Below are 72,089 nucleotides of genomic sequence, written 5' to 3' on the forward strand. Positions count from 1 at the left end.
TCATTCCTTCCTTTTTTTCACTGATTCATACACAATTTTTTTTTTCATATATTTGTTCGTTCATTTATTTTTGTAGCAGTGGATTAAAAAATATACAAAATAAAAGGGTAATTAAACTGCACCAAAACACAAAAAAATTGAGAATAAAAGAAATGAAAGTTATGTTAACTTTAACAAGTACTTTATAATGTTGTATATTCTAGTAATGCTATTATTTTAGACTTTTGATGGGGAAACTGTATCTTAATATTATTTTTTTTAAACTTTGCTTATTCCAAAAAAACAAAAACAACATTTTCTATACACACACACACACACACACACACACACATATATATATATATATATATATATATATATATATATATATATATATATATATATATATATATATATATTGCTGTGCTCGGTGCATAATAAATAATTAACAATCTATAAACACAGCTTTTAACCACTTTTCACTGAGTAGTTGGAAATCTTTTACTTGAAATACATATTTTATACAGTTTTATGCTACATCTTGCATGTATGATATGCCAGTGAACCATCCACTATTCCTATGTGAGTGTTTCCATTTGACACTTAAGTAAAGATGTTGAGGTCTCCTGTTATACTATAAATGAGAAAGAGTTGATGACTTCTGCCTTAAAAGGAGATTCTACCATACTGTGTTTATGACTCTTATAACCTAGAGTCTACTCTTTCTGGTAAGTGGCCATCTCTCATTATATGATGGAGGCACACCTGGGTGATCCACCTTTCTTTATGATTCTCACTATGAAGATGTGCATGTGATTTATGTTGAATATTGAATTTTTCACATTTGTTTGGAGTGATTTACAAGGTTTGGACTGTGTCACTCTTCACAGGACTGTATCACTTATGGGACTTTTCTTTTTTAGCTAATATCACCTATTAACTTTTTTTTTTTCCCTGATGTTAGCGCAGTAATTTTTTTGTTTGTTTACTCTATAAACACGCAATGGTATGCACAACTTCGACTCCATATGTTCATGCTGGACAGATTTCATCTGTCCCACTATTGGCTAAAATCTCATAACTGTTTTTTCTTTGGGTGGTCTTTGTAGAGCCCATTGCTATCTATTTGTTGTAGCGTACCCCATCCCTGTTGGGAGAAAATATCTTTGGATTGAGCTGTACTCTTGTTTTTCTTGATTTGTTCTTCTGCCCTGTGTGGCAGCTTGTTCTATGTAGGCTTTACGAAAATGTTTTTTAAAATAAAATCTGATTTTAAAAAATCCTATAAACAGACATTTCTTTTAATTTCAATGAGAAATTTATCAGGAGGATTTGACACTTTCTGCTTAAATCACTAAATTACAGTAATTGTAGCAACACCGTGGAAGACTGTAAACTATATAAGGCAGTTTTGAGAGTTGGAACCAGTGAAGTGGCTGTAGCAATATTGTTTTTTGATAGCACATCAAATTGTGCACCAAACTGAATTTTTACAAGAAAAGATTCCAAGCAAGCACATGTGATTTCAAATGGTATAGCAGTTAAAAAGAAATATCCTAGCAATTAGCAAATAAAGACTGGGTCTCAGTACACTTGATGAGTGAACAGTGACATCTAGTGGAAATGCAGATTTTTGCATTGTTGGATTTTATAGGAATAGCTATAACTTAGTAAAGACAGAGCCTCTTTTTCAGAATCGGTGTTTACAAGTTAAAAACAAGTTTTTTGCTAGTAAATTACTTAGAACCCCCAAACATTATACATTTTTTTTTCTAACATCCTAGAGAATAAAATGGCGGTCATTGCAATACTTTTTGTCACACTGTATTTGCGCAGTGGTCTTACAAGCGCACTTTTTTGGAAAAAATTCCCTTTTTTGAATAAAAAAATAAGACAACAGTAAAGTTAGGCCAATTTTTTTGAGTTACAGAGGAGGTCTAGGGTAGAATTATTGCTCTAATGATCACGGCGATACCTCACATGTGTGGTTTGACCACCGTTTTCATATGCCGGCGCCACTCACGTTTGCGTTCGTTCTGCATGTGAGCTCGTCGGGACAGGCTCTTTAAAAAAAAAATTTTTCTTATTTATTTTACTTGATTTTATTTATTTTTACCATTTAAAAAAAAAAATTGGGTCACTTTTATTCCTATTACAAGGAATGTAAACATCTCATGTAATAGAAAAAAAGCATGACAGGTCCTCTTAAATATGAGATCTGGGGTCAAAAAGACCTCAGATCTCATATTTGGACTTAAATGCAATAAAAAAAAAAAATGTCATTTGAAAAATTGACAACAAAAAAATGTGCCTTTAACCACTTGACAACTGGGCACTCAAACCCCTCTCATGACCAGACCAATTTTCAGCTTTCAGCGCTCTCACACTTTGAATGACAATTAGTCATGTAATACTGTACCCAAATGATTTTTTTGTCCTTTTTTTCATATAAATAGAGCTTTCTTTTGGTGGTATTTGATCACCTCTGGGTTTTTTATTTTTTGTGCTATAAATGAAAAAAGACCAAAAATTTTGAAAAAGAAATGCATTGTTCTTTGTTTCTGTGATAAAATTTTGCAAATGATTAATTTTTCTTCATAAATGTTGGCCACAATTTATACTGCTACATCTCTTTGGTAAAAATAACCCAAATTAGTGGATAGTATTGGGTCTGTGTGAAAGTTAGAGAGTCTACAAACTGTGGTGCAAATCATAAAAATTCTCATTTCTTGCGACCTGAACAAGCCAGGAAAGTACAAATACCCACCAAATGACCCATTTTTTGAAAGTAGACATTCCAAGATATTTAGTAAGATGTATGGTGAGGTTTTTGATGTTGTCATTTTTTCCCACAATTCTTTGCAAAATGAAGATTTTTTTTCCCCACAAAATTGTCATTGTAATAGGTTATTTCTCTCACATGGCATGTATATACCACAAATAACACCCCAAAATACATTCTGCTACTCCTCCTGAGTATTATGATATCACATGTGTGGGACTTTTTCACAGCCTGGCCACATAGAGAGACCCAACATGCAGGGAGCACCATCAGGTGTTCAAGGAGCATAAATTACACATCTAACTTGTTGACTACCTATTACACTTATGAAGGCCCTGGAGCACCAGGACAATGACACGTGACACTGACGTGGCACTGATATGTGGCACTGTTGACACTGATGTGGCACTGATGACACGTGACACTGATGACTGATGGCTCTAATATGTGGCACTGATGACACTGATGACACGTGGCACTGATGACAGATGGCACTAATAAGTGGCACTGATGACAGATGGCACTAATACATGGCACTGATGATAGATGGCACTAATACGTGGCACTGATGACAGATGGAACTAATACGTGGCACTGATGACACGTGACACTGATGACAGATGGCACTGATACGTGGCACTGATGACACGTAACACTGATTACAGATGGCACTGATATGTGGCACTGATGACACGTGACACTGATGACAGATGCCACTGATACGTGACACTGATGACAGGTGACACTGATAATAGATGGCACGTGACACTGACAGGTGGCACTGATAACAGATGGCACTAATATGTGGCACTGATGTCAGATGGCACTAATATGTGGCACTGATGACAGATGGCACTGATGACAGATGGCACTTATATGTGGCACTGGGGACAGATGACAGTGGGGACAGATGGCACTGACGTCACTTTTTTTTCGTTTTTTTTTTTACTCACCGCTGCAGCAGTTAGCTCTCCCTCCTCACACGCTGTCTCTGTGTGAGGAGGAAGAGCTGGCGATGAGAGATGATCTCATATGTTTACATGAATATGAATGTTAAGGGCCCATGCACACTTGACGTAAAAAATGGCTGCTTTTACAGGTGTTTGAGCTTTTTTTTCTCTTCCTCTAAACGCTTCTCCATGTTAGCCTTGGGAGGTTGATTTACTAAAGGCAAATAGTATGTGCACTGCAAGTGCAGTTGTTCTAGATCTGAGGGGAAGCTCTAAAATGAGGAAACGTTCTGCTGTTTTCTATCATCCAATCATGTGCAAGCAAAAATGCTGTTTTTTTTTTATTTCCCTTGCATGCTCCCCTTAGATCTAGAGCAACTGCACTTGCAGTGCATAGACTATTTGCCTTTAGTAAATTAACCCCAATTAGACATTGGCACTACCAAAAAATTTGTTTAGTTTCACTTTCGTTTCATTTGTTTTGTTTTTTGTTTTTTTTGTTTGTTTTTTTCGTTTATCGGATCATTCGTAACTTCAGATGCATTCGTATTTGTTTCCTACCATTCATTTAGATGCAACATTCGTAACTTCGGATAATTCATAATTTCGGATGCATTCGTATTCGTTATGTTCACTAACAGTTACTTTAGCCAAATTTGAAAGGAAATTCCAATAAAAATGTAAATCTAATCTATCCCAAATTAGCTGCTATGGCGCAGAGACCTGAATAGAAGAATTAATGACTTCAGCTATTTTTCCTATAGTTTTTAATAATAAATAGTAATAAAAACTATAATAATAGTTAATAATTTAATTACAATAGAAAATACGAAAAACTAAATTATCTGAATGTAATCAACTCGTTAAACTGGAATGTTTTTCGTTCTTTCGGATTTTTGTATTTTCGGATTTTCGTTTGTTCTGATTTTCGTTCTTTATGACAATCCATTTTCTGTACACTATAGGCGTTTGCAGTTTAGAGGCAGAAAAAAAACACCAAAGCTGCGTTCAGGAGAGGAGCTTTTGCACATAAAAAATGCTCAAAAGCACCTAAATGCACATACCGTAAATTAACGCTGGGTGCATTTATGTGCGCTCACACGTTCATACACCTTACTAACCAATCAGTGAATGTTGCCTCTCTATGACAATCTCTTCACTGACTTCCACTAGCCCAACATGCAAAATTCAAAATACTAACCACAACATACAAGGCTGTCCACAAGACTGCCCCCCAGCTCCATTACCATCCTCATCTGCAAATAGCACCCTAATCGTCCTCTCCACTCCCCCCAAGATCTCCTGCTCTCTAGCTGCCTTGTTACCTCCTCCCATGCTCATCTCCAGGACTTCCCCAGAGGCTCTCCCATCCTCTGGAATTCCCTACACCAATCTGTCCGGTCAGCCCCTATCCTGTCTGGCTTTAGGCAATCCTTGAAAACTCTTTTATACTGGGAAGCCTACCCCACCTCCACCTAAGACCTGTACTTGAGTCACCTCTATCAGATCATCCCCTGCAGCTATTACCTTTTACTCCATTTATATTGTAAGCTCCATGAGCAAGGCCCTTCTATTCCTACTGTATTGAACTGTGTTGTAATTGTACTGTCCTCTTTTATATTGTAAAGCACTGCGCAAACTGTTGGCGCTATACAAATCCTGTATAATAACAATACATTCTAATGGCCAGAATAAATTAACATTCTGGTCAATAGAATGCATTAACGCCAGATGCGTGAATGTGTGTGAATGTGCATAAACGTGTGTGAACGCACATGCAAAAATTTGGCTTTTTATTGTGTTTTTCTGCTGCTAAACTTCTGTAGAAGAAAAGGTATCGTACAGAATACAGTGTGCTTGTGGCTTAACAAATATTTAAGTGGGGAATGTTTATTATATTGTACTCAATGGGGTAGATTTACTAAAATCTGGTGCAGCTGTGCATGGTAGCCTTCAGCTTCTAACTACAGCTTGTTCAATTAACCTCTATACCAAGTAAAAATTACTGCGCTATCCCCATATATTCTGTATATACCAAATACAGGATGTAAAATATCATATGAAACCAAGCTGCAACTATAAAATGTGAGACACCCACACTATAACAAACTAAAATCGGAAATAGCTGCGCTAAAAACTTGAGTAATAAACAATTAAATCAACTCTTAATGTGAAAATTTTGCACCCACAATAAAGTGACAAATATTAAAAAAAAAATTGTTATGAACCATACATGGAACAAAATAAATCCAGCATGGAAAAAATAAATACATTGAGTCCATTCAAAAAGGAGTAAACGAAAGAGAAAGTTCACTGTCAGAACACTCCTTCAGAGGTAGATGTGACAAGCATCCATGTGATGTGAGTCCTACGATCATTACACCCAGAGGGATATTGTTATAAAAGGGTTCCTCCACCAATGTAAATACTGCTCCTTACCAGCTCCTTTGATCCCCTTTTACAGAGATCATACAGGCGTGTGGCTATCTACCCCAGCCTCGGGTTTTGGTAACGACGGATCCAAATGAGTCTCTCCACCAAAGGTCTTCTATGCCGTGGTTGGGCGCTCATCCCCCATACATAGATAAACAAAGAAGGCATCAGATCTGGAATCACTACTGTCGGGTGAGAAATTAGCCAAACCACTCTCGGTGACTTACAAAGAACTCTTTAAAAAGACACCACAGGCGCTGTCCAGGTGTAGAGAGAGGTGGGCAGTGGAGGTCCCAGGTATACGGGGAGAATATTGGGACGACCTGTTCCTCTGCTACTCCCTAGACTGGTCCTCACAGCTTCTTCTCCCCTGCGCTCCCATCAGTCTAGGGTAGGGGTCTCCAAACAGTTTAACAAGTGTTTGGTGCAAAGAATTAAAAGAAAAATCCAAAATATATAACAAGGGAGGTGGAGTGGGAATCCTTCTAGCCCCATGCAGCACCTATCAGGTTCTTCACCCACCTCCCTCTCTGACACTCTCCTCTTTTGAGGCACATTGCATTCGTCTTTTCTCTCCCATTTCTCTAAGAATTGCTGTCATCTACCGGCCCCCTGGACCGGTATCAGCCTTTCTTGATGACTTCTCTGCCTGGCTACCCTACTTTCTCTCTTCTGAAATCCCCACAATTATTCTTGGGGACTTCAACATCCCTGTCAACACTAACACTACTATTACTTCTAAACTTCTCAGTCTAACCTCATCGCTTGACCTGAAGCAATGGATACAGGCTCCTACCCACTCCAACGGCAACACCCTTGACCTTGCCTTCTCCTATCTGTGCACTCCGTGCAACCTTTCCAACAATCCACTCCCACTCTCTGATCACCACCTTATTAGTTTTGCTCTCTTCTTGTCTTCCACCTCTTCTCCCTCCAACCGCCCAACAGCTACACGCAGAAACCTTCGCCACCTCAACCCTTCTCTTCTCTACTCTGCTACTGATCACCTCTATGACAAAATCTCCCCCCTGTCCTGCCCCAACCTAGCTACTTTCATTTACAACAGCTCACTGTCCTCCTCCCTAGACAAGCTGGCCCCCCTCACTACACGCAGAATTAGGCCCCGACTGCTACAACCCTGGCAAACAGATGACACCAGAAGTCTCAGAAAACGTAGCCGCGCTCTTGAGCGCCTGTGGCATAAGACTAAGACCCTGGAAGACTTCACACAATATAAATCTGCCCTCCTAAAATACTACTCCTGCCTTCACACTGCCAAACAGACCTACTTTATCACACTCATCAACACCTTCTCATCCAGTCCACGTCAACTCTTCTCTACCTTCAACACTCTACTCTGTCCTCCACTGCCTCCACCCACCAACTCAATCACCGCCCAGGAGATTGCCAATCACTTCAAAACTAAGATTGATACAATTCATGAGGAGATCGCCAATGCGCAAAAACCTCCCCCATGCAACACCCCATGTCCACAGATACAGTCATTACTTCCCTCATTCAACCCTGCTACTACTACTGAGGTTGCTAAACTTTTATCTAGCACTCATCTAACCACTTGCCCCCTGGATCCTGTTCCCTCGCAAATGCTACGCTCACCCTCTGACTCGATTCTACGCTCTCTAACTCACATTGTCAACCTCTCCCTCTCTTGTGGCATCTTCCCAAACTCTCTAAAACATGCACTAGTCACCCCCATACTAAAAAAGCCCTCACTGGATCCCACCAATCTCAACAACTTACGTCCCATCTCCTTACTCTCCTTCTCCTCCAAACTTCTTGAAAGACTGGTCTACAACCGATTAAGTGACCATCTGACCATGAATAAACTTCTTGATCCCCTTCAGTCCGGTTTTCGCCCTCAACACTCCACGGAAACTGCTCTCCTCAAACTCTCAAATGACCTACTAATGGCTAAAGCCAATGGACACTATTCTGTACTACTTCTCCTGGATCTCTCTGCTGCCTTTGACACAGTGGACCACCCACTCCTCCTCGAAAAACTCCACTCCTTTGGTCTCCGTGACTGCACTCTTCGCTGGTTCTCATCCTACCTATCCCACCGCTCCTTCAGTGTCACTTACAACTCTACTTCCTCCTCTCCTCTTCCTTTTTCCGTTGGGGTCCCCCAAGGTTCTGTTCTCGGACCTCTCCTTTTCTCAATCTACACCACCTCCTTGGGTCAGTTGATTGCCTCCCACGGCTTTAAATATCATCTCTACGCTGATGACACCCAAATCTATCTCTCCACCCCCCAGCTCTCTCCATCTGTCTCCTCACGCATTACCAACTTATTAGCAGACATATCAGCCTGGATGTCACATCACTTTCTCAAACTCAACCTATCCAAAACCGAGCTCATGATATTTCCTCCCTCAGGTGCCACTTCCCCTGATCTCCCTGTCAAGATCAACGGCTCAACTATCAACCCATCTCCCCACGCCAAGGTCCTAGGTGTAATGCTGGACTCTGAACTAACCTTTCGACCCCACATTCTATCACTATCCAAAGCTTGCCGCCTCTGTCTTCGCAACATCTCCAAGATACGCCCCTTCCTAACCATTGACACCACAAAGCTTCTAATCCACTCCCTGGTCATCTCCCGCCTTGACTACTGCAACTCCCTCCTCATTGGTTTACCTCTAAATAGGCTATCCCCACTTCAGTCCATCATGAACGCTGCGGCCAGGCTCATCCACCACACAAACCGCTCAGCGTCTGCTACACCCCTCTGCCAATCCCTCCATTGGCTGCCACTCAGTCACCGAATTAAATTCAAGATACTAACTATAACTTACAAAGCCATCCACAACTTGGCCCCTAGCTACATCTCTAACCTAGTCACAAAATACCAACCTAATCGTTCTCTTCGCTCCTCCCAAGACCTCCTGCTCTCAAACTCCCTTGTCACCTCATCCCATGCTCGCCTTCAGGACTTCTCCAGAGCCTCCCCCATCCTCTGGAATGCTCTACCCCAATCCGTCCGATTTTCTCCTACTTTATCCACTTTCAGACGATCCCTGAAAACTCATCTCTTCAGAGAAGCCTATCTGGCCCCCACCTAACAACTGTACATTTATCTTCTCAATCAGCACATCACCCACAGTTATTACCTCTTGTATCTCTTGACCTCCCCTCTTAGATTGTAAGCTCTAAGGAGCAGGTCCCTCTGATTCCTACTGTATCAAATTGTATTGTACTTGTACTGTCTACCCTCAAGTTGTAAAGCGCTACGTAAACTGTTGGCGCTATATAAATACTGTATAATAATAATAATAATAATACATAGATATACTCTGAGATGCAGTCATAGGAAATGAAAATGATAAAGTCCGTAATATAGCACAGAAGAGTGAATGATGAGGATGATGTGAGGAGTCCACATTCATGGCAGCCTTCCGGTGGGAGTAGAAACCATATTCCCAAAGGACACTGAAAACACAAGGAAACCACTTCAGCCCTGGAAGGATTTGCCCCCTTCTTGACTAGGCCATCTTTTGCGATACGGCACTGCGTCGCTTTAACTGACAATTGTGCGGTCGTGTGACGTACCCAAACAAAATGTATGCCTTTTTTTCCCCACAATTAGAGCTTTCTTTTGGTGGTATTTGATCAACTCCTGCGGTTTTTATTTTTTTGCGCTATAAAAACAAAACAAAAAAACACAATATTTTGTACCTTTTGCTATAATAGATATCCAAAAATCAGTTTAGGCCGATATATATTCCTCTATATATTTTTGGTTAAAAAAAATGCAATAAGTGTATATTGATTGGTTTGTGCAAAAGTTATAGCGTCTACAAAATAGGGGATAGATTTATGGTATTTTTATTATTTATTTATTTTTACTAGTAATGGTGGCGATCTGCGATTTTTATTGGGACTGAGACATTGCGGTGGACAAATTGGACACTTTTTTGGGACCATTCACATCTATACAGCGATCAGTGCTATAAATAGTCACTGATTACTGTATAACTGTCACTTAACAGTAGGGGGTGATCAAGGGGTTAACTGTGTTCCGTGTTCTAACTGGGGGGGGGGTATGACTGACTAGAGGAGGAGAGAGATCGTTGTTCCTACTTGGTAGGAACACATGATCTCTCTCCTCTCCCCCTCCTCTCCCCTGTTTACACGCACAGACCCCGGTTCTCGCTCTGTCACAAGCGATCACGGGTGCCTGGCAGTCATCGCGCCCGCCGGGCACGCGCATCGGCTCTGGGGACACACTGCGGGCGCGCGCGCGCCTGCTACAGCGTCTTAAAGAGCTGACGTACAGCTACGACGGATCACGCAGCAGTGCCAACCTGCCGCAGTATAACTGAAGCGGCTGGTCGGGAAGGGGTTAAGCTTTGAAAATAAAACCTGGAAGCGGATTGATTTCTATGCAGAGCTGCACCAGATTTTGCACTCTCCAGTTTTAGTAAATCCACCCGATTGTGTTACACAAAAAAAAAAAAACACTTTTTTTAATACTCCTTTGGTTTAATACTACTTTAATAACAAATAAGCCCTTAGTGTGTCATTCATCTCTTCTCTTCTACATAATTGTTGTTTTTCAGCACAGATATAAAGTACATGAATATCATTTCAGACAACACAATAGAGAAGGAAATGACTTTCTCAGCACCAGATACATAAAAGGAGGTGGTTTGGGTGCAGTTCTTTGAAGATGTATAATCTGTCATTTTCCTGTTAAAGTGTACTTAAACCCAAGAATAAAATGATGGCATTGCAGCTTCCAGCTCCTTAGATGTGGCGACTGCCATCTCTATTCACACTTCTTTTATCCTGGTGATCCTGCCACTAATACTGTCTGATAACAATCTTACACTTCCTGTCCTGGGGTGACAAGGGAATTGAGCAGTGTTATTCCTCTAGGACAGGGAGTGTGCTAGGACTACATAACACCTCCCTCTTAGCGCCTAAAATAACTTTGCATGGGCCTCCTGTCATCCCTTGTACAGTAGTGCTCAAAGTAAAAAAAAAAAGGAAGAGCAGCACTAGAAGCCAATCAAATGTGGTTCATGCACATCTTCTCCAGAACAGGAGGTGTTTTGTAGTCCATGGAGATAGCAGGGCCCTTCTATTCCTTCTGTATTGAACTGTGTTGTAATTGTACTGACCCCTTTTATATTGTAAAGCACTGCTGATAACAGGCTGGGAAGCTATCAGCTCATAAAGATTCCTGGTGAGATGACAAACACCTTTTTGTTTTTTTCGGCACTTGTCAAACAGATATAATAAAAGACTTTCAATTGTATATTTAACAGACCAAAAGGAGTAGATAATAGAAATGTATTGTAATGGTTTGTTCACATGGGTGGCCAGGTGGTGGGAAAAACAGCTGCTCGGGGCGGTACACATATCACTGCTGTTACAAAAATGAATCCCTTCCTGCCACCTTCTGGCCCTTTAAGAGCTTCTAAGGCCTGGTTCACACCTATGCATTTTTTTTAGTGCATTTCAGTTTCGCAGAAAGACACCACAGTCCATTTAACATGGTTTCCTATGGATCATGTTCACATCTATGCATTTTATGGAAAGGGCCAGGGACTGTTTTTCTGGTTTTTGGTTCCAAAGACTTCAATGCATCAAAAACGTGTATTGAAAAACGCAAAATGCACCTGGAGTATGCAAACTGCAACCTGCATAGGTGTGAACCAGGCCTAGGTGGGCATTCAGGTCATGTGACCACCTGTGATTGGCTGTCACATGATCGGAAAGCTCCTGATCACAAGTATGCGTCTGGTCCCCGCCAGTGACTGTGCTGGGAGCGTGCAGAGTGCGCACTCTAAGCACAGAAAGACACATGTATGCGGCCTCCTGGCCTGAGGCCTCATTCACACCTGAGCGATTATCTGCTTCAAGTTTGAAGCTCAAAAACGCCGGAGGAGAAAAAATCAATTATTCTCTATGGACTCGGAGATGGTTTACATCTCCACTCCAAGTCGTCTGAAGCTCAGACAAGTTCTGGAGCTTTTTTTGTCGCTCGAATCGGGCAGATTTGGGCGTTTTTGGCGCGTTTGTATTCCTATAGAAACATATATGAATAAATAAATGGAAAATACATACACAAATAACTAAAAATCATCATAAATAAGTAAAATAAATGAATAATATGTAATAACACGTTAATAAATAATAATTAACTTTAAAAAATATTACATTTTTTATTATTATTATTAACAATAACAATATAAAAAAAACAACACCCAAACTCGAACAAAAAAATACATTAACCATTTCAGCCCCGGATCATTTGGCTGCCCAAAGACCTGAGCGTTTTTTGCAATTCGGCACTGCGTCATTTTAACTGACAATTGCGCGGTCGTGCAAAGCTGTACCCAAACAAAATTGACGTCCTTTTTTCCCCACAAATAGAGCTTTCTTTTGGTGCTATTTGTTCACCTCTGCATTTTTTAGTTTTTGCACTATAAACAAAAAAAGAGCGACAATTTTACTATAATAAATGTCCCCCAAAAATATATAAAAAAAAACTATTTTTTTCCTCGGTTTAGGCTGATATGTATTCTTCTACATATTTTTGGTAAACAAAATTGCAATAAGCGTGTATTGATTGGTTTGCGCAAAATTTATAGGGTCTACAAAATAGGGGATAGTTTTATGGCATTTTTATTTTTATTTATTAGTAATGGCGGCGATCTGCGTTTTTTATCGGGACTGCGACATTATGGCGGACACATTGGACATTTTTGACACATTTTTGGGACCATTGTCATTTATACAGCGATCAGTGCGATTAAAAATGCATTGATTACTGTGTAAATGACACTGGCAGCGAAGGGGTTAACTACTAGGGGGCAGTGAAGGAGTTAAGTGTGTCCTAGGGGGTGATTCTAACTGTGGGGGGAGTGGCTTCAACACACAGGACAGTGATCACTGCTCTCGATCACAGAGAGCAGTAGATCACTGTCCTGTCACTAGGCAGAACGGGGAATGCTTTGTTTACATAAGCATCTCCCCGTTCTACCTCTCTGTTACACGGTCGTGGGCACCCGGCGGACATCGAGTCTGTGGGACCTGCGGTCACGGAGACCGCGGCGGGCACGCGCGCCTCTGGCGGCGTGCTCGCGACACCGCTTCTTAAAGAGGACGTACCTGTACACCCTTTTGCCTGCCAGTGACATTCTGCCGACGTACATTGCCGTGTGGTGGTCGGCAAGCAGTTAATAATAATAATAATAATAAAAATTGTGTTAGGGTCTTTAGTTATTTTTTATTATTTTCTTTTTGAAGGGGAGGGGTTTAAGTTAAGGGTTAATTATTTCTTTATTGTTACTTAGTATTCATTTATTGCATTCATTTATTTTTTTATTTATGATTTTTATTTATTTGTGTATTTATTTTACATTTATTTAATAATAATAATATAATAATAATAATAAATAAAATAATAATAAATAACCCTAACCCCAACTTCAAATCCTAACCTAAACTGAACACGAACCCCTTACCCTAACGAAAAAACATTATAATAAATAAAATGATAATAAAAGAAGAAATAAAAGCTAATGGAAAAGCTAAAAAAGCTGAAACACCTAAATGAGGCAACAGATAATAGTTTTCTCTATTGGCTAATAAAAAAAACGCCAAAGCTCACAAACGCTGCATACAAATGCGCCAAAAAACACAGGAAAAGCGCTCAAAGACGCTACGCTCAGGTGTGAATGCAGCCTTAAAGCCCACCTGCCGAGAGGCTGCATATGTGGTTGGCAGGAAAGGGTTAAAGCGAAGTTCCGCTTAAAAATAAAATTAAAAGTCAGCAGCTACAAATACTGCAGCTGATGACTTTTAATAATCGGACACTTACTTGTCCCAGGGTCCAGCGATGCGGGGGAACGAAGCCCCGCTCGTTTCCCCCTCCTCTCTGCGGCGCTGGCGTTGTCACTGTGGGCGCCCGGCTCTGGCTTCACAGCCGGACACGCACTGCGCATGCGCAAGCCGCGCTGCGCACTGTGACTGGCAGGGCAATCATCTGGGACCTGTCCTAGAGTATTGCCGAGGGGGGGTAGGTGATCTTCCTTTTGGTGCCGCGGGTACGCCAGGAGGAAGTGAGAGCTGGAACCCTCTAAAAAGAGGGTTTCCGCTCCCCCCCCCAAAAAAAATTACATGGCAAATGTGGCATGTCAGGGGGTCACCTCCCATTAAAGTGGAACTTCCATTTTTGGGTGGAACTCCGCTTTAAACAGTATGTTGCATTCAGAGGGAGGCACCAACACTGAACACAGCCCATTCATGTGACTAGGGCCATGGCACAACATACAATGCTATGAGTAAGCACTAACGCTAGTGCGAAACGTCAGCTCTTTTCCTGTCTGCTGTCACCCTGTAATTGATGTGTATCTTCTAAATAAACAAGGCTAATCTACGAGTGCGGCTGTCCAGAAATCATTCCTGTTTATTGCTATTAGCAAGAGCCAGCACCTACAACCTCCGAACTGAGAAGGATTTACCTTGGTCTGTTTAAATTTTTCCTGGAGTGGTGATCACTTTCTACAACATACAATGTATGTGCTTACGGTAAGTTGACCTTTTTTGGGTTAAAAGCAGTGAGGGGAAGACATATCACCTCCTCACCATCTATCAAACACCCTCTGAAAAGTGCAGGGGCGGTAATAATAGCCACACACAATAACCAGCCCTGGGCTGTGGACTATTAAAAGCTGAACAGTACCAGGTCATATGAAGGGAATAAGATGACTGCACATCTGCCTGAGGGTAAACAACGCACTTCCGGCAGGCTCTAATGATGACAAAGGCACACAGTGCTCTCTCAAATACTCTCAAACCAAGTTACTCTCAAACCAAGGTTTTACTGTACTTTAAAGTTTTCCTAGACTTCCACCAACTTTGCATGCCTTGAGTAGATGGCCAGTTTCCGAATGATATATCAGAGGGCCTTAGGGAGTGAATACCTACCCGATTCATTTTAGTGAGGACTACCCATCCCACATATAACTTTGATATATTTTAGACCCCGTGCTTGCCCTCTATATTGCGTCCTCTTGCATGACCTGGGGGTCTCCCTGGAGTCCTTGTCTATTCAGCCATTTTGCTTCATTGACACAAACAGTGCTTTTGATATACTTATTTATTTAGCTCCAGAAGAAGCGCATTTTTGTGGCACAAAACTAGTTAAATCAATGAAAAGCAGAATCGATATCTCCTGAGTTGGCATCTGTATACCCCCCACCTATTACTCTAGGATTGTACCTCTTCAGGTTGCCTCATATGTTATTACACTGGGGCAAGCGCCAAACGCAGGAACTTTCTGGCCTATTAGCCTAGTCTATCAAGTCCGGCAGTACTCTAGACCGCGGCACTGGCTGGTCACCACAGTCACTGATGTACATGTCCACAATACTTGTTATAAATAATATTTGGATTTTTTATGTATGCCTATAAAGCCCATTATTTTCCATTCCTCAATGCTGCTGATCATTTGGTATTAATAATTTACAAACATTCCTCCACTTTATTACCCACATAGCGTCATTGTTTATTACTAAAGCCCTGCACACAGAGGCCGCTTTCGCTAGTAAAGAGCATGTGCAGGGCTCGGCAGAGGACTACATATCCCGGCACTTCCGTTACACATTCTGACGGGTCTAAGGTTGCCACCTCATCCTTTTAAACCTGAACAAATATGAATTACACAGGTACTGAGGCTAATTTATTGCAGATAAGGCGCCAAGTGAGCTGAATTACCACCTTAATCAGCCACAGAACCTGTGTAATTAATGTGTTTGGTTTTAAAGGGATGAGGTGGCAACCCTAGACGGGTCGCCAAATCTGACGAATCACCGGTCGCCGCCATCTTACTACACCCCGTACTCCTCCATAGTAAGGATACACTGAGAAGGGGGAAAGCGGAGATCGTATTACAACCACTGGAGTTTTGCATTTTACACTTATTTTTAACAATAAAGTGAGTTTTTATAGTGAAATACAGTACTTAGAATTCCGTCTGATTGGTTAGATGTTGAATTTTAAAAACAGGGGCAAGCCTGCTAATCGTATAGGTTTGTTAATCTGAAAGAAATTTCCTGCTTTTAAAATTCAACATCTAACTAGTCACATAGTTCTAAGTACTGTATTTCACTATATAAACTCACTTTACTGTTAAAAATAAGTGTAAAATGCAAACCTTTGGTGGGTGTAAGAAGATTTGTTTTCCCCCCTTCTCAGTATATCTTTACTATGGAGGAGTGCGGGGTGTAGCAAGATGGCGGCGACGGAGCGTCACTTCCTTTACACATTCTGACGGGTCGCCTAATCTAACGAAACACCGGGCCTCTTAGCAGAAATGCGCAGGCGCAATTCTCGTCTTTATCGGCAGTAGACTACATGACCCGGCATGCATTGCAGCTGTCCTCCCACACGACGGGGTCACTGCAGAGATGGCTGCCCGCATAGCATGTCTGCTGAGGAGGCTTCACCCGGGGAGGACGAGTGTCCGGAGGATGCTGTGTGCTGGAGGTGAGTCCTCCGGTCACAGGAGAGGCGGGGGTGACAAATTCACCTATAGAGGCAGGCATGCAGCATTGTGACACAAGAACTGTCATTCATCGTCCTAGGAGTTACATTTATTTCAGTGTCTGTATAAGTGACCTGAAGAGCTGACACTCTAGGGATGCTTGGGAGTACACAAAGTGTGACCCTCATGAAGTCCCCAGGCACACAGTGTGCTCCAACACAAGGGGGCAGCAGACAGCGTCTATGAAAGACACTAGCTGTGATTGGATGATTGATAGCCCCGCCCCTCATGCATAGATCCTGTTTCATTCACAGAAGCTGCAATATGGGCTCTATGAATGGATGAGGGGGGTGGAAAGGGCGGGTCTAGTCAGGCACTCTTGATGACAGCCCCTTAGTTCTATTAAGGTGGTAGTAAAGCCTCATTGTTTATTTAACAATAAAGTGTGGCGCTAAGCAATCAATATCCAAAATCTGTGTATAAAGTGCCAATATAAATATTATAAATGCATATATAAAAAAAATAAATGCCATATAAATACAATAAAGTGCTGTGGTGCTCAAATATTTTATAACCTTCTGTGTATAAACATGCTTTACTAGTGGAAGTCCATATTGAACAATATGTTGAAGATCCCCATATGGGATATATAAAGTGAAGAATTGTTTACTTGTACCTATAGCTTACCGGTAGGTACAGTAAATATCACCTAAACGTGCAGTGTTTAGGAGATCTTTACTAGAATAGCAGCTGGTGACTTCACCAATGCATGTGCACTCAATGGAAGGGGTGGCATCCATTGAGAACCATGCCGTGGTCGTGACGTCATTGCAACTTGGCCAGTCAAACCTCCGAGGCCCTGTCAGCGGGTGACAGTGTGCCGCTTGAGGGCTTTGTTCTAAGGTTTGCGATGCATACTAGCACATTATGCTATTATTTTTTGCAGGAAAGTTTTTTTTTTTCTTGCTGCTTACTACCCCTTTAATCTCTGCCACACCAGAAGATTATAGTATGGGGAGCATCAAAGGAGGACGATTTCTACTAAACCAGGGGTCAGCAGCACAACAAACCCATCACACTAATAGGAAATAACATTCTTTCTGCTGATTTTCCTTTTTTTTTTTTCATTGCTAAACGTATGCATTAACCACTTGCCGACCGCACTATAGCCAAATGACCGCTACAGCACGGGTGGCTAGTTCTTGGACCAAATGAAAAGAACTCACTGCTCCCGGTGTAACTGATGCACCCACTGGAACACACACCTGAGTGCTAGCCACGACTCGCCTCCGTGGTAAATTGTCAAAATAAGAAATGGCTGCACCTCACGTGGGCTTCAAGTTATGTTTATTGGAATATGAAAATATCCAAAATGACACCAGCAGTGGTCAAGGTAAACACACGTTTTTACACAACAGAAATGTGCTTAATGATTAAGCACATTTCTGTTGTGTAAAAACGTGTGTCTACCTTGACCACTGCTGGTGTCATTTTGAATACTTTCATATTCCAATAAAATGTACTTGGAGCCCATGTGAGGTGCAGCCATTTCTTATTTTGGCTAGTTCTTGGAGGCCATCATATGACAGCCTCCCGTGATTGCGCCCGCTGATGGACGCAGGCAGCGCACTCTGTGACCAGTGTCCGGGGGACACAGCTGATCACAGATCGGGGTAAAGAACCAATAAGCGGCTCTTTACCACATTATCAGCTGTGTCCAATCACAGCTAATCACGGATGTAAATAGAAGCTGGTTATCTGCACTCCTTTCCTCATGCTGACATGCATGAGGAGAAGAGAGCCGATAACCGGCTTCTCTAAGGCCCCTTTCACACGATCGTTCTGCCTGTTCATTTTTCAGGCGGATCCGAGCGGGTCACCATTGACTTCTATGTGTATATCAGCAGAGATGTGTCCGCTGACACCCGCCTGCCATCCGATCCGTCAAGATCCATTCAAAACAAACAGATGGCGATAGGTTCCCCATCGGTCAAGCAGATCAGATGAAAACGGACAGGATGTCTGTTTTCATTCAATCTCGCCAAAGAGGACAGGTCCGGCCCTGTACAGTAAGCAGAGACCTGTCATCCACCGGCTCAGCGGGGATCAACGGAGCCATCCCAGATGAGCTAGCGGAGTCCATCAAAACGGATCTGCTCAATGTGAAAGGAGCCTAAAATGGACATGTACACTGATAATTGGGACACTGATTATCAGTGCAGTCCAAACAGTGCCCACCAGTGCCGCCTGATCAGCGTACATCAGTAAAGGAGTAAAATTACCTGCTTCCAAAATGTTATAATAAACTTTGAATGTTTTTTGTTTTTTGTTCTTTTTGTTTTTGTGTTTTTTTTTTCAAATTTTTAGCCTTTTTCTGTAGCAAAAAAAAAAAAAAAAAAAAACAGTGGTGATTAAATACCACCAAAAGAAAGCTCTGTGTGAAAATAATAAAAACTTTGTGTAGGTACAGTATTGCACGACCGTGCAATTGTCATTCAAAGTGTGACAGCGCTAAAAATTGGCCTGGGCAGGAAGAGGGTGAAAGTGCCCAGTAGCCAAGTGGTTAAAGTGTAGCTAAAACTTTTTTTCTATTTTGGATAGAGTAAGGGAGGGTTATAACCCCTGTCAGGTTTTTTTGTATTTTTCCTCTATGTGTACCGTTGGAGAGATTTCCCTTCACTTCATGTCCCATACAGGAGTGGCTGCATAGACCTGAATGCAGACAGTGCCTCAGACTTTGACATGCAGATGAGTCTGTGCAGCTGCTGCATCCTCCTCTGTAGGTTGCCTGCACATAGTTTGGGGCAGATGCAGGCAGAACGGATCTGAACAAAGTCGTTGTGTGGTTCCATTCATACAGCTTACCTAAAAATAAATAAAACAAAAAAAGTGTCCTTACCTTTTTTATTTCTCTTTGGGGGACATTTATATATAGAACTCCCTAGACAGCTTGAAAAGCAGGTGGTGGAGCCATGATTTTAATGCCCCCTTACTGGGCACCAGAGGAAAGGCATGCAGCTGCTCAGGGCTGTACACATTGTGCAGCAAAAATAAAACAGTCTGTCGCATTTAGTGAGCAGTACCACTGCTGTCAATGAGACCCCAAAAGCAAGGCACGTGGTTTAACCTTTTTAGGGTTAAAACAGGTAATGGGAATTGATCCATCTCCTCCTGTCAAACACCCTGTGAAAAGGTTACCACCAGAAATCTCTTTTCAGAGGGGTGGCAACGACTGCCACATGTGAGAACAAGCCCTTTGACATGAGGACTGTTCTGTAGAGCTCTTTATTACCAGTGCAAAGTGTGTGACATCATCCACAATTGTGACAGTATGTTTTTCTCTTTATCAGCCAGCAGTTCAGTGAGCAGACCTCCTGGGTTTACAGATCCAGAAGTACAGAGCATACTGAGGAAGATGACTGGTCTAGATCTGGAGAAAATTTTTCAGCCGGTGAAGCAAGACAGTAAACCACCCACATACAAGTTAATGACCCAAGAACAATATGAACAGGTATGTGTAGAAATGAAAACCCCTCGCAGTGCTGACTCCATGAAAACCGGGTGTAGTAAGACTTTTACTTTACTGAAGGGGCTGAGCACAGCACAGCTCTAGAACTATGGGCACACACACATCCCAGTGATTTTTATGTCATTATTGTGCTGCAGAATGTACTAGGCATGAGGCAGCCATTAATATATTGTAGTGATAGCCATAGACACAGAAGATCTCCCTCTCTTCTGGCATCTTGTCAGACCCATACTTAAAAAGCTCTCACTGGACCCATCCAGTCTTAACAACCTACGCCCCATCTCCTTGCTCCCCTTCTTATCCAAACTCCTTGAACATCTAATCTACAACCGACTGAGCGTCCACCTCGCTGATAATGGCCTTCTTGATCCCCTTCAGTCTGGATTTCTCCCCTTCAGTCTGGATTTCGTCCTCAACACTCCACAGAAACTGCTCTCCTACAACTAACAAACGATCTACTAACGGCCAAAACCAATCGACACTACTCTGTACTCCTACTCCTGGACCTCTCTGCTGCCTTTGATACGGTTGACCACAAACTCCTCCTCAAAAAACTCCACACCTTTGGTCGCAGTGACTACTCTTTGCTGGTTCTCTTCCTACTTATCCAACCGAACCTTTAGCGTTTCTTACAACTCTATTTCCTCCTCTCCTCTTCCTTTCTCAGTTGGGGTCCCCCAAGGTTCTGTTCTTGGACCTCTCCTATTTTCAATCTACACCTCCTCCCTGGGTCAACCGATAGCCTCCCATTGCTTCCAATACCACCTCTACGCTGATGACACCCAAATCTATTTCTCTACCCCTCATCTCACTCCCTCTGTCCCCTCACATTACACTAATTTACTATCAGATATATCAGTCTGGATGTCATATCACTTCCTCAAACTCAATCTATCCAAAACCGAACTTATAATTTTTCTTCCCCCATATGCCCCTTCCCCTGATCTCTATGTCAAAATCAATGGCACAACTATAAGCCCATCTCCACATGCCAAGGTTCTAGGTGTAGACCTGGTCTCTGAACTCTCCTTTAAGTCCCACGTCCAATCACTGTCCACATCCTGCCGCCTCAACCTCCAACATCACCAAAATACGCCCTTTTCTAACCAATTACACAAGCTCTTATTTCACTCACTGGTCGTCTCTAGCCTTGACTACTGCAACCCCCTTCTCATTGGCTTACCTCTACATAGTCTATCACCTCTTCAATCCATCATGAATGCTGCTGCCAGACTCATCCACCTTACCAGTTGCTCTGTCTCTGCTACCGCTTTCTGTGAATCCCACTGGCTTCCACTCGGCCAAAGAATTAAATTAAAAATACTAACAACTGCGTACAAAGCCATCCATAATTTAGCCCCCAGCTACATCACTAGCCTAGTCTCTAAATACCAACCTACTCGTTCTCTTCGTTCCTCTCAAGACCTCCTGCTCTCTAGCTCCCTCATCACCTCCTCCCATGCTCGCCTCCAGGCCTTTTCCAAAGCCTCTCCAATCCTATGGAATGCCCAACCTCAATCTGTCCGCTTATTTCCTACTCTATTAGCTTTTAGATGATCCCTGAAAACCCTTCTCTTCAGAGAAGCCTATCCTACCCACACCTAACAATTGTTTTTTCATTTTCTCCATCAGCTCACCCCCCACAGTTATTACCTTTTGTTTCCACTTGGCCCTCCCTTCTAGATTGTAAGCTCTAATGAGCAGGGCCCTCTGATCCCTCCTGTATTGATTTGTATTGTAAGTGTACTGCCTGCTTTCATGTTGTAAAGCACTGCGCAAACTGTTGGCGCTATATAAATCCTGTATAATAATATAGATGATGATGTGCTGATAACACTGTAAACCGAGAATCGGGATGTGATGAGTGCTGGGTTAGTGTGTTCAGGTCTAACTTTACTTTTACTGTCACAGTGTTCATTGTGTCATTGTTAGCTTTGAAGGTTTGTACTCTCTTATGCCTTTTAACTGCTTGCCCACTGGGGCAATTTTTAATTTTTTTTTTTTTTTGCACACATGTTAAATCTATTTTTTTAATAGAAAATTACTTAGAACCCCCAAACATTATATATTCTTTTGAAAGCAAAGGCCCTGGATAATAAAATAGTGGCTGTTGCAATTTGTTATGTTACATATCATTTGGGCAGCCATTTATCAGACTCAAATTTTCTGGAAAAAGTACACATAAATGAATTTTAGTGCACACAAACTCAATGTAATACCCAGTTTTCGGTAAAATATAAAAGATGATGTTGCATCAAATAAATAGATACCAAACATGTCAAGATTTAAAATTGTGCATGCCTGTGAATTGGCGACAAACTACAGTACTTAAAATTTTCCATGATGCTTTAAAAGTCTTTACAGGTTAGGTTATCGGCATAAAGTTAATCGTGAAATATGGCCCTAGAATTTTTGTTTTCGCTCTGACGTTTGCGACGACACCTCATGTGGGTGGTGAAATCACTGTGTGCCAGACCTACATGCATGTTTAATTTGCGGGTATGTGTGGCAGGATGGCGGGCTTCTAAATGCTATTTAAATTTACATACTTCTTTTTTTCATTTTAAATTTTTTGCTATCACAAAGGGTCAAAAATCTCTGTTTGCAGCTGCCCCGACCACTGAATGTGGGCCTGGGCTCCAGATATGCAAGAAAGCCTGTGAACAACTGTAGGGGGGGGGGGTATTGGGAACCTTCAGAACACTGTAAAAGTAATAGGGCAGCTATAAAGCTATCTGGATCACTTTTACAAGACTGCCAATGACCAACTGAAAAATCAGTACCAGGATTATGGCTGCAGCCATGATCCAGGTGTCAACCACTTCCCATCAGGACATTTATATGCAAAGGGAAGTGGTTTAAGTGAAATTTCTTTTAAAAGTGAAGATTTTATGTTCCAGGGCAGGGGTCTCCAAACTTTCTAAGCAAAGGAACAATTTTTTACTGTCCTTCAGACTTTAGAGGGGCCAGACTGTGGCCAGTGGAAAAAGAAACTGGCCAGTGCTCCATCATTGGTTTTAGTTGGTGGAATAGTACCCCAAGGACCAGATAAAGGCAAGTGAAGGGCCACATCTGGCCCCCGGGCCGTAGTTTGGAGACCACTGTTCTAGGGCAGCTTTTTTCAACCTGGGAGCCTTCAGGTTTTTTAGGGGTGCCTTGGAAAATTACCTAAGGTTGCCCAAATATTGTTTACAATCCAGCAGGTTGATGAAGCCTGCCTTTTAGTTACACACAGCCACAGGTTTTTCATTGTGCAACATTACAACCTTCCAGCCACTGGCATCCTAGCAACCAATAACGTCATTGGGTGCCTGCATAGCATCTTTGTTGGCCCCTCTTCATCAGCACTGGGGTTACATTAGCTGAGTGAAGGAGAGAAACATTGCAATACTAGTCAGTAAAATTGTGCAAAGGTGTATTTGCTTCGGAAGAATAAATCCCCTCTAACGTTGGGTGTCCTACATGTGTGGATGTTGCGATATGTAAAACTATTGCTTTCGGTTTTTTTATTTTTTATTTATTTATTTTTTTTTACATTTTTAGAATGGGGTGTGTCGAGATGTGCATGATTTTAAAGGGTGCCGTGACTGAAAAAAAAAAAAAAAAGTTGAGAAACGCTGATCTAGGGATACGTAGAAATTTTAATGGTGCCTAAGCTCTACCCCGAAAATTTTTATTAGGCATATCTCCTGAAAAATAGCAGTGCACTTTCTGGTATGTGAGGGTGCCAAGGCACTCCTGTGCCTACAGCCTCATAGCTGTATGTCTGCAGTGTGAGATCTAAGGCACTACTGCCTCTGACTGCCAGTCTTAGAAGATTTAGATGAGATTTGGTGATGTCACTGCTGTGCTGCTCACTGTCTTCCTTGCTGGAGGCTCTGACTTGAGGAAGCAAAGTCCTGCCTCTACCAAGTTGGCCGCCTCCACACGGACACACTGAAAAACAAGGCATGGCAAATCGGTAATGGGGAAATGATCAGGTGCAGGGAGATCCAGTACTGGTGACTAGTCCCTTGCCCTCTGCCTACCTTTTTTGGACCATTCAGTTTCGCTTTTTTTGCCCCCCACTGGAGTCCACTTGGCACACTGTGTACAGAGCATACACAGCATGAATTGCATACATCACAGTGCATATGTAGAACACGACATATTGAAATGTAGTGCAGATATCGCAGGAAAAAGTAATGTGCTAGAGGCAGAGGGAAGAGAGACAGACATTAAATTTTGTTTTATAAGAAAGGAGGAATCCAGCTAAATGCACATGCTGCTTACTCATACTTATAAATTATTAGTGATCTATCATAGAGAGCATTTGTTTATAGGGATACATTTCTTAATAATAATAATTTGTATACAGAAAGCACTTTGGTTTTATAAAAAAAATAAGTGTAGGACTTTAGAACCAGCAGCATCCTTGATGATCCCAGTTCAGGTAAAGAAATAGTAAGATTGTGGTTTGCAAGTTTCTTTAATTTGCTCAGAGTGTATTGAAGGAGCCGTGGTGTGCTAACAGTTTACTTTTTATCCTGTCACATAGGCCATTCAGAAAGCTGCAGAGGCTGCAACAAAGCACTTGGAGATGCCACCCATGTTGGAGGAACGGCCACCAATAAATGAAACACTGACTGTGGATGAGATTCTTTCTGGTACAGATACTGCCAAATATGTGTTCACCGATATAACTTACAGCACACCACACCATGTGAGTATACTGCCAGGCTGAAGCAGCATGATGGCTCAGTTCACTACGCTTTAAAATCTAAACTCTAAAATAAAATATATTGCAGCTTATACGTTGTTAGATGGTGTGGCTGCGTTAACTTTTTTTTCAAGCTTTATCCCCCCCTTTTTTTTTTTTCACATGGTGATTAACACGCTTCCTGTCTTATGCCCTGTACACACGGTCGGATTTTCCGACAGAAAATGTGTGATAGGACCTTGTTGTCGGAAATTCCGACTGTGTGTAGGCTCCATCACACATTTTCCATCGGATTTTCCAACACACAAAGTTTGAGAGCAGGATATAAAATTTTCCGACAACAAAATCCGTTGTCGGAATTTCCGATCGTGTGTACACAAATCCGACGGACAAAGTGCCACGCATGCTCAGAAGAAATAAAGAGATGAAAGCTATTGGCCACTGCCCCGTTTATAGTCCCGACGTATGTTTTACGTCACCGCGTTTAGAACAATCAGATTTTCCGACAACTTTGTCTGACCGTGTGTATGCAAGACAAGTTTGAGCCAACATCCGTCGGAAAAAATCCTAGGATTTTGTTGTCGGAATGTCCGAACAAAGTCCGACCGTGTGTACAGGACATAAGAGTGACAATACTCACTTGCCCTTCTGTTTTCAGGACAAAAGAAACAAGATATTACATAGAGTGGTGTGGTTCTGTAGTCCTCAGAGCTGACTAAGAACAATGTAACAGGCAGAGAGCACAGGAAGGTATCGGCTCACTTTCTGGCAAGTTCAACAGTCACTGTCAGATGTTATTTGTGGTCTGTATCCCCTTCAGAGAGGAAGTGTCAAGAATAGGGACAGGACTTGCAAGAAATCACTCTTTATCAGTGAAATCGGAAAGGCTTGGAACCTGTGTCAGGTTGTAACTGTCTGTGTCTTGTCCCAGTGACTTACGTTTGGTTCTCCTGTCACAGTGAGTGGTGAAGTTTCTTCAACAGGATCATGGAGAGCAAGTAGGTTTTATCTTCCCAAGTCAAAAAAAATATAGATTTAGTTGGGCTTTAATGAATTATTCACTCGTCTTAGTAGAACAGGTCCCTCTGAATATATTTATAGAATACAATGGGCACGTTAGTTGAGTACTTTTAAAACACATGAACCTCAGATATTTTGTAAGAACACAAAGGTCCATTTCCAGCTAGAGTTATGAATCACCAGACTGCTTTACACATGTGACTTGTTTTGGTGTGCTTTAAACATGTGGCTCCTCATGGCTGCGATGTTTCTGTTTAACTTTTTCATGGTGGGTTGATAGGGCAGCCTGTGCTGTGATAAAGCTGAACTTTTGGCAGCAATAAAAGAAGCATAATTAAAGCCTAACTCCAGAAAAGTAAAAAATTCTTCCTTGTGGTGGGGCTGTCAACACACTAAAAGAGTTAAATGCTTGTTTTGGTCTAAGGGACACCAGTGTTACTTACCTGATCTTTCTCTTCCCTGGCAGATAGCCCTCCCCCATGCACTGTTTCTCTGTGTTCTCATGTTCAGTGCAGGTCTATGGACTCTGCATCAGTCTTGATGTCATCAGGGGTTTCTGACTGCCAGAACATAGATGAGAAGAGGCTGCAGGGACCGGCAAGTAGAAGTCTGCGGGAGCGAAGGATCAGTCAGTAAACCGGCTTGTCCTGTTCCCCTAGAGCAGGTGTCTCCAAACTATGGCCTTCCAGTTGTTCGGGAACTACAGTTCCCATCATGCCTAGTCATGTCTGTGAATATCAGATTTTTACAATGCCTCCATGGGACATGTAGTTCCGCAACAGCTGGAGGGCCATAGTTTGGAGATCCCTGCTAGAGCATTGGTGTCAAACCTGCGGCCTTCCAGCTGTTGCAGAACTACAGGACCCATAAGGCATTGCAAGGCTGACATTTGCAAGCAATACTCCCAAAGGCAGAGGAATGATGGGACTTGTAGTTCTGCAAAAACTGGAGGGCTGCAGGTTGGACACCCATGCCCTAGAGGTAAACAAGCATTTAACCCTTGCATTGCTGGGCCAGCCCCACTGAAAGGATTTTTACATTCCCTAGAGTTCAGCTTTCTAAAAAAATTTTAAGTGTGAGAGGAGAAGCAGTACAAGAAGCCAATCGGTTCACATGCTGTCTAGAAGAATGCCAAGAGAAGAAGAAAGCAGAGTGACATATTGATGAGCCCATCGCTGGTTTGCTTCTCATTTTACTGTTCAGTCATAGGCGGGTTCAGGGCACCCTGGGCTCAGAGAAAGTGAGTTAAATGATGCTGGCATCAAACTGAGGACATTTAGGGTTCATGCACACAGGATGCTTTTAAAAATGCCAGCGCTACAGCAGCACTAAAAACGTTTAGCCGCGTTTTTTACATTACAGCGTTATTGCGTGTTTTCCCACGTTTTTGGGCATTTTTTTCATTAAAAACACTTTATAATGTAAAAAAGTCAAACGTGGCTAAACACGACTTGATGCGTTTAGCCGCCTTTTTTGGGGTTTTTCGTTTTTACTGCTCCTGGAAGCAACAGGCTGTCTTTTTTTTTTTTTTTCTCCTATTGCCCTTAAATGCTTATGCCTCCAAACGCCTCTGACAGTTTGTGTGCAATGACACATAGGCTAACATGGAGGGGCTTTTAGAGGCAGTTAAAAAAAAAAAAAACGTCAAACGCCCCCAACAGCAGCTGTAAAAATGTCCTGTGTGCATGAGCCCTTAGCTGTAGAAGAAAAATCTCTGAATTCAAGCTGAATATTGTAGCAAAAGTTGGTTTTCTCATTTTGTTTAATGGGCTAATCCTATGTATCTTGTTGTGTTTTTTTGGCTGGAGTTTTACTAAAGATTTCTGTGTGTTTGTTTGATCGTAGGAAAGGTTTATTGTGGTGCGAGAGCCAAATGGTGTTTTGCGGAAAGCCACCTGGGAAGAGAGAGACCGAATGATCCAAGTTTATTTTCCCCGCCAAGGTCGGAAATTGGCCCCTCCACCCGTGTTCAAAAAGGAAAATATTCAGGTAAATGACACATTTTAAATGAAAGAATCCCTGCCGAGTGCCAGAACTGGGGTGTGATGTCCTCCTTGTTCTTTGCAGCATTTGTTTAAGCTGGATCGACATGAAGAGCTCCTGAACCGCTGTATTATCCAGTTTGAGCCCGACTCCAGTGAATATATAGAGGTAAGTGCTCATTGAAACCTCTTGTACCTTGATTTTCAGCTTGTGATCTTTGGCACAGGAAGTTTCATCACCAATATATTGTACAATAATATTATTCCAGAACAGATTGGTTTTAGGCACTGTAGCTTATAGTTCTTAAATATTTAAGCACGGTGTAAAGTTTTAAATACCCCCCAACCCCCCCCCCCCCCCCCCAACTCACCTTTATTCTGTAACCTTAGCCCTAATCACAGTGGTCATGAACCTTTTCATCATCAATGTTCATTTTAAGCCAATAATGTCTTATGCTGAAATAAACCTTTAGTAAATTGTATATAGAAAGCTTTTGTTCCAGCACACAAAATGAGAATAAATGTCTCTGCCGAATACAGTTGTCCAGCATAGGAACTGATCAGCATCTGTGACGGAACAGATTCGGTCTTCATTTACAGCAAATGAGTAATATAAAGTTATTATTATTATTATACAGGATTTATATAGCGCCAACAGTTTGCGCAGCGCTTTACAACATGGGGGCATATAGTACACTTACAATACAAATCAATACAGGAGGGATCAAAGGGCCCTGCTCGTTAGAGCTTACAATCTAGAAGGGAGGGTCAAGTGGAAACAAAAGGTAATAACGGTGGGGGATGAGCTGATGGAAAAAATTAAAATACAGTTGTTAGGTGTGGGTAGGATAGACCTCTCTGAGGAGAAGGGTTTTCAGGGATCGTCTGAAAGCTAATAAAGTAGGAGATAAGCGGACAGATTGGGGTAGGGCATTCCATAGGATTGGAGAGGCTTTGGAAAAGGCCTGGAGGCGAGCATGGGAGGAGGTGACAAGGTTAGAGCTGGACACCAGCTAGATGCACAAAAACACTCTTTGTTGCTTATGTGTACAGTGGAACCTCGGATTACGAGCATAATCCGTTCCAGGAGGATGCTCGTAATCCAAAGTACTCGCATATCAAAGCGAGTTTCCCCATTGAAGTCAATGGAAACGAAAATAATTAGTTCTGCATTGACTTCAATGGCATGGAATACCACATGCAGCCAGAGGTGGGGGGGCGCCGGAGAGGCTCGGAAACAGCCGGAAACCCCCGAGGACACCTCGGCTGACCTCGGAAAGATTCTGTTCCCGAGGTCAGCCGAGCTGTCCTCGGGCCTTTCCGTGCATTTCCGAACGGCTGCGATCGGCTCCCGCGCCCCCCCGCCTGAATCACGATTTTTAAAAATACAGTGCTTGTTTTGCGAAACGCTCGTTAACCGCGTTACTCGCAATCCGAGGTTCCACTGTATTTATTTTAAAAGTAGTAATCAAGTGAATTTTATATACAACTAGAGCAAGTACCAAACTCTGTGTTAATATCACCCCTTCTATAGTCCTCTGCACAGCAGTACTTACACTGGAAGAGGGGGGCAGCATTGGGAGTCTATTTCTTGCAACAATTTTTTATTTTTTTTTTTTTTTTCCTTGCTGTTTAAAGATTAGCTTTAAAGTGCTACTAAACCCAGGCCCCTGCATTCACCATATCTGATCTCACACAGAACATGGAAATGCAATTATTTTAGTAAATATAAACTGCTAAATACCTTTTCTCATCAGCAGTATATAGCAGTCTTGTGACTTCTATCAGTGTCCAGTCGAGCACTGGTTAAAGCTTGTAGGAGGATTTTTCATTCTCCTCTGACTGTCCTGTGAGGCTGCATGAACCCTGATCCTCTGTCAGGACAGTGCTGATTGGCCCTGTGCCGATCACATTCACCTCCCAAAAAAAAAAAAAACTCTCTAGCAATACACTTGGCATGTGCAGAGTGCCTCCTAGGGCTCTGTTCTATCAGCAGATTGAGGACAGAAAAAAGGGATGATCAGAGAAGACAGGATCTTGCAGCCTTTTTACACACTGCAGAGGATTAACCCCTTAGGTTCTTCAGTGAGTATAAGCATGCTTTACTGCATATACAGACTGATTTTAAGGTTGTGGGTTTAGTGACACTTTAAGAAAGCCATAGATGGTTCAATTCTTGGCTGGTTCAGCAGGAACTGGCCAAGTTTCAAACCATACATGGGCAGGCTGAATGTACCCAAGTTGATCGATAGATCAACTTGGGTACAACCAGCCTGTCAGATTTTACATGTGATTATTGCTAGCGGCTGTTATATCCACTAGCAATAATCGCCGTTCTCTCGGCGGGGACAGCTTCCCCTGCGCCCTCGCCTGAAGAACACAATAGCTCAGCGGAAGGGATCCCCATCAACACTGACCTGTGATTGCAGGAAAGAAATTTGCTCAGTCTATGGCCAGCCTTAAAGACTAGGCACTCATGACCAAGCTTTAAAGGTGTTTCCCTCTCAGAGATTTGTCACCATGTTAAGATGTCTGTGACAGATAAACAGCCCGATCCTTTTTTCCATGGAATAGAGAACGCTTTTTTCTGTGTTTTGTTGCAGAGCTCTGAAACACGATCTGATAGGAGGGATGTAGTGATCAAGGCAATGTAGATTAGTGAGTGATCTGCCAGTCTGTGGTTAAAGTGACACAGAAATGACCTTTCTGAGGGTTTGTGCATATTTCATCTGTGTTGTAGATCAGGAACCAAACATTCGAGGACATTGACAAGCAAAGGAAGTATAACCTGTTACGGTCAACGCGGCATTTTGGAGGCATGGTGTGGCACTTGTGCTCTATGAAGAACATTGATGGACTTCTTATAGACCTGCTTCAACGAGATTTGTAAGTTACTAAGAGAATCGTACAAATAAATGACTATTGTATACGAAAATATTTAAATATTCCATCTTCCTGTCCTTTAAAGTGATTTGTAAAGCTTTGTTTACTTTTTAAATATAACAAACATGTCATACTTGCCTGCTTTGCTCAATGGTTTTACACAGTGCTGCCCCAACTATCCTCTCCTGGGGTCTCCCACCGGCACTTCTGGCTCTCCCCTGCTGCTCTCAGCTAAGCCTGTGAGAGCCAAGAGAGGGGAGACGTGCAAAGCGCTGGATCCAGATCGGGTTCAGGTGAGTATTTTGGGAGGGGGGGATGCTACCATTTTCCTTGTCAAAATAGTTTTATTGAGTACGGAAATTATGTACAGGTAACATTGAATAATAACATACATTCAATATAAGGAAGCTCATTTACAATTAAAGAATAGTTAATTCATTAATAATATCGTAAAACAAGACAATATATTCTAACACAAGGCAATATATTTTAAAAGGAAATAAAGAAATAGGAGAGAAAAAGAACTTTGGAGTCCTTGTCCATTTCAAAAGAATAGAATTAAAGGAGTTATGTGAGTTCTGCTACATCGTTTGCCTTGTTTTATTTCTATTTCTAGACGGTAATTGAGATTATTGTTTAAATATCAATTAGAGCTTCAATATCATAGAATATTATAGTATAAGGAAAAGAAAGGAAAGAAAGTATAGTAGGAAGGGGAGAAGAGAAAGGGAAAGAATCTGCGAGGTCAGGCCGAAAGTCACCACAACAACAAGGGCTGAAATATAGCCTATGTCTTGTTATCACAACTACCATGGCAGTAGGACACTCTTGTCTAGGGTTGGCATGGAATATGTAATCCAAGGTTGCCATATTACCTCAAATCTGGGGATCGTGTCCAATTCTATAGCTATCATCTTGGCATGAGTCATATAGTAATTCATTTTAGCTTTTGCTTCATTTATATCTAATGTTGGTGATTTCCAAGATTTTGCTAAAGTCTGTTTAGCTGCTGTGAAGAGATATACCAACAATTTGAATTGGGTATGCGTTATGAATTTAGGTTTTAAGTTGAGAAGGGCCATTGCTGGATTGAAAGGGATTGTTTTCCCAATAAGGTTAGTTGCAATGTTAAAAATTCCCCTCCAGAATATTTGAGCTAATGGACACGACCACCAGATATGAAGGTATGTGCCAGGGTCCAAACAACCCCGAAAACATTGCGCCGAATAATTTTTCATATATTTTGCTACTCTAGTAGGTACTAAATACCAGTGGGTTAAAACTTTATAATTAGCCTCAACCGCCAATATATTAGGGGAAGCTGTTTTTGTTGTTGACCATATTTGTTTCCAATCTGAATTCTCAAAAGTACGCTCAAGGTCCTCCTCCCATTTCTGGACATAGGATAATTTGTCTTTACTGGAATGAACCAGCAGGTGAGAATATATAGTAGAGATTGTGCCTCTAGCATGCGGATCTTTTTTTACAAACTTCTTCGAAACTAGTCATATGTGTTAATGGGGATGTGGTAGACGCTAAGGGTGCGAAGAAATTTTTAATTTGGAAGTATCTAAATAATTCCGACAGTGGTAGACCATATCTCTCACAAAGGGTTGAAAAAGGGATGAATGATGAGGAATGTACAAATTTATACATACACAGTACGTCTCTAGATACCCATTCTTTAAAGGAATTAGGGAATATCCATGCTGGATAGAAAGCAGGATTTTTATAGAATGACAACATCGGGTTATGAGATGATTGTAAATGGTTATTCTTTTTGAATCTATCCCAAAGGGAAATGTAGTGTTTAGTAATTGGATTCTTTAGGTCTGTGCAATCTTTTGGAGTGATCCATAGGAAGTTTGATATTGGAATAGGATCGCATTCTGTGGCTTCAATATGTACCCATAACGGGGTCTCCTGATACGCATGATATTTAGCCAGGCTTGCTATGTGTGCAGCCCTATAGTAATAAGCAAAATGAGGGCAACCTAGGCCTCCGTTTAATTTTGGGAGATATAGTGTATGTAGCTGTATGCGTGGTTTGGAGGAACCCCATATGTATGACAATGTTTTCCTTTGTAATATTCTTAGGTGATAAGCTGGAATAAGAATTGGTAATACTCTGAATAAGTACAGTCATTTCGGTAGTATCGTCATTTTTACCGCGTTGATTCTTCCAAACCATGATAATGGAAGATGAGACCATGATTTCATTAAGTTTGATAATTGTTTTAAAATTGGAGGGTAATTAACTGAAAATAGATCTGCTAATGATGCTGTAAGATGTATGCCTAAGTATGGGATTGATTTGTTCAACCATGTGAAAGGAAGACTAATTTTAGCTGAAGTCAGTTTCATGTTAGAAAGAGATATGTTCCATGCTAAACATTTATGTATAAACCAGAAATGTTAGCAAATTTATTGAGAATTGGGATTAGGTTTAGGCCTCCTTGTGGAGATGAAAGAAATAGGAGGATATCGTCTGCAAACAAACAGAGCTTATGTTGAAATCCTCCCATTTCTATCCCTGTTATAGTGGGGTCAGATCTAATTACTAGTGCAAGTGGTTCTATTAGGAGGGCGAATATCAATGGGGATAGGGGACATCCTTGTCTTGTGCCTCTCTCAATGTTGAAGAAGTCAGATTTATAACCTGCATATTTGACATACGCTTTAGGTTTGTTATATAGAGCCGTAATCCAAGTTATAAAATTTGGACCGAATCCCCATTTCTGCAAGGTATAGTTCAAGTAAGGCCATGCAATAGAATCGAAAGCTTTCTTTATGTCAAGTGAGAGAAAGCAAACAGGTATGTAAAGTTTTTTTAGCTATGTGTGCCAAGAGGGTTGCTCTTCGTACATTGTCACCTGCCTGTCGGGAGGGCATGAAGCCTACTTGGTCACGATGTACGAGGGTACCAATGATCATATTAAGGCGGACTGCTAGAATTTTGGCCAACACTTTAATGTCCATGTTCAACATGGATATGGGGCGATAATTTGTACATAGAGTATCATCTGAGTGTGGTTTAGGAATCATGCAGATGATTGCCAATAATGATTCTTGTCTAAAGGATTTATTATTTAATAGGTCATTAAACGCTTCAACAAGCATGGGTGAGATAATGTCTGTAAAAGTTTGATAATAAAGGGCTGTGAATCCGTCTGGTCCCGGCCTTTTATTTATTTTTAATTTTTTAATAGCCTCTGCTAGTTATGGGTTTTTTTATTGACAATTTTTGGGATTCCGTCATTTTGGGTAGGTTGATACGTGAAAAAAAAGCATCAGCTTCCTCAATGTTAGTTTTATTTGTCTCTGTGTATAGAGTTTTCAAATGAGAGCTAAATTTCTGTACGATTTTAAGAGTATTACTGGTGTATACGTTGTCTGCTATTTTGAGTCTAATAGGTTTATAAGATTTGTTGATAGACTTTAATGCTCTTGCCATGAGAGTACTTGGTTTATTGGAATTCTTATAAAACATATGCTTAGTTTTCCTGAGGGATTTGTCAGCAGATTCGGTTAAGAAAAGATTATATTCTAGGCGGGCTTTCTCTAAGCGAATTTTCCCTTTCTGATTAGGATTGTTTTGAAAAGCCACGAATGATGCATTCAATTCTGTTTCTAATTGTCTAGCCAATTTTACACGATCCCTGTTTGAGTATACCTGCTTGTTGCTGAAGTATTCCTCTCAGAACTGGTTTGTGTGCCTCCCAAATTGTGAGTGAGGAGATTTCGTCACTTTTGTTATGTTCTAAGTAGTCATTTAGAGCCTGTTGGATTGTTAAACAGTGGGAGGGGTGTTCAAGTAGCACATCTGGAAGATACCATGAAGGGTCATGCCCCTTGGGTATAGTAGAAGGCACCGAGGTATAAACTTCATTGTGATCTGACCAGGGTATAGGGATAATTTTAGATAAAATTACTTCAGGAACCATCCCTATTGTTACAAAGATATAGTCTATGCGACTAAAAGTTTGATGTGGATTAGAAAAATATGTATAATTTCTTTTAGCTGGATTAGATTCTCTCCAAGAGTCAATCAAATTGTGCCTAGAAAGAAGTTGAGATAAAGACCTAGTATCTTGCGTTCGTAGTGGGGTATAAGGGGTTTTGTCAGGAAATGGAAGGAGGACCTGGTTGGAGTCCCCACATATAAAAATTGATCCCATTTTGTGGGTGTTAATGATATTAAATAGGTGCGATAGAAAGGGTACAGGATGATAATTTGGTGCATAGTATGAGACCACCGTTACAGCTGTGTCCATAATGTATCCCATTAGAATTAGGTAGCGACCCTCAGGGTCTTTAATTTCTGAATGTAAGGTAAATGGGGTAGAGCGATGAAATGCAATGAGAGTTCCACGTTTTTTTAGTGACCGCCGAGGCGGTGTAAACTTGGGAATAAGAAGTACTGAAAAATTTAGGGGTTGAAGTCGGGGTAAAGTGAGTCTCTTGTAGACATACAATGTGTGCTTTTTTTAGACTGAAATGATCGAAAGGCTTTTACTCGTTTCTGAGGAACATTAGGACCCTGGACATTCAGAGATAAAATATTTAAAGGAGCCATGGCAATTGAAACAAGAGTATTCGCTTATCAGTTGTCTGGGTGCAGCGACTATTCGGCCTGACCTGCGCGGATTTGAAACAAAGAGATAGCCAGATCCATAGTAGGATAACTTAAAGAGGAAATAAGAAACAATAAAAATTATAAAGCATTTGAGTATAGTACGAATGTAAGTAGATTCGAAGAATACCCAAGTTGGGGTCAAGGACTTCCCAACAGGGGAAAGGAGGCCTTCGTCTGATCCCCATATATTACTATGGGAATCCGAGGAAGGCATGGTGAGGCACATGTGATTTCCATGCATGGGGGAATCCGCCTTAAAAAGAAAGATATGAAGATTGTAAAGTATAAAATTGTAAATTTAAGAGCCAGAGTTTCATATAATTGGTAATGTCTATTATTTTGAAGGGTACATGTTTATATTAAATATAAAGCGAATGGGAAAAAAAAAATGAATGGGAATAAAGGAGTGCAGTAATATCAGAAACTTATTTGGATGTCCAACCAATAGAAAAGGATAGGAAACCCTTTCTTTCCTATTGGGGTAACCAAAGAGATGTAAATTAAACTGTGAAATTAAGACTATCCAAAAACTATATATATCAAATTAATGAAGAATTTTTTAAATAAACTTCAGTGGAAGGAAGATTTTCCATCCTTGGTGGTTGTTTCACAGTTTTACATTGAGAAACGAAAAAAAGGAGGAGGAAATATAATAATATAAAAATAAATAAAAAATAAAAAATGTGTATATACATACAGAACAAAAAATTATATATATATATACAAACATACGTGCTAACTTAATCAGTCCACCATACATTAGGGACTATTTAGGTGTTCAGAAAGTAAAAATATTATCTGAACATATACCATACCATGTTTCTAAAAATAAAATAAAAACTACCAAAAAAGGAACCTAAAATCATAATAAAAATGTTGTTATTTAATTATAATGTATGTCCAATTGCTCACTAGTGAGCTAGATGGAGTATTAGTTTTTGGTTTAGGAAGAGTATTCAGAAATGTAATTACAATTCTGTTCTCCCAATAGGTGCTGTCATAGCTGAAATGGCTATATTATATAAGTGTATATTTCTCAGTCCATGGCGTCATCTTGTTCTTGTTGTGGGGATGCAAATTGTCCTCTTTTGTGTGTATGATGGTTTCCATTTTTTGTCTCAGAGGAGGATGTTTTCTGAATGGAGGAGGCAGTAGCTGATCTCCTACGTGAGGTGGAGACTATAGTTGTACCATCAATCAATTTGAGGTCTTGGAGTACATGTTGTAGTTCTTCAGGAGTTTTGCATGCGAATCTGGTCCCCTGGTGGGTGAATTTTAGGGAGAACGGGAAGCCCCATTGATACTTAACCCTTTCATGACTAAGCCTATTTTTGAAATTTGGTGTTTACAAGTTAAAATCCATATTTTTTGCTAGAAAATTACTTAGAACCCCCAAACATTATATATATATATATATATATATTATTTTTTTTTTTTAGCAGAGAATCTAGAGAATAAAATGGAGATTGTTGCCTTATTTTATATCACACGGTATTTGTGCAGCGGTGTTTTAAACGCAAATTTTTGGAAAAGGGACACTTCCATGAATTTTAAAAAATCCAAACAGTAAAGTTACCCCAATTTTTTTGTATAATGTGAAAGATGATGTTACGCCGAGTAAATAGATACCAAACATGTCACGCTTTATAATTGCACGCACTCGTGGAATGGCGACAAACTACGGTACCTATGAATTTCCATAGGCGACGCTTTAAATTTTTTTTACGGTTACCAGGTTAGAGTTACAGAGGAGGTCTAGGGCTAGAATTATTGCTCTTGCTCTGACGATCGCAGCGATAGCTCACATGTGTGATTTGAACACCATTTACATATGCGGGCGCTACTTCCTTATGCGTTTTCTTCGCTGCGCGAGCTTGCGGGGACGGGGGCGCTTTAAAAATTTTTTATTTATTTAATTTATTTTTAGACTTATAAATTGTGTTTTTAAAAAAAATATTTTTTTTATTGCTGTCACAAGGAATGTAAACATCCCTTGTGACAGTAATAGGTGGTGACAGGTACTCTTTATGGAGGGATCGGGGTCTAAAAGACCCCCAATCCCTCCTCTGCACTTCAAAGTATTCAGATCGCCGAAAATGGCGATTCTGAATACTGTGTATCTTTTTAAATTCGGCGCCATTGGCAGCCGAGTTAACGGGAAGTGACGTCATGACGTCGTTTCCGCGTTTACATTGAGAAGGCTGGAACGAAGCCGCCCACAGCTTCGTTCCAGCCCGCCCACAGCCACCGGAGGCAGCCGATTGGACACCGGGCCTCCCGATCGCACGGGAGGCCCAGGAGGGGGGGGGGGGATGTTCCCTCCCGCTCCTCCGGTATAACAGCCAAGCGGCTTTTAGCCGCATCGGTTGTTATATACGGGTAGCCGATCGCCCGCTCAAAACAACGGTACCGGGATGATGCCTGCAGCTGCGTGCATCATCCCGGTATAACCCCGGAAAGCCGAGTATGCACATATGCGTACGGTCGGCGGGAAGGGGTTAATGGCATGACGTTGAAGTTCCAGTAGATGAGGCTTCATTGCACGCCTCTTAGATATTGTTAACTGGGATAAGTCAGTAAATAGTTGATAACTATGTCCCTGAAATGTTAGATTATTTATTTTTCTCCCTAGCCGCTTCTAGAAGTTGTTCTTTTGAACGAAAAAAATGAAATTTTGCTATAATATCCCTGGGGGGGCCATCAGTTTTTTTTGGGCATGAGTGCCCTATGTACTCTGTCCATTTCAAGCGTTTCCACCGAAATGCCAGGTTGTAATTCTTGGCATAATGCTGTGATTGTTGATTGGAGATCTGTGATTGATTCTGGTAAGCCTCTGAATCGCAAATTCGATCTTCTGGCGCGATTCTCATAGTCCTCCAGTCTATTCTGTAAAATAATATTTTCCTCTGAGGACATCTATTTCAGAGAAAGCATCCTGTGTAGAATTTTCTATATCCTCCATTTTCATTTCCAATGCTTCGGTGCGTCTCCCCAGTTCTCTGATCTCTCTAGTCAGATTACTAGTAATTTGCTCTGATGTTTGTTGTAATGCTTTATGTAACATTTTTTTCAAATTGTTTCAAAATGTTAGAAGGAATATCAGAGTTTTGTTGTGAAGAATGTAACATATTTGAATCAGGTTCAGAGTCAGAATCCCCTGAGGAGATAGCTTTTGGCTGCTTGGATTTGAGTTTCTTGTCTGAGGTAAAATTACCTGAGGAGACTGGTGCCTTTTTCATAGTATGTCTTGCCTGGGTGCCGCTATTAGAGCTAGTTTTGGTTTTATTCCTGGCACCTCCCAGCACCATTATTCTTGAATAATGTCCCCCTCACCTCTAGGGTGAATAGTAACACGATTTTTACCGTTTCTGTGTCCGTGGGCTGCCTTTATTTGCGGTTTATTCTCCCTCACAGAGCGGAGCTCTAGCCCGGCATGTCCGTCGCGCTAGCCTCCGCGCATGCGCCTGGGGATGCTACCATTTTAAAGGTTTTTTTACATTAATGCAGAGAATGCATTAAAGGGGTTGTATAGGCAGAAGGTTTTTTATCTTAATGCATTCTATGCATTAAGATAAAAAGCCTTCTGCGTGCAGCAGCCATCCCAGTACCCCCTAATACCTGAGCCCCATCTCTATCCAGCCATGTCCATGAGTGCCTTGGTTGTCCGTGACTCTCCCTCCTTATTGGCTGAGACACAGCAGCAGCACCATTCGCTCCCGCTGCTGTCTATCAAATTCAGTTGGCTAATAAGGAGGGGGGGGTGGGCCAAACCGGGGCTCCGTGCCTGAATGGATACACAGAGCCTCGGCTCGGGTGCCCCCATAGGGACCCGAGAAGAGGAGGATCTTGGCTGCTCTGTGCAAAACCACTACACAGGGCAGGTAAGTATAATATGTTTGTTATTTTTACAGAATAAAATAACAGACTTTAGAATCACTTGATTCACTGTGATTGGACCCGCTGATCATTCAGAGGAAAGGCAGAACTGCAGTCTGCCTATGTAAACAAGGCAGACCGCTGTTCTGTCAGGGAGGAAAAGAGATCTTGTGTTTCTGCTAAGAAACACGGATCTCTATTTTCGTCCAGTGCAACCATCTGCCACACAGTTAGAAAGCACTCCTTAGGAGCACACTTAATCCTTTGATTGCCCCTGGTGTTAACCCCATCCCTGTCAGTGTCATTTATACAATGACAGTGCATTTTTTTTACCAAAAATATGTAGCATAATACATATTGGCCTAAATTGATGAATACAATTTTAATTTTCCCCTAATCGTCTTTCAGGACAGCCACCTGAGAGCTTGGCTCCTCCCTTCTGTTTGGAAACACCTGCGCCAGCTTGTATAAATTTCCTCCTCCCCTGCTGGCTCCTCAGTTATTTGTGTTTCCTCCAGTGGGGAGACACCATAGGAACCAGCCAGGAGAGCCAGAGGAGGCTCAGGCAAACATGTCCTGAAAGAGGAGTGGGGACTCCTAGGACAGACCAGAGAGGTTGGTGTACAGAGCAGCCTGGTGAGGCAAAGCCCTGTGAGCAGCAGTTACACTAACCTGGTCAGGAAAGTCGTTTTTCTGATTGCCACCCCCGCATCCCTGAGTGCAGGTCGAGGTCGGGGGGGCGGCCTTTTCAAACGCTGAGTGCAGTGAAGCGGAGCGCAGCTCCTGCAGTCTCATACCCCCAGCAGCATGTGAAAAAACAAACATGCCGGGTATTGGGATTGCACGGCCTGTGGCGGGTGACGTCATATCCGGCCGAAAGGGGGCGGGCACTTCCGGGTTCGCGGCTTCCGGTTCCGGGCCAAGAACGCTGAAAAGGAGCCAGGCATGGGCTGGAGAGGAGCCAACAAGCTGTAGAGACAGCACAGGCTCCGGATGTGACACGAGGATGGCGGATGCAGAGGACCTAGACCGCACTGCTCCAGCAGAGACCAGCTCCAGCCATGTGAAGGTAAGGGGAACCTAGGGTGGAGCTCCCCTGGCCTGTACCACCACCCCCCCCCCCCGCCCCCCCCATCAATTTAGGGCTAAGGGAAAGGGGGGAGTAGGTTAAAGGACCCTCATGTGTCAGAGGGTGGTTTCATAGGGCCCCTGGTGAGGCAAGCCCGAATGAAGTGTTGCACTCCTGCAAATGTGCGGGGGAAGGGTACTGTGTATTAATGGTATGGGGTTTTTTTGTCTTATGTCTTTTCAGAAAACAGAAAAAACCAGGGTCTCTCATGTTTCAAAAAAGAGGTGTCCTTCCTGTAAAGTTACCCTTAAAGATACCTGGGAAAAGGCATTATGCAAAGAGTGTATTAGTAAACTAGTACAAGAACACTCTTCAGAGCAGGGTGAGCTAGCGGCGTCAGTTAAGGAATTGTCTAATACCTTCGAATCCTTCAAAACCTTCTTTGAGGGTTTCCAAATGCCACAGCTTTTGACTGCTCCTCTGACAACACCATTACCAAAAACACAGGCAATACCCTCCACGAGTGCAGGCTCTTCAGTAGCCCCTAGGGAGGAGGTGGAGGAGGAGCCGGACAGTGCAACATCTGGCTCCCAAGAGTCTGAGGGGGAAGCCCTGGATGGGGATTCCAGGAAGCCATCCCGATATAAACTCTCTTTAGATGAGGTAGATCATCTATTAGGGGCCATCTATACCACACTAGGTATACCAACAGAGAAAAAGACATTGTCACTGCATGATCAGATGTATGAGGGCATGGGGGAACAGGAAAAGAAGAATTTTCCTGTTCATGAGGTCCTTATAGAGGCTATTAAGAAGGAATGGCAGGAACCTGAAAGGAAGCCATTTTTTTCTAAGGCCTTAAAAAGGCGATTTCCCTTCTCGGAGGACCCAGCATCAGTATGGAACAAGATTCCAAAACTAGATGCGGCCTTCTCGCAAGTGTCGAGGCACACGGACTTGGCCTTTGAGGACATGGGGGTTTTGTCTGAGCCAATGGATAAAAGGATGGACTCCCTGTTAAAAAAGTCATGGGACTCAACCGTGGGTAGCCTGAAGCCAGCAATGGCGGTCACGGTGGTAGCTAGGAACGTAGAGTTCTGGTTAAACCAATTACAGGCTCACATTGAGGCAGGTACTGCAAAGGAGCAAATCCTAAACTCATTTCCCACACTGCTGCGAGGTCTTGCTTATATCGCAGACGCATCCGCAGAATTGGTGCGAATGGCAGCCAGGTCCTCCGCCCTAGCCAATTCCACTAGAAGAGCATTATGGCTTAAGACATGGCAGGGTGACTGCGCGTCCAAGGCCAAGCTCTGTGGAATTCCTTTTACAGGGGATCTGCTATTCGGACCAGGCTTAGAGAAGGTGCTGGATCGAACGGCAGATAAAAAGAAGGCGTTTCCACTAAAACGTAAGGCAAATTGGAAACAGCCACAACAAAATAAAAGAAGGCAAAGAGGGAATACAAGACCCCGATTTGCAGCTCCCAAAATGGAAACCCAGAGGAAACCTTGGGTTCAGAGAGGGAAAGGCAAAGGGGGGGCGATTTTTCGTCCTCCTGAGCAAACCCAAAAGAAATGACACAATAGTCGCAGTAGGGGGAAGACTGGGGGCCTTCCTTCCGCAATGGGAAGAGATATCTTCCAACAAATTCATTTTGAGAACAATAAAGGAGGGATATCGTTTGGAGTTCTCAAAAGCACCCCCAAACAGATTATACATCACCAAACCTCCAAAAAACAAGGAGAAGGCCAGAGGGTTAATGAGATCCTTAGAGGAGCTCCAGCAACAAAAGGTGATAATCAAGGTACCAAGGGGAGAGAGAGGGCAGGGTTTCTACTCCCACATATTCGGAGTTCAGAAAACTTCAGGAAAGACCAGACCCATCCTCAACCTCAAGCCTCTAAATTTATCCATAACCTACAAAAGGTTCAGAATGGAGTCCATATATTCAGTAAGGGCCCTTCTGCCCCCAAACTGTTATATGGTCTCCCTAGACCTAAAGGACGCATACCTGCACATCCCGATACAGCGGGAGTGTCAAAAATTTCTAAGGTTTGCGATAGAGACGGGAAGAGGAATCAGGCATCTTCAATTTCAGGCTCTACCCTTCGGCCTCTCCTCATCGCCCAGAATTTTTACCAAGATTCTGGCCGAAGCTCTGGCACCATTACGGGTCAAAGGCATATCTGTCATAGCTTATTTGGACGACCTTCTCCTATTTGCAGAGTCGCCCCGGAAGTTACTAGAAAACCTCAGCCACACACAGACGTACTTAGAAAGTCTGGGTTGGCTGGTAAATTTGGAAAAATCCAATTTACAACCCAGTCAGCAAATAGTATACTTGGGGTATGTCATAGATTCAGCGCAACAAAGACTGTTTCTGCCCAAAGAAAAGATAGGGAAAATTCAGAAGGAAGTAAGCTTATTACAAGCCAATATACCGTGTGCCATAAGGCAGATAATGTCAACACTGGGACTGTTGACATCTGCGATTCCAGCGGTCCAATGGGCAGGCCTGCATTTTCGGCCACTGCAGGTGTTCCTGTTAAAAATGTGGGATCACAAGCAGGAGTCCTTAGACACCAGGGTTCTTTTATCAGCAAGGGTGAAAGGAACCTTATGGTGGTGGAGGACAATAGAGAACATAAACAAGGGACGGCTGTGGAATCTACCCATTTCCCGAATCCTAACCACAGACGCAAGTGGCGTAGGGTGGGGAGCGCATTTAAGCGCTCAGATAGCGCAAGGGACTTGGGGAAAAGAAGAGAGGAGGAGATCATCCAACTGGAAGGAATTAAGAGCAGTATGGTATGCACTTCAAGCCTTCCAGTCAGAGTTCAAGGGTCAACATTTACAGGTCAGGTCCGACAATGTGTCAGTGATCGCCTATATAAACAAACAGGGAGGAACAAGGAGCGGAGCCCTGTGGACATTAGCAGAGGAAATCTTGAAGTGGGGAGAAAGAAACCTACTCTCTTTGTCAGCAATCCACTTGAAAGGGGATTTAAACAAAGTGGCAGATTTCCTCAGCAGGAAAAAGGTGAGAGAAGGCGATTGGGCGCTAAGCCAGGAGGTATTCGAGCAGATAGCTCACAAGTGGGGAACACCTCAGGTGGACTTGTTTGCCTCAAAGGAAAACAGGAAAGTCAGAGCATTCTTCTCCCTGGAAAGAGAGGACGGAGCGCTCGGGGTAGATGCGCTGGCACAAGCATGGGCATTCAGAAAATGCTATGCCTTTCCCCCACCTATTCTCCTACCAGCGGTAATAAGAAAACTACGTACGGAGAATACAACGCTAATTCTCATAGCGCCCTATTGGCCCAAGAGACCGTGGTTCTCTATGCTCAGAGAACTCGCGGTAGAACCCCCCTGGTTTTTACCGATCCAGGAAGATCTACTCTCCCAGGGCCCAGTACACTGCCCCCAAGTGGAAAGATGGAACTTGGCTGCATGGTGTCTGAGGAGCAGTTGCTAGAAGCGAAAGGGTTCTCAGGCCGTCTAATAGACACAATGCTGAAAAGCAGGAAGATGGAGACAAGGAACATCTACCAAAAAGTATGGAGGTGTTTCAACAGATGGTGTATAGACAAAAAATTCAATACACGAGGCTCAGTGGCAGTCCTGGAGTTCCTACAGGACGGGATAGACAAGGGACTAAGTCTTAGCACGCTTAAAAGTCAAGTGTCAGCACTTTCTGTTTACCTGGAGAAGAGATTAGCATCTGATCCGTGGGTAATCAGACTCTTTAGATCACTGAGCAGACAAAGACCGATACAGGGTACAGTTTTTCCAAAGTGGGATCTGTCATTAGTGCTGCAAACTATGACAGCTCACCCCTTTGAGCCACTGGATGATTGCAACCTGAAGATGCTGACGTTTAAAGCAGTTTTTTTGGTGGCAATTACTACGGCTAAAAGGGTTTGTGAGATGGAGGCCCTATCAATCAGGCCTCCCTTTTTTCAGATTTTTCCGGATCACATAATTTTTAGAATGGATCCGGCATTTCTCCCTAAAGTGGCCTCGAAATTCCACAGAGGCCAGGAGATTGTGTTGCCATCATTTTGCCCAAATCCTTCTAAGGAACAAGAAGTAAAGTTCCATAGTTTAGATGTAAGGAGATGTGTTTTGCATTACTTAGAAGCAACCAAAGATATTAGGAAGACGGACTCCTTATTTATTTTGATTTCTGGAGCAAGGAAAGGGCAAAAGGCCACAAGACGTACCATAGCCAGATGGCTAAAAGAAGCCATTGAACAGGCCTATAGGTTAGGAGGTATGCAGGTCCCAGAGGGTATCAGGGCACACTCCACCAGGGCAATGGCTGCGTCGCAAGCAGAGAGAGCTGGAGCCACGCCGGAACAGATTTGTAAAGCGGCAACTTGGTCCAGCTTTGCCACCTTTGTAAGACACTATAGAGTGGATCTTTGGGCGGCTAAAGATCAGACCTTTGGACGCAAGGTCTTACAAGCCGTGGTCCCGCCCTAGGGGTAAGTGCTCGTTTATCCTCTCAGGTGGCTGTCCTGAAAGACGATTAGGGGAAAAACGAAGTTACTTACTGGTAACGTTCTTTCCCGGAGTCTTTCAGGACAGCCGGGTACCCACCCAATTGTGTATCAAGACATAGAGATTTTCTTACAGGAAATGTGATATAATGAATTGTGTTTATCATATATTCTTGTGTCTCCCCAGCGGACTGGAGGTGCTCTTTAAAGAACTGAGGAGCCAGCAGGGGAGGAGGAAATTTATACAAGCTGGCGCAGGTGTTTCCAAACAGAAGGGAGGAGCCAAGCTCTCAGGTGGCTGTCCTGAAAGACTCCGGGAAAGAACGTTACCAGTAAGTAACTTCGTTTTTTTTTTTTTTTTTTTTTATTGGGTATGTGTTATAGCAGAAAGTAAAAAATATTGTTTGTTTTTTGTTTATAGAGTAAAAAATAAAACCCGCAGAGGTTATTTGTGGGAAAAAAAAAAGGACATCCATTGTATTTTGGGTACAACGTCGCAAGCAACCTGTGTTGCTTTAATTGTCAGTTAAAGCAACACAGTGCCATATCGCAAAAAATTGACTTGTCAGGAAGGGGGTAAAACCTTCAGGAGCTGAAGTGGTTAAAGGGATAAATTTTTTTCTTGTGCTTTTCTTGCGCTAAAGGTGCCAATAATGGCCAACAATAAAGTTCAATGTTTTTATTTAAATTCATGATATTAATTAGGGGTGCACCGAATGGAACTTTTGGTGCCAAAACAGAAAATGCAGGATGCACTTTGCCAAAAATGACAGTTTTTTAAAAAAAAAATATTTTATATTTTTATATATAATTGTATGTATTTATTATTCAACTTTAATGAATATTATCAATTTAAATGAATATGGATTTATTGTTGGCCATTATTGGCACCTTTTTTAGTTCAAGAAAAGCTCAAGAAAAATGCAGTCTGCAGTCTCTAACCATCTCTTATATCATGTCCTCAGTCTCTTGCTTAAACTTAAACACACTGCTAATCGTATTAGCAAAATTTCCATTTGGTGCATCACTAGCAGACATGATACAGGAGATGGTCAGAGACTGCAGACATGATACAAGAGATCAATGCAGCCTCACCAGTGCCCGTCAGATGCAGCCTCACCAGTGCCCGTCAGATGCAGCCTCACCAGTGCCCGTCAGATGCAGCCTCTCCACTGCCCGGATCAGAGCAGCGATCTCCCGCTGTGTCACGGAGCTGGATTTGAATTTCCCATGCCTAGCGGCCACAGTAATAGTATCCCGCCTCCTGTGATACACGTCGCACTGATTCAATTTCCCGGCATCGGATCAGTGTGCCGTCTATCACGGGAGGCAGGACATTGTTACTGTGGCCGCCCGGACAATTCAGCTCCGACTACATCACTGCTTGAGCTGGCCTCTACATGGCAGATATGTGGATTGGCCTTTTTCTCATCCTGATTTTGGAGTACCGAACCTGGACCCTGCTGGACAGGACATTGCAGGGATAGCCTGGAATGTGACTTTCTAGAACTGGTTTCTGCTTGGGTGCTTTCTAGACATTGAGTACTGGTAAAAGTTAGCTGCAGAGCGCTTTCTAGGTCCAGAGCTATGGCATTGCCTCAGGGCTTGTATGTCTTATAAGACTCACTCTGGGAGTTAACTCACTTTTTGCACCACTTAGTGTTTTTATTTTTACTTTTTTTTTAAATTTCCTGCTACTACTGTTTTTGCCATGGAAAAGGTTAATAACGAGGGACTAAGCACTGATATCATCCGCTGGGTGTAGTCACATATTCCATGCTCATTCTTGTTGGGTCCCACCCTTTTTCTTCATCTGCTTCTGCAGTATGTGTTCCCAGTCCCTCAGACAACCTGCAAGGCTAGAGGTCAGAATCCAGCTAGGTCCTTCTAAAAAAAAAAAAAAAAAAACTTTCTGCATGAAGGTGTGCCCCCACTTCTATAAGTACTTGCTGAGTGAATTTCTTGCGGGTCTTTGGATGGTTTGTTGAGAAGGTTCTTTAGGCTCACAGGCCAATCCCTTGCCTCTGGCACAGATTACTGCACTTTCTCCAGTTCCCCTCAACCCTAGACTCCTTGCTCCACTCACTGTGTCCCTGTAGAGCTGTGCCCCATCTGGGCCACCACCGGGATTTGTTATTGTTTTGGCGGGTTCTAGTTGATCAGCTTCTTAAGTGTTTCTTTCCATGTAGAGTTTTTTTTTATTTATTGCCCATTAGTGGTAAACATTTTTTTCTTTCTTGGCCTTGTGCATCATGTTGATTCTTGGTGTCCTGTTTTCAGACTCCCCTACTTGCTAGGGGGACGCAGCCTTATCTGGCTTCAGACTCTGGCATTGGGCCTTAAGGCTGCATTTACACCTGAGCGTTTTCAGCTCGTAAAACGCACGGAAAAACGTGCCAACAAGCAAAATCCCATTCATTGGCACCTGTTTATATCTGAGCGTTTTGTCACTTGAAGCAAAACGCCTTAAAAAACGACCTAAGCTCAAAAAAGAACACGAGCTTCTTTGGGGCAGATTACAGGTGTTTTTCTGCCTTTTACATTGGTAACCTGAACAAAATCGCATGAACTTGCCATTATCTAAGCCTACTGTAGGTGTCAGTATAACCTTACAGTATCTGAATTTGTGTCTCTCAACAAGTTCCAAGAAATTACTTTTCAGCGAGTACAAAATGCTATCCTATGCACCATAAGCTCATTAAATTAGAAATGTATCAGTTTTAAGAACAATGTTTAAAATTTATAACAAAGCTATGAAAAATGGGGTCCATTGCACATGAGCAATTCTTACAAATGTATTCTAAAACCTAGTGTCACTTTTGCTCATTCTATGTATGTTCAGAAGAGTGTACTGTCTGCTTTTTCCCCTATAAGTGAACTCAGTCTGTAAGAGTACAGAAACAGCAATGCATCACTTAGACCCAGAAAGAGTAGTGTATGGAACACCACTGTATGCAGGTTGGCCCCCTGTAAGTTTTGGTAAAAACTAAACCAAATTATACAGAAAAAATTTGACCAAATGGGGAATCCTAAACGGATAAAGATAAACATTCAAAATAATTGTTTATAAAGTATAGTGAATTTTAACAAAAATACACAGTAATAAAAGTGAATGAAGCACATGGTGTAAAACTGTACTGAGTTGTTGTAAGCACAGAGTAACAAGCCTCTAAACCAGGGATATGCAATTAGTGGACCTCCAGCTGTTGCAGAACTACAATTCCCATGAGGCATTGCAAGACTCTGACAGCAACAAGCATGACACCCAGAGGCAGAGGCATGATGGGACTTGTAATTTTGCAACAGCTGGAGGTGCGCTAATTGCATATCCCTGCTCTAAACCAACCATTCTCAACCGGGGTTCCTTAATCTGCGGCAGATTGACCTCCCATCTTATGATGCCTGCATAGTTTGGGCCAACACCACTTGGCTGGGTCAGCAGAATATCAATGATCTTTTTTTAGTTAACTGTAAGGGGGCATTCTTCCCACTGAAGACCAATGTGGCTGCTCCAAACTAAATGAAGAGATGGTAGAACCTAAGTGCTAAATAAATATTGCAACAAGTATATCTGTAATCTCTATGCAAAGTGGGGGTGATCTTTTTCTATTTCTATGAAGAAAAGGGAACTAGACAAGCAAAATACATTCAGCTGCCAGTGAGGTGAAAGGGCAGACAGATGTCTATCTGCCCCCTGATCTAAGACAACCCTCTTTGTATACCGAGCCTAGTCATTAGAAAAAATGCATATCGGCATGATTTCCCTTTTTTAATTTTTTTTATTTTTATTTATTTGTTTATTTATTTTTTCAGATTAGATGACGCTGTGAGTTTAGTGCGACTCTACCACATGGTACATCCCGATACCGAGTGTGCAAGAGAATCCCAGGGAGCCGACGGCAGAGATCTTATTAAGGTAACACTTTACTTTTTCGCTAAGTATGATATATTTTGAAGTCTGGTAAAATTATACTTACTGCAAAATCTTTGTCATGGGGCATTGAGGCACAGAATATCTAAGGGCTTCATCTGGCATATTAGAAAATGCGTTGAATAGTCCTTTAGATGGGGCTTTTGTTAAAAGTAATAAATCAGAGGTGTAATATTCCTTCAAACTGCTGAATATAAGGACAATTATTCAGCCAATAGTGACCTTTAAAGATACTGCATGTTCTTATGTATAGCTCCTCTGGTTTATTCATACCTTTTTTAAATACGTTGTATGCCTTGAGTTGTCATTCGATAAATCGTCCTGTGTGTTTAAAATATTAAAGATTCTTTGTTCAGTGCTCCAGCGCTGCAATATTTCCCTCTTACGAGAGGTGTTTATCTGCTTAGTTGTAGTGCTATACAATAAAGGAGAACAGTGTTAAAAGCATTTGAGATGCATTCAACTATTGATAGATCAACAATATTAAATTACTAACTGGCTGATGTTAAAGTGGTTGTAAACCCTCACATATACCAAGTGATGTGACTGGCCTCAGAAGATACACAGAGATAAAACAAATCCGCCTACATGCGTTGTACTTGTTTATCTACATCAATTCAAAGTGCATAATTTACATAGGATCTCTCAGCTCTGAAAAGCAGGGGGGTGGAAAGCTGAAGTTACATCAGTGAGGAGAGCTCTGAGAGCTGATTGGAGGGAAGAGACCCACCCCCTCCTCACGGCACACCAAAACAGAGCTGAGGCTGTGGCTCTGCTGGAGGCCCCTCCCCTGACACCTTTTTTCTTTTGGTGTCAGGAAAACTTGTCAGAAGTGACTAATGCTGATAGGAGAACAAAGCAGCGGACAGAAATGACACTTGGCGCTCCAGAGTGAGACAAGTACACAGTATAGAGGAATATGCTTGTTCATATTTCATGTCTAAGGTTTACAACCACTTTTAAATAATTTCTAATTTGCTATTCAAACTCTGGAAAGCAAGCAATTCCTTATCTGTAATGTTATCTTTTGATTTTTGCAGATATTTATTAAAATGGAAGCAAAGAATCCAGGATATATAGAACTGGCTTTACAAGCATATCCACAGACTGCCAGCAGTGCAGCCTCTTCTTGACACCACTGCTGGACTTCTCCAGAATTCTACACTTCAGTTTCATGAAGCCATTTCCTACCATGCAAAATGTAGTGTGTCCCCCAGCGACTACTGGATGTGTATTTCTGTGCTGGACACATAAGCCTTCCCTACTACTTTGTGTCACGATTTCTAAATAAATATTCAATAAACTGTTTTTCCTGTTTCTAAATGAGCATTCATAATACTGTTACTGCATTTCCCCTGTTCAACAAGGTACTTGGGAAAATGGCAAATGTGCAAAAAGACTGTTCTGTAGGAGGCTGGAAATGTGCCTAATTAATCAATTAAAATTAGCACTAAACACCGATATCCAAATTGTATATTATATTTATGATGCATTTGTTTAGTCTGAATCCGTATTTTTTGCTAGAAAATTACTTAGAGCCCCCAAACATGCAGCGGTGTTTTAAACGCAACTTTTTGGGAAAAGGGACACTTTCATGAATTTAAAAAAAAGAACAAACAGTAAAGTTAGCCCAATTTTTTTTTTGTATAATGTGAAAAATGTTACGCCGAGTAAATGGATACCAAACATGTCACGCTTTTATAATTGCATGCACTGGTGGAATGGCGACAAACTACGGTACCTAAAAAAATCTCCATAGGCGACACTTTAATTTTTTTTAACGGTTACCAGGTTAGAATTACAGAGGAGGTCTAGTGCTAGAATTATTGCTCTCGCTCTGATGATCGCGGCGATACCTCACGTGTGATTTGAACACTGTTTACATATGCGGGCGCGACTTCTGTATGTGTTTTATTTGCTGTGCAAGCTCGCGCGGACGGGGGCGCTTTAAAAAAATGTTTGTGTTTTTTTTCCTATTTATTTTATTTATTTTTATATTAATAAATTGTGTTTAAAAAAAAAAAAAAAAATTTGGATCACTTTTATTGCTGTCACAAGGAATGTAAACATCCCGAGCGGCTTTTAGCCGTATCGGTTGTTATACCTGGAAAGCCGATCGACGGCTCTAAAAAAACGTACCGGGATGATGCCTGCAGCTGTGGGTATCATCCCGGTATAACCCCCGAAAGCCGAGTACACACATCTGCGTACGCTCGGTGGGAAGGGGTTATTCTAGTAAAAAGTAAAAAATATTGCTTTTTTTTTCAAAATGTTTGCTCTTTTTTTGTTTATAGTGCAAAAAATAAAAACCGCAGAGGTGATCAAATACCACCAAAAGAAAGCTCTAATTGTGGAAAAAAAAAAGGACGTCAATTTTGTTTGAGAGCCACGTCGCACGGCCGCGCAATTGTCAGTTAAAGCGATGCAGTGCCGAATCGCAAAAAGGGCTTAGTCAGGAAGGGGGTAAATCCTTCCGGGGCTGAAGTGGTTAGTTACTTAACCTGCACATCCCATATGAACCAGAGAAATTTTTACATTTCTGCCATGGACCTGTTTACTTGGCAGTAACTGTCATTACTAACAAAGGGATACAAATTCTTTTTGACTACTTGCCCCCCCCTCCCACAATAGATTTACTGCGGACGGGCGGAACAGGCAGGCCGGACAGCATACCTGTATGTTGGACAGAGCACGAGTTTGGCAGCAGAATTATTTTGTCTGAAACCTGCTGATCGGCTGTGTCCAATCACACAAAACAGTGCGTTTACAAACACACACAACTCTGTGTGCAGTGAACAACGATCTGGCTGTTTGTTCTCCCTGAAAAAACAGCCAGATCAGTAAGTAAAAGCAGTACACATTACACTTGTTAGGCACACAGGCTCAGATCACACAGGAACGCTGTGGGGTTGATTTACTAAAGGGAAAAAGACTGTGCAGTTGCTCCAGAGCTTAGTAAATGAGCAGAAGCTCTGCTGACTTCCATCATCCAATCGTGTGCAAGCAAAAATGCTGTTTTTTTTAATTTTCCTTGCACAGGATTGGGTACTCTTTGTAAAGTCAAGTCTTGCCTCATTTACTAAGCTCTGGAGCAATTGCACTTGCAGAGGGCAAGTGCCCTCTGCAAAGTGCACAGTCTATTTGCCTTTAGTAAATCAACCCCTGTGTGTCCCCACTCTGTTTCAGGAACAAATCAGGGCCGAATCTTTTCCTGAAACGGAGCCAAAGACGCACGTTTCTGTGCAGTGCGCTCCACAGCCGCCCCGCAAATATGTGAGTCAACACCATAGAGAGCCAGGCACATTCTCCTGCTATGCGAATTGGATGCAGAGAAAGCTGCATCCAATTTGCATAGGTGTGAACCCAGCCTTAAAGTGGAACTACACTGCATCTGAGCGCCACCAACAAAAGTGCTATTTAATTTATTTTTAATATTCAAATCAAACTCCCCCATCCATACATGTCTCCATGCTTTATTTTGCTGAGAAATCACTTTGAAAAACACCCCCCTAGCATTTATGGCCGTGGCAATCTTTGAGTAGGGGCAGATGATTCCTGTAGCATTTACTTCCTGGAATCCATCTGCCCTTAGCTCAGGCACGAGGACAAGAGGGTGTGTTTAGCTGGGATACCTCTTTCCTGGGATGTATGACATAATTTGCCTAGGTATGGAAACCAGGAAGTAACTGAAGAAATGTGAAAAAAAAAAAAAAGTCATATATGATATACCTTCTTATCTATTTACTAATGCTAGCAGCATAAGGATTAAACATAGTCAAAATTGATTGAGAGACTGAAGTTCTGCTTGTGTAATACCCATTCTTCATACACCCAGCTTTACTTATGAGCGTTGCAAATCATTGCATTTTTTTTATGTATATTTTACAGTGTCCCTACTTTTTGGGAATTGTTGTACAAATACAGTATTGTGCAAATGTTTTAAGGTCAAGGGTAATGGTTAGAGTCAAAGGTCAAGGTACTTTAGGTAGCAGGAAAAAATTAACAAAAAAGCAAAATACGCACTATTGTTACTGGGCCCTATTATGGGTGCAAACAACAAATATTTACAGCTAAATTTTAAAAGTTAAATTATTTTGCCAGTTTTCCTTTAAAAAAAAAAAAAAAATCTGAAGATATCCATGACTATATCAACAAGGCCTTATGGCTTCACAGCCGGTTCCCTACTGTGCATGTGCGCTGCGCTTTGTGAATGGCCTAGCGGCGGGGGATGGAGGAGGAGGGGGGAGGTGGCGAACCTCCTGCGAGGTCAGCCAGAAGTGGGAGTGGGTACCTGTCTAAACTAGGTACCCCCCCCCCCCCCGAAGGTGCCAAATGTGGCAATGAAGCGAGGGGGGCGCTTTTGGTTGGAGCTCCACTTTAATACTGTGACCTAGAGTAGTGAAGTGGCTTCTGATCTATCAGTTTTGAAACGTCATGTGACCACTGCAGTACAGCCAACTGTCAGTTCAGTAGAGGGTTGTCACAGATAGAGCGAGCAGGACCTCCAAGCACTAGCCATGGATTTGGACCTTGGGGGTCTATCATCCTGTTCCAATATGGACATCCTTGAACAGACAACTAGAAGAATGGCCTGGACCACAGTCGAGCTGCAACTGGAGGACGAATTTTGTGATGTAATCATCGAGGTGGATGATGTCTAGTTCAAAGCCCATAGGGGTATTCTCTCTGTATGCAGCCCTTATCTTGGGTAAGTGTATATAAACCATTACTGCCACAAAAATTAGACAAATTTATCTATAATCAAGCTGCTATAACCTTGTCCAAGAACTGCAGCCAACATTAGCACTTAATGAGAATCGACCTCCGTGGTGTAATGCAGAGATATGCAATTAGTGGACCTCCAGCTGTTGCAGAACTACAATTCCCATGAGGCATAGCAAGACTCTGAGAGCCACAAGCATGACACCCAGAGGCAGAGGCATTATGGGACTTTACAACAGCTGGAGGTCCGCTAATTGCATAGCTCTCAACTGTCCCTGATTTGGAGCAATGTCCCTCTGTCCCTCTTCCCCCCTCATTTGTCCCTCATTTTGGTCTGATCTATATAGTTGTATATAAAATGCACTTTTTATCTTTCAAAAAGTGTTTCCCAGTGCTTAACCTTTCACCCAAATTCTAAATTGCTGCATTTGTAAATTTTAAAAGCCAATATAAAGAAATAATAGGGGTAAAAAACGCCCTTGTGGATTTAATTAACCTTTTTTATTTTTGTTAATGGACCTTTAATAGGGTGTGGCAGGGGGTGTGTCCTATGCCTACATGCTTTTGCTAGTAGGTGTCCCTCATTCCCATCTCAAAATGTTGGGAGGTATGTAATTGGATATCCCTGGCGTAATGGCTTCCCATTGCCTTCTCCTGTATAGTCACAGTTGGCTTTTACTGGTCACTGACACAGTCCAACTAGTATGGCCTAGCTAGAAGGTCAGGGATGATTAAGCCCCAGCAGCTAAGTAAAGCTAAATCAGAAAGAAAATTAGAGACATTTCTGGCCAATAAAGGTGAATAACAATGTAAGATCTTTATTTAACCCTCCCAGACTGGAGCTGAAGGCTTGCTGAAATCTCATGCAATGCTTTGTACACTGCTGTATAAGGCTCCTCAGGTTGGCATGCCTAAGCTTTGTTAAAAGTTTTTAGCAGTCTTTCCTCCAAAAACAATCAAATAGATTAATACAACCTTCCACTGATTGTGTGAAACGATCTGACATTTTTTGGGCTACGATTTGATCTGTTTGGCTGGTTTTAAGATTGCTGGTTGCAGGGCTTGACAAATTTGCTTTGTGTTTAGGAGCCAGCTAAAAAAAGTTAGGAGTGAATCCAGTACAGGTTCCCGTATTGCATGTCTCCCACCAGCTGTTCACACTGCCCTATGCAAACTGCTGGGAGTGTCAATACAAAGTTAATGACACCCCCAGATCGGTTCCCATAATGCAGTGCGAACTGTCAATTCTGAAAGGAATTGGATCGATTCTGATGCGGACCAAAGTTTGGTCCAAATGTGATGCGAATACAGTCAATCTATATGGCTGAATTTGCATCGCACCGATATCACATGTCTGGGGTGTATAGATGAGTTAATTGAGTGAAATGAAACAAATGTGAAGACAATCCATAAACACTTAGCAGTGAACACAATAAATGGCCATTTATATAACAGTGACTTTTGCTAGTAGATTCAAATCCAGATAAAACAAAACTCTTCTCAGTGCACATGTCTAAATCTTCATAAGTGACAAGCCAAATATGAGTGATCAAGCACACCACCGTGTCCTCCACCGGTCTCTATATGTGCTCACTTTACATGAAGACCCACCATAGGGTCTAATGGCACCTTCCCCTCAGGAGTATATATACAGCAATCTTTAATTCCTCTATCCCCACCAAGGACTCTGAATCTCTCAGATGCTGTTCCTCATTGTTATATATTATAAGGGAAGGAAAGAACCCAACATAGTGTTTTATGAATGAGTGACTTGTATAGAGCTACCTATGCGAACTGAATCGCCTCAGGGCACTTTTTGCTGCCAGTGTCCATCTGCAGTATAGCGCGGTCCTTTTACCCCATGGAGTCCCGACGCACTTACAAACACATACAACATACACATAATTGGCCAATTTTTTTTTTTTTTTTAGACATGGTCTAATTAACCTACCAGCATGTCTTTGGAGTGTGGGAGGAAACCCACGCAGGCACAGGGAGAACATGCAAACTCCAGGCAGATGGTGTCATGGTCAGGATTTGAACCAACGACCCTATTGTTGCTAGGTGAAAGTGCTAACCACTACACCACTGTGCTGCCCTTTACTGTATAACACAACTTTTAATAAAACCACAGTATAAAACTCACATTTCCAAATGCACTATCCTGGTGCATGTAGGTAAAGCGCTTGTGTGATACAGATGGACAATCCCTGGATCACTGAAACATCCGCTGATCCTCGGCCCTGTGTCCCCAGCGGCTCGTGTACTACTTCCTGGATAAACGCGATGACGTCACAAGCTTAGCCTTGGCGCGTTTCATCACTACACTCATGACTGTATCAAGAGGTGTGAATCTAGTGCAGGGGTCTCAAACTGGTGGCCCTCCAGCTATTGCAAAACTACAAGTCCCATGAGGCATTGCAAGGCTGACAGTTACAAGCATGACTCCCACAGGCAGAGGCATGATGGGACTTGTAGTTTCACAACAGCTGGAGGGCCGCCAGTTCGAGACCCCTGATCTAGTGACATAACATACCCGTCGGCCATTTTATCATAGTCTGTCTTAGGGGCCATTTTATGGTAGTAATAGGCAGTGGCGGCTGGTGCTCAAAATTTTTGGGGAGGCGCAAACAAACTGAAACGTATGGAACCCCCCCCATCAATTGCAGTTTCACTGTGCCCATCAAATGGAGCCATTGTGCCCATCAAATGCAGCCACTGTGCCCATCAAATGCAGCCACTGTGCCCATCATACGCAGCCACTTGTGCCCATCATACACAGCCACTTGTGCCCCATCATATGCAGCCAATTGTGCCTATCATATGCAGCCACTTGTGCCCATCATATGCAGCCACTTCTGCCCATCATATGCAGCCACTTGTGCCCCATTATATGCAGCCACTTGTGCCAAGCAAATGCAGCCACTTGTGCCCATCAAATGCAGCCACTTGTGCCCAGTAAATGCAGCCACTTGTGCCCATCATATGCAGCCACTTGTGCCCATCATATATAGCCACTTGTGCCCCATCATATATAGCCACTTGTGCCCCATCATATGCAGCCACTTGTGCCCATCATATGCAGCCACTTGTGCCCATCAAATGCAGCCACTTGTGCCCATCAAATCCAGCCACTTGTGCCCATCAAATGCATCCACTTGTGACTGTCAAATGCAGCCAGGCTCGGCTGTCACCTCACTAAACCGCCCCCCCACGGCCGGTTCGGCGGCACTTACTGCTCCTCTCCTGGAGTGAAGGGGCTCTCCTCCTTGGCGGGAACCGGCGGCTCTCCTCCTCGGCGGCTCTCCTCCTGGGCGGCTCTCTTCCTCTAATAGGATCACCTAATGCTTTGGCCAGTCGGGAGACAGGTCTCGCTGACCTGCCTGCTGATTGGCAGGGAGGAATGTTAGTGTGAAAATAGCGAAAATTAATTCGCTATGCCACACAACAGGGTGGGATTGGGACGCAGTGCTCTGTGCCCCGAGCCCACCCTATTTTGAAGCCTATTAGAGCCTCTGACTCTAATCACGTGTTTCAAAATACACACTCCCTGCCTATCCCAGCCATAGTATTTCATGTGTATTTCATAGTATTTCATGTGTCCGGCATCCTGAAAGGGGCACATGAATAGAGAGGGCGGCAGAGGTATCGGGGGGCGCCCATGCGCCCACAATGCACGGGCTGCCACTGGTAGGGATTCTGCATATCATCGGAACCAGAAATTTGGCTTCTTTTTCATCAAGGATTTTCTTTTTGATTCCCTTGTTGACTATCCTTTGCAGATCTTCTTTATATTTTGCTGTAGGGTTCTCCTTTATGATCATATACATACTTCTATCCTCCAGGAGTCTATCCATTTCTAATTTGTAATCACTTTTAGACATGCCCACAATCCCTCCCCCTTTATCCGCCAGGCAGATGATTACATCCTTCTTTTTCTCTATTTGCCAGATGCCTTTAGTAAAGTACATAGGATATTTACATTTTTAATTTCCAATTCCTCTAAATCCTCCACCACCATTTTGTTGAAAACATCAACAAATCTGTTTTCATGTATCTGCGGATTGAAAATAGACTTGTTCCTGAGGTTGCTATGTTTGATTAAAGTGCCAGGTTTCATTAGCGAACCTACTCTCCCCTTTAGCCATCTGCATTGATATATATTTCTTAATGTTAATTTTCCTAACATACTTTTGTAAGCGGGGGTCCACCCACACCGCCAAAAAAAAAAAAATATTAAAAGCCAGCAGCTACAAATACTGCAGCTGCTGACTTTTAATACATGGCCACTTACCTGTCCCAGGGTCCAGCGATGTCGGCAGGCGACGCCGAGAACCCGCTCGGTTCTCGGCAGCTGCCGCCGCCATCCTAGGTGAGGGAATCAGGAAGTGAAGCGTTGCGGCTTCACTTCCCGGTTCCCTACTGCGCATGCGCGAGTCACGCTGCACGTCCCAAGTGGTCCGCGCTCTCTCCTGGGAGCTGTGTGTTCCCAGGAGACAGCGCAGTGGGGACGGGAAGAGGCGTAGACTCCCACCTTAGACAGGTATCTGCACTCCCCCTCCCCCCTGAAAGGTGCCAAATGTGATACCGGAGGGGGGGAGGGTTTCGAAAAGCGGAAGTTCCATTTTTGTGTGGAACTCCGCTTTAATGTAGGTGTCAAATTTGTTGAGATTTTTTGAAGGTGTAAAATGTAATCCTTGATCCAAAACTTGTAACTCTTCTTTTCTTAGGGGCATCTGACTGATGTTGTATATCCCTTCTCCTATTGCTGTCTTCTTCTCTGGTTTCCCCTTTCCTCCTCAGCATCCCCTCTTCTTTCTGATGTATCTTATTGTTGGTAGGTTCCTGGATAATCTTGGGGTTCCATCCTGTTGCCCCATCTGTCTAAAAAAACATTTGGTGCTGGTCCCTGTCTGTAACCCTCTCTCAATGGTTCATATCTATTGTGGATGAGTACGGGGCTCTGATATGAATAATCTCTTTCTCCATTATGATAATCGTAATGATTGTATTGGAGTCTTCCCCTCCTAGGTGGACCCCTGAAACCCCTGCTATTCCCTTGTCAATTTCCTCTATGCTCTTTCCATCCTGGGGTTCTAGGTGGCGCATATTGAGGGTAGTTGTAATTTTCTTGTCTCCATTCTCTTTCTGGAGGGCCACCTCGGATGTCTACTCTCTTTTGTTTGTTTTGTGGTCTCACATGAGGCAGGGGTTGGCTAATTCTAACAGTGGGTGCTCCTCGTTCTGGAGGAGTCTCTCTCTCTGGTGTGCTAACTGCCGATTCCTGCTCTCTAATTTTAGTTTGCCATTTGTAAACTTGATTCAATATAAAATCTTTGATCTCTTTGATATTTGGTGGCTTTCCTCTTTTTGACCTCTAGGTCTGTTCTCTCCAGGTTTTTATTCACATCATTGTTATTCTATTAAATTCAGATGATTCATTGTACTGTTCCACCTTATCCCTGCATGTTTTAATCTGTTCAGCAATATTCTGTAATTTCCTCTGTTTCCTTTTTTATGAGGAACTGAATGATTTCACTACCCTTTTTATTAAAGAATTCATACCACTCCTTGACAGATTCCTCATCCAACATTCCATCATTGATGGGAACATCCCATCTAAGTTTCCGTGGGATAATATTATCCTTGAGATATCTATCAAAAGTGGATAGAAAGTGTAATTTAAACCCGCGCTGTGGAACTTAAAATGTATAAAAGGGCTGCTGCTGTAGTGCAAGGTAAGTGCCCCAAAAAAGTGAAAAAATAATTTATACTCAGCGCTGCATCTATAAGCTACTAATATATATATATGTAGCGCTGGTAGATTTGCGATCTACCATATGTTAGGTAAATTTAGTAACTTGTTCGTTAAATAGGTTAGGTTTGCCTCTGTTCCAGCTTGGCTGACGTTGCGTGTGTTTCCATACTGACCGGTGGGTGTCGCTGTTATCACTGGTCAGTGTTGGAAAGGCAACGTGTCGAAGCGTATGGATGCTCTTCTGTCCCGGAGACAACTCGGTAGAGGTGGTCCTCCGAGTTGCATTCTGGGCGAGGGTATTTATGGGACAGACGCCATATTGTGGGGTTCGTTTTACAGCCACCTGCTGGCCCTCCTGGCCGACAGGTAAGCATTAGAGAGCAATCTCGTGGTCCTCCGTTCCGGAGGCCCACGTCGCTGCGGCGCAGAGGTAGGCCCAGAAGCTTGTCTGGGGCCTACCACAGCAGCCGAGCAATGGTCCTGAGCTGTCTATCCAGAGGGAAGAAGCTGGACAACCGAGGAGATCCAAGGGGAGGACCCGTCATGGAAGGATCACGCAGAGTGCTGGTCTGGAGAAGGGCCTGGTGACTCGGTTGGAGGATGTATCCTAAAAGTAACTATACAGCATAGTGTTGCCGGGTTGGCTTAAAGGTTCAAGCACTGTGACTGACATTCACCACAAGAAAAACCAATACATCCTGTGGCAGAGGATCGTACAGATTTATCCCAAATAAGTCTGTGGCAGAGACTTTTGTTCGTGCTACATACTGGCTGTTAGGCAAGTGAGAGAGGCCTATCCAGGTGAGCAAAGAGTGTGTCCCACGAGGGGAGCGCATTCTATTGTAATATCCAAATTCTACCAGGACATTTGTCAAGAACCTTACAAGAAGATATTTGCGTTTCTTCTGCAGTTTCCCTTCTGCCTCTTTCCTGCTACTTCCTTAGTAAATCGTTTAATAAAGCATTGAAAACGTATTGAAGTGTTGGTGCGTGTGTCGTCCAGAGGTAAACTTAACGGAACCCTAGACCCGGTGCCGGTAAAACAGAGGGAAGGAGAGTGAAGGTGACAGGCCCGCTTAAACCAGCAGCTCCGCCGAGAGTTATTGCTACATATACACAAACATCAAAAATGTGTAACATAATAACAACATGTATAACATAATAAGGTTCTCAGTGCCAATATAGTGCAAAATAAAGTGCAATCAATAAAGTTCATCAGATGTGCAAAATAAAGTGCAATCAATAAAGTTCATCAGAAGTGAGATACAGGGTTGGTGACACGTTGATATAAAATCCTGGTGACTTCCTGTGCTCCCCTCCTGGGTCCCCACTCACCAGATAAAGATGATAAATACGCCTGTATTGTGTATCAAGATGGTGTCTCCTGTCCACCGAGTAGGTTGGTATATCGTGCCTTTAAGGAATGGGATCTCCTATCCTCCACCACATGATCAAGGTCCTACACACTTTATCTCTAACAGAGAAGACTTGTTTCCTTCCCAGGCTTCAGACTTTTCAGATGTTAGATGTCTGAAGCCTGGGAAGGAAACAAATCTTCTCTGTTAGAGATAAAGTGTGTAGGACATTGATCATGTGGTAGAGGATAGGAGATTCCATTCCTTAAAGGCACGATATACCAACCTACTCGGTGGACGGGAGACACCATCTTGATACACAATACTGGCGTATTTATCATCCTTATCTGGTGAGTGGGGATCCAGGAGGGGAGCACAGGAAGTCACCAGGATTTTATATCAACGTGTCACCAACCCTGTATCTCACTTCTGATGAACTTTATTGATTGCACTTTATTTTGCACATCTGATGAACCTTATTGATTGCACTTTATTTTGCACTATATTGGCACTGAGCACTTTATTATGTTATACATGTTGTTATTATGTTACACATTTTGATGTTTGTAAATATGTATATTAGTAGTTTATAGGTGCAGCGCTGAGTATAAATTCTTTTGTCTTTATCAAAAGTGACAAGATCCCACCAGATGGGGATTTTCTTCTCTAGGAGTCTGCCCAATTTATTCATGTTAATATCTAAATCTCCATTGGTGCCTTTTCTATCTGTGAATACCTCATCTAAATTAATAGTTCTATTATCAACATAATAAAATATATTCATAGTTGCAGCAGTTGTGAAATGAAATCAGTGAATAAAAATACTTCTGCGCTACTATATGTGTACAAGCCTTGTGAATGGTTGCTGCTTAACACACAATGGGGCTGATTTACGAAAGCCGTGCGCCATCATATTTACGAAACGGTGCGATGGGAACAGATCGCGAATCCCCTATTTACTATAGCGATCTCGGCGCACAGGAGGATGCAATCAGTGCGCCACTATGGACATGGCGCACGGCATCTTCAATTTAATATTAACAGAAGATGGAGGTGCCAATATTATAGGGTGATGTGAGGAAGTTTAATAACAACTGCCCAAGTAACAAATATGCCCAAAATAGAACGAGAAAGTAACTTTTTCAGAGCAAGCCTGCTGTGCCTGCAAGTACGTTTAGAACTGCGTGAGATCAATGTAAGCACTGCGCATGCGCAAGCGGCTCTTGCACTCGTTCAAATGTGTTTGTTCACTGCGCGGCCAAAATCTTAGTAAATGTCAAGCAATGTAAATGCAATTGTGTGGGTTGAACAGGCGCACCTGTAAACTTGACTTTTTTTTTTTTTTTACACTGGTTCACCTTTATGTATTTTTTTAAGGGGATTTGCACACAGGTCATGTTAGTATGTTACGTTGCCAACATGTGACATGTACCTTTTTAAAATTATGTAAAAAGACTCTCACTCCTCTAGCTCCCCCTAAAAGGGCATTTAACCTCCCCCCCTCTAATGCATATGATTTCTTTGGGCTAGCTTTTGTTTTTAATGGGGAACTTCACACTCCATTCTCCAATGCTCTTGTCTCCCCCCTCTAACCCCTTGGATTTCCATGGGCTAACTTTTTCTTTTAAAGGGGATCTCCACATTCCATTCTCCAATGCTCTTGTCTCCCCCCTCTAACTCCTTGGATTTCCATGGGCTAACTTTTTCTTTTAAAGGGGATCTCCACATTCCACTCTCCAATGCTCTTGTCTACCCCCTCTAACCCCTTGGATTTCTATGGGATAACTTTTGCTTTTAAAGGGGATCTCCACATTCCACTCTCCAATGCTCTTGTCTCCCCCCTCTAACTCCTTGGATTTCCAAGGGCTAACTTTTGCTTTTAAAGAGGAACTCAACACTCCACTCCATTCTCAAAAGGCTGTGAGCTGCCTTCACCAATCCAAACCACATCTTTTTTCAGAGCATACAACAGGGCCAGCTAGGAAAGGGGCGAGAAGAGCGATTGCCCAACCCCCTCCTGAATTATACAAGGCCACATGCACTCAACATAGCTGGCTGTCTTTGGGGCATATTGGGCTCAGCCCAACACCAACCACAAAGCACCTTGTACCCACTAGTTTAAAGGGGCATTCCACATTCCGTAAAGCTCCCTGTCTGCAGCCCCCCACAACCCCAGCCTAGGGTTGTGTGGAAGAGGTCCTTGTCCCCCTGAATATGGGAACAAGGTGGTTGACTTTTGGGGTGCTCGAGCCCCTCCTGCCCCCAAGCATCCACCCCCCTTTCATGGGCTGGCTTGCTGTGTGTTTGGCTAGGGGTTTGTTGGTGTTTGGGAGGGGCACAATATTTTTTTCGTATGGGGTGTGATTTTTCGCGTGGGGGTTCTTACTTTAAGCCTTAACAGACCCAAATGACCTTGTATGTATTGGAGGGGGTGAGCTATTTTTTGTTTTGTGTTAAAATCTTGCAGCTGCAATGTAGATTTGTAACTTTTCTCTAAAGCCGTACATCTTTGAAGCAGCATTTTGGATACATGCTACAGATGCACCACTTTATAGGCAGAGTAAGCCCCCCCCCCAAGTTACTAGCTTTTAAGCAATTTTGCATTTTTAAAGGCACTTCTCCTTGTTTCGTTTTTGGGGTTGTCCAAATTGGTGACATTTATATATATCCCTTAGGGTGGGACCTGAGCCCCCATACCCATTTTAAGGCCAATAACTAGAAGATAAGCCAGCAAATTGGGGACTAGCAAAATTCACAAGTCAGTTCCTATAGACTGCAATGGTATTTGTTGTATAACTTTTGCCCATGTTAGGCTCTTTGTTTGCCCCCCTGGACCAGGGGGTGTTTGTCCCATCTGTAATTTTGAAGCATGCTGAATGATGTGCTTAATTTTGGACGGGGGTGGCTTATTGTGTGCTAGCTGCATTTGGGTTGGTCTGGGCATGCTCAGGGATTTTGTTTTTTTCCTATGCCTTTTGGTGTGTCAAATGCATTTGGGTTAGTCTGGGCATGCTTAGGGACTTTGCTTTTTTTTTCTTCCTTTTGTGTTTGAACAGCACTTGGATGTTTCAGGGCATGCTCAGAGAGTGTGTTTTTTGGGTTAGTAATTTAAGGACATCCTTAACAGTTGTACCCACTTTAAAGTTCTGTCCCCATATTGGGTGAACTTGCATTTTGTGTGTTTCATGGACTGTCCATGTGTTTTCAATTGCCTCATTAGCACGCAAACCTATGCTATATAAAGCTTGCAGATAACATTCTTTATCCTTGTGCCTTCATGGTAGCATATGCATGCGTATGCTGCCATGGGTAGTCACCAGGAAAGGAATATTACAGAGTGGTAAGTTTTCAATTTTCTATTTTAGTGCAGTGGTTCTCAGCCTCAGTGCTCAAGTACCCCCAACAGGATATGTTTTGGGAATTTATCTTCGCTAAAATAGCTGTGCAAAATACCAAGCCATTGACTGATTTAAAGCACCTGGGCAAGATGAAGGAAAACCTGCAAACATGGCCTGTTGGGGGTACTTGAGGATAGGGTTGAGAACCACTGATTTAGAGCACTGAGCTAAAATCGAGCTCAAGACAATCGTATTCTAATTGTGGGCATTTGAGGGAAACCAAGTGAGTGTTAGAACCCCTGCTTGTCCTTTTTAGGCTGCCGATTTTTTTCCTTGCATGTCCCCCTCGGATCTCCAGCAAGTGCACTTGTAGTGCAAAGTGGATTTGCCTTTAGTAAATAAACTCCAAAATTCAAGATACCTAATAATATGGGGTGTACACAGCAAAATGCTAGAGTGCAATTTACCTAATGGGGAAACTATTTAGATTGACCTGTGTGTCCCCAAGGAAAGACATTGGTAGGGTTTTACCCTCACTTGCTGTTTGGCTATGTGACAGGAGGTAAATAAATTTGAAGGAGAAAGTGGCAAAATTTGGGAGAAGTCTTCACCCTGACAAGACTTCTAATCCCTCTGCACTCTATCCCCAAGCAAAAATAAGAAAGTATTTTATTCAGTTTAACTTTGCAAAGACACATTCCTAAGTTCAACTGTGATGCATGTCAATGGCCCATTTAGACCTTGTTTAATAGAAACATTTGTTAGTCCAGTCCTGGAAATCTGCATCTGCTTTACTATACATTTATGTAAAAATTGGGTTCCTGCAGCTAGATGCACCAAATGCATCTAGATGCGTGACCGCTGTGTGCGTGGAGGTATGTGCAGTGGCCAGCACACAATAATGACATCACGCCCCTAGAGGAAGTTGCTTGTACTGCAGCTTTCTTCCCACCACCATGCCCTGCTCACTGCAAATTAAGAAAATTATTTTTAACATGGGGTGGTGTTTATGTGGGTCCCCAACACACATTCATACATATTAGGGCCAATTTAGACAGGATCCGATTTACCTACCAGCATGTATTTAGAGTGTGGGAGGAAACCGGAGTACCTGGAGGAAACCCACGCAGGCACAGGAAGAACATGCAAACTCCTGGCAGATGGTGTCATGGGCGGGATTCAAACCAGCGACCCTTTTTGCTGCTAGGCAAAAGTGCTAACTACTATACTACTGTGCTGCCCAAATATCTGTAGATGTAGGTTCTTGTATCCACCAGCAGAGAGAAGTTGGGTAGATGCCACACTCCCAATTCTGGAGGTATAATAATGGTCTAGCACAGGGGTCTTCAAACTACGGCCCTCCAGTTGTTCAGGAACTACAATTCCCATTCCCATCATGCCTAGTCATGTCTGCGAATGTCAGAGTTTTACAATGCCTCATGGGATGTGTAGTTCCACAACAGCTGGAGAGCCGTAGTTTGAAGATTCCTGATCACTCTAGCATGCCTTGAAAAAAGGTGGTTTCTCATGTGCCTTTTATAATGCCCAAGAAATATTGTTAGGAAAATACAAGTGGGTCATGGCACATCTACATTCCAAATTTGGCACTTAAGATGGTCATGCACTATGCAATCTGATTGGCCAATCTCTGTACAACTCGATATTTCGGTAAAATAGGTAATATGAAGACGCACTTGAACAATGAATTCAAATTATAGGAAATCAACAGGCTCTTGCACTAAATCTAATTTTTTTAAGATCAAACTGATTGCAGTATATGGTCACCTTTAAAGATCAAGATCTGAAAATATAAATTTATGGGGTTTAGAAACACTTCTCTGTTCTTTGTAATGTATTGAAAGATTTGGGTAAAAATAGAAAAAAACACATTTCAAAGATATATTAGAAGTAATAGGAATGAGATTAGCATCAAAAGGGTTAATTAACTGAGTACACCTACTAATTGCCTAACAAGATACATCCAATAAGATGAAATCAACCAATTGTATTGGGCGTGCGCTATTATCATTGAGAAAACCGCAGTTACCCTAATGCCAGTTGCAGTTTACATATTTATTATCGTGCGCCGGTTCGCACGTTCGGTTAATGACTTTTCCAGCGCACCAATTAAAGTATGAACTGGCGCAACGCATTCTTCTTAGTAAATTCGTTCCTGGGCAGGACTGCCTGGGGTTGGTCAAGCCCTAACTGGTTGCAAGTGGTTACATTAGCCTAAAAAAGTGTTTCCTCACTCTTTCCTTAGGCTCCATTTATACCTGAGCGTACTAGAATCGCACGATTCTGCCCGCGATTCCAGAATTGTGGCAAAACATGGGACAGGTTTGCGATGCCATTATTTCTTAATTTTCCAGCAACAAAACTAGTTAAAAATCACAGCAAAAATCGCACCTCCAAGCACTACTGGCTCTGTGCCAAGATTTGTACATGAGTTTCTTTGGAGCCCATTTCAATGAATGGTGCTGCTCCAAAAATGCGCAACAAAAAAAATTTTTTTTTTAATGTGCCGCAGCAGCTGTCGTTGCACTATGCTTAGCCTGTAAATGGAGCCTTAGTCACCTAGGCTGAGGTGGGGGGGAGTATAGTGGCGCTTGGAGAGAGACGGATGGGTGGGAAACAAAACTATAGGTAAAGGAGATTATGATAATAAAATCCAGTAGTTGGGGGTAGCTAGGACCCTGGAAAGTTCAGTTCAGGCTTGAATGGGTTAGGAACAAGATTGATGGGTTAGAGAGGTATATAGCGCTCTAGAGGTGCAGCCAGCTGTGGAAGAGGAAGCAGCTCTGTAGATATATAAAGTGGAGAACAGCGCCGCTCATCTGAGTGCAGTATATTAAAATGATTAATGATGAATTTATTAAGATAAAAAATTAAAATTAGAATTAACTCACAGGGTAATGGTTAAAATGGCTAGTCACAAGGGGAGGCTCGCTGTGTAGTCCTGATCCAGATAGCTGGCGGTGTGGGGTACTGCTGCTGTCTCGCTAGCTGCAGGGGTTTCCAAGGCTCCGAGTCAGGGGGAGATGACTGCCAGCTTGACTCGGAGCCTTGGAAACCCCTGCAGCTAGCGAGACAGCAGCAGTACCCCACACCGCCAGCTATCTGGATCAGGACTACACAGCGAGCCTCCCCTTGTGACTAGCCATTTTAACCCTTACCTTGTGAGTTAATTCTTATTTTAATTTTTTATCTTAGTAAATTCATCATTAATCATTTTAATGTACTGCACTTAGATGGGCGCCGCTGTTCTCCACATTATAAACCTGTGGCTTGCAAGAGGTACTGCAGGGGCTTGCCAAATGATTGCAACAGTACCAAATACAACATGGGCTCAGTCTTAAGCGTATGCAAAGCCATGTGATTTATTATTATTAGTATTATTATACACACAAGTGCCATCCTCCAAGCCTATCAGAAGATCCATACCTCTGTACGGTCCTGGGGTTGGGGGTAAACAATGCAAGAGTCTGTTCATTGCACCCATGATGCATTGATTGTGATTGCAACACCCTGCAGGCCTCAATGCGAACATTTAATAAATGCACTTTTGTTACTTTTTATTAACCCTTTTCCAATGGCCGTACGCATATATGCAGCCTCACAGAAGTGGGTCTTTATCCGTCGGGCCAGATATATGCATTTGTGTTCACAGCGTGCTCTCAGCACAGAGGCCAAGTGACGCTGCGCATTGTTCAACCCGAAGACTGATATCTTGTGGCTTAGAAGAGGTACTGCAGAGGTTGGCCAAATGACTGCAAGAGCACCTAGTTCAAATGGTTCATTCAACATGGGCTCAGTCTTGTCCCCTATAAAACTTTAGAGTGAGCATAGCTATGTGATTAATTACTATACAGGATTTATATAGCACAAAAATTTAGAGTCTTTTCTTGCATGTTTGTACACGTTTTCAAAACTGGCAGTACGGGAGCAAAATCGTGAATTTTTGGCCCTGATAGATATTTAAGTAATCGTTCCTGATCACTAAATAAAAGCACACGTTTTTCAAACACTCCCATTTAAAGCTTATAGGGCTAAAAACATACAATTCTACTCCAACAAGCCACAACAATCACTGCTTTATGCCCCAATTTTGAATTTGATGGCTCGAAAAAGTTAGGACAGCGCAACAAAAAAGCTGGCAAAGTAAGTGGTACTGGTAAGGAAGAGATGGAAGAACATTCATTTTGCAACTAAAAAGTATAAAAAGAGCACCTTAGATCAGCAAGATTTCTCTCCCAAAACTCCAGCAACTGGTGTGGTTAAAAGAAGAGGGGATGATACACAGTGCTAAACATTGTCCTGTCCCAACTTTTTGGGGAATTGGGGTTGTATTTTCCCAGCTTTTTGATGCCCTGTCCCAACTTGTTTGAAGCGTGTTGCTGCCATTAATTTCAAAATGACCATATTTCTTAAAATGGTCCATTTTCTAAGTTTAAACATTTGAGATTTTTTTTTTTCTTTTTTCTATTGTGAATACAATACAGTGGAACCTTGGTTTATGAGTAACACGGTTAACGAATGTTTTGAAAGACAAGCAACTTTTTTTTTTTTTAATTCTGACTCGGTTTGCAAGTATTGTCTTGCAAAACTAGCGGAATTCAAGCAAATGGGCGGTGCAGTACCACATTTGGCCAGAGGTGGGGGGGGCGCCGGGGACACTCAGAATGGTAAGGAGCCGTTCGGAAATACTCGGAAACACTCAGTTCCCGAGTGTTTCCGAGGCTTTCCGAGTTCGGCGAGCTGTCCCCGAGTATTTCCGAGGCTCTCTGGCGCCCCCCCACCTCTGGCCACATGCGGTATTGCATGTAATAGAAGTCAATGCGGAACTAATTATCTTCGTTTCCATTGACTTCTATGGGGAAACTCGCTTTGATATGCGAGTACTTTGGATTACAAGCATTCTCCTGGAACGGATTATGCTCGTAATCCAAGGTTCCACTGCATGGGTTCATGAGATTTGCAACTCATTGCATTCTGTTTTTATGAAGAATTTACAGAGCCCCAACTTTTTTGGAATTGGGATTGTACAAATACAGGTATATCAAATGTGACTTCAGTAATTGTAATAACCTATGTACTCTAAGATTCATAAAGAGGACACATGTCCATGATTTGAAGTTAGAAGAAAAGAGGCTTAACTTTAGATTGAGAAAAGGATAAATTCTAAATATTTTGCATCTCAATACCTAACAGTTAATTCTCATTTGTAAAGCAGCAACGGGCTGGGTAGAAAAGCCTGTCCCCTGCCAGCAGCTGCACACAAGGACCAATGCTCTCTGTGTGGAAGCAGTGGTCTCTCTGGAGAAGTCCAACCCCCCATCAGGGGGTGCATCAGACCCCTGACCTACTTATGGGTTTCAGCTATCCTCTTCCAGGTATGCCGGAGAGCTCACAGAGATGACCAAACGTTTTTGCATCACTGCTACCCCTGCTGGCTTAAAGAAGGACTGTAATTTTAAAAAAGTTTGTGAGCAGGCAGTCTTTACAGAAGAGACATATTAATATTTTGTATACTTTAGAGGTATTAATGATGATAATTTATGTATTAAAGTATTCTTACCTGCCTGTATGCAAGGTACACTGAGCTGCACATGCACATGGTTGCTGCCATTTAATCTATTCACTGAGACCTGTGAAATAGGATGACTACAAGCCCCATCTACCATCACGGCAGGCAGCGTTGCAAAATGCGTTGCACGAATGCCATACTCCAACCCTATCTGAAGGTCCATACCTCTGTATGCTCCCTGGGTTAGGGGTAAGCTTATTTTTATTGAACCGGCTGATGTCTCCCGACACTCGGCCTGTGCGTACTAGGCATTACCACTGTCAGGAGTCGTGCACTCTGGGGGGGGGGGGATAAAAGGAGGAATCCTTTCTCTTTGGGTGAGGACCATTTGACACACCCTAGTGTACTTTTTTGAAGGTATGCTCACATAAGAATTTTTAGGGTTATTTTGGTTTTGGGGTTTTGATTTTGCACACCATGGGCTCAGAAAAACGCACATCTACAGGATACGTCATGGCTCACAGGACCAACATTCCAAACACAGGTAGATGGTATACCATCAACCCTAATTAATGACTTTGATCTCATAGATCCCGAAAGAGACCTTGGAGTAAGGCCCCAAGTTTCTGTCCTACTTGCCAACGTATTTGGTTCACATCATTTTCATCGCTTCTCAAGGTGGACGGCTCTCCTGCTAGCAATAGCACACCTTAGACACATAGCCATCTCCTTCCGCCAAACGATTGGTGAGAAAACAACCAACTGCCACAGTTGGCATATCAGAAGATTCTTTGCAATCAGGGGACCAGTCAAACAAATACGTTCTGACCGTGGAACCAATTTCATTGGAGCATGTAAGGAATTACAAATAGACACTGAAGACATTGAAGATTCCAGCATCCAAAAGTATCTGCATGATCGAGGGTGCATGTGGATATTCAACTATCCTCATTCCTCTTACATGGGTGGAGCATGGGAATGCATGATCGGAGTGACTCGAAGCATTTTAGACTCTATGATGATAACTACTAGTTTAGCTCAACTCACCCATGAAGTGTTAACCACATTTATGGCTGAAGTGTCAGCCATTGTCAATGCAAGGGCCAGGGCCGATCCTAGGGTCACAGACGCCTGGGTGCAGAAATATTTTGGGCGCCCCCATGGGGGCGTGGTCATCTTACTAACTCCTCCTCTTTGCAAATGTTTCTATGGCAACGACTCAAACACAGATATGCTCCCCTAAGGAGTCTTTGTTAACCTGGGATCCTCCCATCCCTCCCTTAACAATAAAGAGAACAAGATAGTCAGAGACTGCAAACATACTACAGGGGATGGTCAGAGACTGCAGATATGATACAAGAAATGGTCAGAGACTGCAGACACGATACAAGAAATGGTCAGAGACTGCAGACACGATACAAGAAATGGTCAGAGACTACAGACATAATACAAGAAATGGTCAGAGACTACAGACATAATACAAGAGATGGTCAGAGACTGCAGACATAGTACAAGAGATGGTCAGAGACTGCAGATATAATACAAGAAATGGTCAGAGACTGCAAACACACTACAAAAGATGGTTAGAGACTGCAGATATGATACAAGAAATGGTCAGAGACTGCAGACATGATACAAGAGATGGTCAGAGACTGCAGACATACTACAGAAGATGGTCAGAGACTACAGATATGATACAAGAAATGGTCAGAGACTGCAAACATACTACAAAAGATGGTCAGAGACTGCAGATATGATACAAGAAATGGTCAGAGACTGCAGGCATAGTACAAGAGATGGTCAGAGACTGCAGACATACTTCAAAAGATGGTCAGAGACTGCAGACATGATACAAGAGATGGTCAGAGACTGCAGACATGATACATAAGATGGTCAGAGACTGCAGACATGATACAAGAAATGGTCAGAGACTGCAGGCATAGTACAAGAGATGGTCAGAGACTGCAAACATGCTACAGAAGATAGTCAGAGGCTGCAGTTATGATACAAGAGATGGTCAGAGACTGCAGACATGATACATAAGATGGTCAGAGACTGCAGACATGATACAAAAAATGGTCAGGGACTGCAGACATAATACAAGAGATGGTCAGAGACTGCAGACTTAATGCAAGAGATGGTCAGAGACTGCAGACATAGTACAAGAGATGGCCAGAGACTGCAGACATAGTACAAGAGATGGTCAGAGACTGCAGACATACTACAGAAGATGGTCAAAGACTGCAGACATGATACAAGAGATGGTCAGAGACTGCAGACATGATACAAGAGATGGTCAGAGACTGCAGACATGATACAGGAGATGGTCAGAGACTGCAGACATACTACAGAAGATGGTCAAAGACTGCAGACATGATACAAGAGATGGTCAGAGACTGCAGACATGATACAAGAGATGGTCAGAGACTGCAGACATGATACAAGAGATGGTCAGAGACTGCAGACATGATACATACGATGGTCAGAAACTGCAGACATGATACAAGAGATGGTCAGAGACTGCAGACATCATACAAGAGATGGTCAGAGACTGCAGACATGATACAAGAGATGGTCAGAGACTGCAGACATAGTA

General features: G+C 42.5%; 1 protein-coding gene across 1 annotated transcript; it reads left to right on the forward strand.

Moving 5' to 3' along the window:
- The first annotated feature begins 16,500 nt into the window (after positions 1-16,500).
- MRPS22 (mitochondrial ribosomal protein S22) lies at positions 16,501-50,101 on the forward strand. The gene is made up of 8 exons (XM_073625873.1): positions 16,501-16,665; positions 20,014-20,174; positions 24,730-24,894; positions 27,757-27,900; positions 27,979-28,062; positions 30,634-30,779; positions 48,676-48,778; positions 49,834-50,101. Exons 1-8 carry the CDS (start codon positions 16,587-16,589, stop codon positions 49,924-49,926), a joined length of 975 nt encoding a protein of 324 aa, XP_073481974.1. The 5' UTR covers positions 16,501-16,586; the 3' UTR covers positions 49,927-50,101.
- Positions 50,102-72,089: the final 21,988 nt, after the last annotated feature.

This window comes from Aquarana catesbeiana, linkage group LG04 (genome assembly GCF_042186555.1).
Source record: "Aquarana catesbeiana isolate 2022-GZ linkage group LG04, ASM4218655v1, whole genome shotgun sequence".
Lineage (NCBI taxonomy): Eukaryota > Metazoa > Chordata > Amphibia > Anura > Ranidae > Aquarana > Aquarana catesbeiana.

What these genes read in the sequence shown, in the direction of transcription:
- MRPS22 (XM_073625873.1), top strand. Translation starts at nt 16,587, where the DNA reads ATGGCTGCCCGCATAGCATGTCTGCTGAGGAGGCTTCACCCGGGGAGG. An exon ending in GAGGATGCTGTGTGCTGGAG is followed by an intron (nt 16,666 to 20,013) that starts GTGAGTCCTCCG and finishes TCTCTTTATCAG; the next exon opens with CCAGCAGTTCAGTGAGCAGA. An exon ending in TCAAAAAGGAAAATATTCAG is followed by an intron (nt 27,901 to 27,978) that starts GTAAATGACACA and finishes TGTTCTTTGCAG; the next exon opens with CATTTGTTTAAGCTGGATCG.